Raw genomic sequence first — 72,089 nt, 5'->3', positions numbered from 1 at the left:
AGTATCCTATTTAAAGGGACAGTTCCCTAAACAGCGCTGAAGATAAACAGGCTGTGTATTAAAGGACTTTACCTTTTTTCTTAGTTAGCTAGACAGATTGCGCTAGCAAGCAAGTTAGTGAGGCCCTAGTGCTGCATGTATTAGGTGCCCATTTATTCTATATAAACTGTTATTTAGTTTAACCAATAGTGTGTGTGTGTTATTACTGTATTCCTAGTGGGGCCAACCGTAGGTCATTCCCGGATCCCACTAGGTAGAGGCACTGTGCTAGTAAGTACCAGGTACCCAGTCTCTCCCAATACCACTGCGGAGTGGCTCAGATTTGTCCCGTGTCATCAGGTAAGCGCCACACGTGGAGTGTAACACAGACAAAGGGGTGTTGAAAGGGTTACAATGCATTTTACCTTTCTCCATTATTGCCGCAAGCATTACTTTGGTACACACTTTGGTACAATAATATCAATAATGTTTTAGGCCACACTTAAGTCATATTGGATAAAAAACCTTTTCTACATCTCTACTCCAGTAGTGTAGTCTCCAAATTTTGTGACAACCTTATACAGATATGGAACCCATTAACCGGAAACCCTTTATCCAGAAACCTCTGAATTATAGGGGTCCATGTCCAATAGACTCAATTTTAATCAAATAATTAAGATTTTTAAAAATGATTTTCTTTTTTCTCTGTAATAGCTGATAGGGAAGTAAAAGGGTAGGCGGAAGGGAGGGAGACATGGAGGGGAAGCAGAAGCTGATGGGGAAGCAGAAGGGGAGGGGGAAGGGGATGGAGACGTGGAGGGGGAAGGGGACGGAGAGGGGGAGATGAGCAGAAACGGCCTAGGGGTGCCCCGTTTGTAAATCCAGGCGTGAGGGGATGGGCCATGACGCAAAAGGGAATGGAGCCCCGGACTGTGGCGCAAAACGGGGCAGAGCCATGTCGCGCTATAGCCAAAAGGCGGAGAAAAGGTACGTTTTCAGAGGAGGGCCTAGGGCTTTTGTTAAGTGTATTACAAATTTACTGGCAACTACAGTAATAGTTGCCGGTAAATTTGTAATACCGGCCCCGGATTAGGCAGGTGTTTTACTGGCTAGGCCGGCAAAATACCGGCTGGGTGTGACTCCTATCCCCATCCTCCCACCCACTTTCTGCCCATGACTCTGTCCACATCCCACTGACTCCGCCCACAGGCCGCCCCGGCTTGCGTCCCCTTCCTCGCCGGGGCTTTTCTAATTGCTACAGAGGAAGCAGACCTTCCTCTATAGTAATGCCACTGAGACAGACTGGGAACATTTCAATTATTCCGACATCCCTGGATTCAATTTGCCTATCCTCATGTGTCGGAGCTAAGCCTTTTCCTCCTTTCATGAATGATCTTTCCATTTTATCTTATTATGTGGGATTTAACCGTGAGACCTCACTGACCTTATGCTCTGTTATGAGACTGATAACTTGCAGAATTGTTCCTTTATGGAATGTGCTTTATGATACTTTTCTGATATGATGTATCTTTTTTTTTTCTTGGAAAATGATTTAAAAAAAACAAAACTTAAAAACCATGGTACACTTTCTTAATATTTATATTTCAGGGAAATAAAAACAAGGCCATTTGCTTTTTGTGCATCCTGTAATAAGATAATAAAAATGGTCGTTTGCTAGACATTCAGTAAATACAGCAATTTACAAGTATGGATTTCAGATTAGCCAATCGGAAACTTTTCAAATGTCACTGTACTTTTATTTTTCTGTTTTTATATACAGGTATGGGGTCTGTTATCTGGAAACCCATTATCCAGAAAGCTCTGATTCACGGGAAGGCCATTTAAAAAAAAAAAAAATCACTACCTTTTTCTCTGTAATAATAAAACTGTACCTTGTACTTTATTTCAACTAAGATATAATTAATCCTTAATTGAGACAAGACAATCCTATTGGGTTTAATTAATGGTTCAATGATTATTAGCAGACTTAAGGTGGAAATGCAAATTATGGAAACATCTGTTATCCGGAGTAGACTTAAGGTATGAAGATCCAAATTAAAAAAAGATCTGGAAAACTCCAGATCCTGAGCATTCTGGATAACAGGTCCCATACCTGTATTTCTTTGTATAGACTATGAGGCTGTTCCTGCTGAATTATGCTCAGTACAAGGCAATACATACACTTGGATAGTTTTATAGCATTCCTTGTATATACCTCCCAATTGTCCTGTTTTCAGCTGACAGTCCCGCTTTTGACAACTCAACCCACAGTCCTGCATTTGAACTGGAAAGTCCAGACTTTCTCTGCACTGAACAGCCAGAAAAAAAAACAAAGTCTAACTCAATTGGTTTTTGGCAGAGAGCCCAGAACATCCAACAGGTGCAAATAAGATACTTTGTAACAATTTTGAGATAAGCAAATAAGTATTTGTAACAATTTAGATAAGGAGGTCCCTTGGGAAAAGTTCGCAGCTTAAAGGGCAATTCAACTTCATTAGCAAAACTGTAATAATTGAGAAAAAACACAGAAATATGTTCAAACTTTCATAACCTTCCAAATTTTGGTAAACATGGTAATTAGGGGGTGTGGCCACAAAATAGGAGTGGTCAAATAAATTTTGCCGTACTACGAGCAGCAAATTTATTTCCAAAATGTTGGGAGGTTTGCAATAGTGTATGAAAATGCAACGTAGTGTTTGAAAGGATCCACAGTACGTCCGGTTTAAGTTTATTAAAGAAAGATTAAAGACATAAAAGGGCCACAGCTCTAATATAAGTCTGTAAAATCCTTTGCAGTATATTAGTTTAACTGTCACCTACAGTCTGCTCCTTTTTTAATCTATTGCTCTAACACACCAGAGTTAACGCTCACTTCCTGTTTCCTATTTCCTCCTAAAACTGAGAGGATTCACTTTCCCAGCCCTGAATGGAAACAACACAAAGATGAGTCACCATGAAAGAGAGTAACCAGCAGCCATCTTGGGATAGGGCAATTGATACCAACACAGGTTTTTTTTCTGTACTACAAAATTCTGAAGGAATTGGTGCCTCTTAAAGGGGTGGTTCACCTTTAAGGCAACTTTTAGTATGTTATAGAACGGCCAATTCTAAGCAACTTTTCAATTGGTTTTCATTATTTATTTTTTTATAGTTTTAAAGTTATTTGCCTTTTTCTTCTGACTCTGCCGCTTTCAAATGGGCGTCGACCCCCATCTAAGAAGCAAATGCTCTGTAAGGCTACAAATGTATAATGTTTGCTACGGTAATTTGTATTTCTCATCTTTCTAGTAAGGTCCTCTCTCTTAGTCCTCCTTTATGTCTTCTTTATGCTCTGCTGCCTTTTTATAGACTGGCAGCACTGCAATTGGGGAAGCACTGGATTGTGGGGAAGTTGTGCGCTGGTTACATTTAGTTAAATTATATTGGTATACAGCTTAATTGTCTTGTACTATATTGTTTATTTGTCATTATTTTGTATTTCAATTCCTTAGAAGTGTATCCCTCTTATACCAAATGGGTGCAGTCTCCACGTTAAGCTGAATCAGTGGTGATGTAGTAATATACTGAACAAGCGCATCTTGCTTTTGGCTTTATGTGAGTGTGAATATCAGTCTGGGATCTTTGACTGAACATTTGTTTTCTTTATTTAGAGGTGGGAGTTTAAACGTGCTCAGTCTTTCGTCTAGACATGGGACTTCTTGTGGCATGAAGGACACACAGCATTCTATACATACAGGGAAGCTGCAAAAATGGTAAAAGTCTATTAGGTCTGAATTTATACTATTATTTTGCTTATGACAAACTCATGTTACCCCTCACAAAAGCTCATCTTATATAACTGGAATATTCTCATGTTGTTGATGCCCCCCATCAACTCTAGAGGGCACTGCTGCTCTTTGTAGGCCTGTTTTGCCTTTTGGCACTTTCACCTGGTCCCTGTTTTATTACATTCTGAAACAAACAATATTTAATTGCATATACCTTATCTTTTAACAATAATAATTCTCTGTAGCAAACTTGTCACCTTGAGCCAAATAAATAATTTACAAAACACTTTAGTTATGGGGTGTGCTAAATTGAAGAAATGTTATTTTATTCCTATCACCTCCTAAAGTTAGAAGGATGAGAAGATATTTAATTAGATTCTTTCTTCCCCTTTATAATGAGCTAAAACAAAACTATAATCCTTACCTATTAGCTGTTGCTGTTGCTGCCGTTAGTTGGAGTGCAGCTGCCATACTGCTAAACAAGTAAGCTGATAAAATATTACAGGTGGATTTTACTTGATTTACATGCATTTTCCAGTGTTTCTCTCTGTCCTAGGTTCTGCGGTCAGTATTGATCATGGTAGCTAACAGGGATAACTTACCAATGTTAATGGGGGTTCAGGTGCTTTAGCTTGGGGAGGCAATTGGCACGCTTGTATTTAGTTGTAGGCTGGCACAAACTGGACTTCACTCCAATACTTGATGCAGTTAAATAGTAATTTATTTAACAAAAAACATCTCAAAATGTAGCCTTACACATTTCGTGCCTTGTGGGCACTTAGTCATTGGCTAAAGTCAGTCTAACCTAATCTGCATCGACCTCTTTGATTGGCTGTCCTAAGATTGCTTCTGATTGGCTTGTTTTCATTTATATACAACTGTATGTTCAGAAGATCTTTAGCCTAAGACTACGTGCCCACAAGGCTACTTTTGAGATTTTTTTTACAAATAAATTACTTTTTAAATGCATCAAGTATTGGAGTGGTCTGGTTTGTGCCAGCCTACTACTAAATAGAAGCAGTCATGACATACAGGTTGTTATTCTATGTATCCTGCTACTCATTGTCATTCTTGAGTGGATCTAGCATACACGGGGTCCCTGTTCCCAAACTTACATGAGCTCCCAGTCATTATATTAAACATGAACAAGAAACAGTCATTACAGGTACTGGGACATAGCGAATAGAGGTAAAATCAAACTAGCAGGGGAATTCCCAAACCAGTTGGGGATTTAACCCTATGAGTCCCTTCATTTATATTTCTCGGAATCTTATATATTAGAAAACGGTATCAAGGTGTTATTATGGTTTTAATTTTTTAAAATCAAAATAGCACAATAGAGCTTATATTTTCTTAAATGTTTTTAATATTTATCATAAAAATCAAACAACATAAAAACATTAAAAATGGGAGGTATTTAGGTCCAAGTGGAGGTCTTTCCATCTCTTCACTCCAATTCCAGCCGGTAGGCACCTCTTGTTTTGTCTCAAGGTCCTACAGAACTGGATTCTGCACCTGTTTATTTCTTCTTTCTATTCTCTTTCTATTCTTTCTCTGCTGCTTGCTGTTTTTGCCTTACAGACACAATCTAATGAGGGATGTTCTTCCACTCCTTGCACACAAATGAGAGTCCTTTCAAGCAATTTGAAGGTTTCACATCTTCTACTTCTGATGATGGCAATATCTCATAGCAAGGACCAGATAAGTCATCTGCTGGTGGCTAAAAAGAGAACATTAATTTTTCATCATGACAAGTCGAAAAGACAACTAAGAGACAGGCTAGAATGTCACTTTAAAAAAAAAAAAAAACATCACTAAACATTTTCAGCTGTCAAAGAGCTATTTGTTCTATGTTGTCAAATGCTCAAAAGCAGGTTGCTCACTAATAGACCATGGTGAGCTCAAGTTCTTACTGTTGGTCTCTAACCTTTAAGGCTGTCTATTTAAGTCATGATAACCTGACACTTTCTGGTGGCCAATGATATCATCCGTCCTAACTTAAAAGTAAGGTTAAAGTACTCACAGGTATAAAAGGTGGCTTAATTTTCCCAGCTTCCAGGTCCTGCCAGTCAATTGGTTTAAAAAAAGGGTGCTGCTTGATGTTGCCAACAAAATCACGTCTTTTGGATGGGGAGTATGTCAGCAGCTGTAAATGAGAAAACACCATTAGATATTATACAGTGTATGATATGGAGCCATGTGTTTTATCACATTAAAGATGATCTAAACCCAAAATACCAATTAATGTAGCTGTCAATAGTCTCTGAGATATTAGACCAGGCTTCTGGCTCAACAACTTTCTCTGCATGTCAGACAGTCAGGAACCCTACGCAGGAGGAACATGGAAATTGCATAGACAGGTACGCCGACAGTCTGACCTTCAAAGAGAGCTAAAACTGTTAATATCTCAAAAACCACTATAAACAGAGAATTCATCTGAATTGTAAAAGAACTCAAGGGTCACATCAAGTTTTTTTGGATTTTGTTCCCCTTTAATAATCTTCCTATATGGCTCTTTCCTTCCCATACTCACCTTTGTGAGAATGTCCTTTGCCTCTGGGTTCAGGTTCTCTGGACATTGTAGAGTCTTTCTCAACCAGGAGAAGGTGGGTTTCCTCCCAGTGAGCATCTCATGTAGTATTACTCCCAGTGACCAGTAGTCCACACAGGAATCATATACCATCCAAAGTACCTGTAAAACAAGTAGTAGAAGAAAGCAGTTCATCATATGGTGTAAAGCAAGGTCCAAAAATAACATTTCAACTATTTTCAATCATGATCTCTGCATACTGATCATAAAGATTCACAAACAAACACCAGAAAAAAAAGTGTAATTCTTACCTCGGGGGCCATGTAACTATATGTTCCGGCCCAGCCTGTGGTTGTTTGGTCACCAAACACATTCTCTACAGCCAGACCAAAATCAGCAATCTTAATGTGGCCTGTACTGTCTATCAGAATGTTTTCTGGTTTCAGGTCCCTGTAATGAGACAATGTGACATGTGAATATTAGATAACATGGCAACAGAATCACCAAAACTGGCCTCTGCACTACCAGTCTGGGATCCCAGCTACACAGAATAACGTCACTTACCGGTGAATAATGCCACGGGAATGGAGGAAGTTCAGTCCGCACACTATCTCAGCAGCCAAGATCCTAATGAAGCAGAACAAAGATGATCAGACTACAGTAGTGCACATCATGAAAATGCCTAGAAATAACATCAAAAGTTCTTCCGTCATAGCAAACTATTACTTAGCTTTATTTATACATACACATGAAAAATGACATTTGACTAAACAGCAGGAAATTGCCAAGTCCCTACAATAAAGTCTGTACACCCACATTAAATTGATGAAGAACATCCATGCTTAGAAGAGAATAGGGCATCTCCTACTGTGAGCCATCAACAACCATATAATATACTAAATAGTATCTAAGAAATCTTATCACTGCAGCTTCAGTAATGAGAGTTCTTTAATATACAGTTCTGCAAAGGTTCAGATTTGTAGCAGCAGTTTTCTAGTAGTTCAGCCACTATTGGTTGCTACATCTGCTCATAGAAAGCCAGGACTCACCGTGCGCTGTTGACATCAAGAGGAGCTAAAGTATCCAAAAGCTCTGATAAGGTTCCTCCTGGGATGTACTCCATCACCATAAATATGTCATCCTGTAACAGAAACAGTGGGCAGAAGTTACAAAACAGTAATGAAAAGTACAGAGAACAGGGTCCCCACAACATATTTTGGATCAGGACAGGTTTCTCATGCATTACTGGGGACTATGGCAGGGAACAGATTAATACAGATATTCATACCTCCGTCTGAAAGGCAGCTTTGGCATGCACGAGGAAGGGGCAGTCCTGTGCAGCCTCTAGTATTCGCCTCTCGCTCATCACAAGGTGCGGATATGCCTTGTCCTTTTTTATTATTTTCACAGCAACAGGTTCAGCCGTGACCTTGTCTTGTGCCAGTGCAACCTAAAGACAAACAGGAATGAAATATAATCATAAAAATCATATATAATAATAAGCAGCTGCTTATGAAGACTAGGAGTGGATTAGATTTAGTAAATGAAAGGCCTCTATGCAATTAAGTACAGGACATACCGTTCCAAAGGAGCCTGCTCCAAGTTCTCCATAGAAAAGGAACCTGTTGATGGACACAGGGCTGGCAATTCCACCTTATTAGAGAAAGAAAACAGGACCTGTATTAACATCCACAGTTAAGACACCAAAATAATAAAGGGTGAAAGTGTACAACTTGTGAGTCGATTGTGAGAATGTCAATGTGCTATTTGAGTAGACAACCCAACTTCTCTTCTATAGCCCTGGCCCTGCTAATGAACAATATTATGTATTACATTCCCCATTTGTTATATTATTGTGACATTCCCATTGTCCTGCTACTTACTTGATCCACTATCATTTGTGGATTGTGTCTCTTTATTCTCTGGTTTTTCTTCCTTAAATCTTTTCACTTTTCCAGTTTCAAAATCCTCTTCTGATCTGCTGCGCTTTTTTCCCTGGTTTGGGAGAGGATCGAGTGACCGTTTTGCTTCATATTGGTCATCAGTACCAGATTCAGTCCTTCTTTTCTTATTTGAGACACTCTCTTCATCACAGAATTCCTCTGTCTTCCTCTTTCTATGAGGGTCATTTTTTGGCTCTTCTGCCGTTTGTTCCAAACTGGATCCATCACTTACTTTCCGAGCCTTTTTCTGAGCCGGTAATTTGAAAGCAGATACAAACTTTGCACGAAGGCTTCTAAGGACAGCGAAAACTTTATCTTTGAACCTCAAAACTTCGCTTGTCCCAACTTCTTCTATTTCAGTCTTTTTACTTTCATTATTTATGCTTGATTCATTGAATTTTCTTTTTTTGGAAAACATAGTTTAGTAAGATATAGTCGAAAAAAAGCAATAGATGTTGAGCACTGTAGGTTCACTCCTACTGCTTCCTACAACGACCAACATCTGAGCATTGTGTCAGGCTTCAAGCCTGTTGTTATGAGTGATGATGTCACAATGGTCCCGATCAACCGACAAATAAGCAATATCTAACCTATAGCAGGCAGGTGACATAAAAATAGGGAAACTGAATAAAAGCCTTTACAGAAATAAACGTCCATAAATAAGAACACAAATTTGCATTTTATACAATATGCTTCATTAGTTAATTGACTATTTTAATTGAGCATAGCTAATTATATAAGACTGCTTATAGGTGGTATATATTTGTGCAAACCATAATGTTATATTAGATATCCACAATGGGAACGTTTTTCACACTGCACATTTTTCTCCATGAAAATGACTAACTATATGATCTCCCCATAAGCCTCTTGCAAAGGATTAAGTCATAACAGTACCGACCGGTCCCTAGATATTATTATGAGACTGAAGTGTGAGACCCTTGGGTTTTTTTCCAGGTGTTGTTTTCTGCATATCTCAAATATTTTTTTGTTTTAGAGTGTTTTTTTTTAATCAGAAATTAGATGAAATAACTTTAAGAAGGGATTGGATGACTTTTTAGCAAGTGACAAAATACTGAAAAATAGCTTATGGTACAAGGTGATCCAGGGACTGCTGTGATTGCTCTGATCTTGGAGTCAGGAAGGATTTGTCCCCCTTTAAAGCTTCCTCTGGATCAGCTAGCAGTTATATATAGACTTAAAAGGTTGAATTTGATGGCCGTGTATCTTTTTTTAACCTAAATTACTATGCTCATGTGTAAAAGACTTTGCAAATTTGCTTTGAATTGTTCAGTCTTAAATATACAAAATGTCCTTAGGGCTCTTGACTACTGTATATATATATATATATATATATATATATATATATATATATATATATATATATATATATATATATATATATATATATATATATATATATATATATATATTTTCATAGAAAATCAGATGGCACACACAGCTAAATGCTAGAAGTTTTATTGAGATCCCCACAACATTTCGGAGGCACAGCCTCCTGTCTCAAGTGCTCTCCAAGGAAAGGAGGCTGTGCCCCTGAAACATTGTGGGAATCTCAATAAAACTTCTACCATTTAGCACGGATGCTTCTGTGTGTGCCATCTGATTTTCTATGAATATATGGATTACGGATACTAAGGATTGCAGCAAGGTTCCCAGATAGAGCACCACCCATAAATCTGAGCAGATTCTGCAATACTATATATATCATATGACCTGCTCTTGATTATATACACTTCAGCACAATATAAATAATATACACATATCATTTGTGAACAGGGTGATTTAAAAAGAGACATTTCATCAATCTAACCCAGTATTTGCAAGCAACACATTATTTAAACAGGATTCGCCCTAGTCAATGATGTCATCAATGAGAAACAATTGTCTCGAATCTTTCAGAATTTATTAAACCCTGAGGGTGTTAAAAGTATGAATAAAAAAGTACTCCAACTCAGACCTGCCGAATTCATGTAAAAGTCAATGGGAGAAGTCCCAACGATATCCTGATCTGGCTGGGTTTCGTGCAGTAATCCGAAGATTTAGTTGTTTTCGGGAAAAAAATCTGAAAAAATTTAAAATTTTTGTGCGTCGAATCCGAAAAAACTCGTATGACTTCCATTTTTTTCCTGATTTTATCGTGTTTTTTCCTGCACAAGAAATTTTGGGGAAAATGGATTGATAAATTTAAAATCCATGCAGATTTGGTCTGACTATTTTACTGAAAATCATCAGAAATTTTCGGATTTTGATAAATAATCCCCTAAATTTAAAAGGTTAATCTGGTTTGTGATTTGGAATTGTGTTTTTATGATCAAATTTAAATGGCACAGTTTTTTACCATGGACAATTAAAATGCAACCAATCATTTGCTTGACTGGAATCATTTTTCTGACCTGATACACATATATTTTCACTTTTGCAACAAAGAGGTGCTGCAGCAGGATTTTTTCCAGTGTATATGGAAAGGGCTTCCAGACTACGTTGCACAATGCCTGCCAGGGTTCTGAGAGGTGGTTGAAGCACACATAGTTTGCATTACTTGGAAAGGACTGGAGGGACCTTGTGAGATCACTTAGCTGTGCCCATTGCACCCACATGTTGCAAAGACTGTGGGCCTTGTGTGCTGGTGCACCATTTTACAGAATTACTTGCCCATTTGCATTAAGGCCCCCATACATGAGCCAATAAAAGTTGCAGACAGACCGAGTCGGCAGTTTATTGGCCCGTTTGTAGGGCCATCCGACTGGTGTCATCAATCAATGTCTTGCTGAAAGTCGGGCAGATGCTGATCGGGAAGGGTAAAAAATCCTGTCAGATCACGGGAGCATCTGTTCGTTGATGCCGTCCGGCGATGCGATCGCCCGTATTACCTCCATTTTGATCTGATCATTGGGCCCTAGGGCCCACGATAGGATCAGCCCAATATTGCTCACATCAATGCTGGCATTTCGGGGAGAGATCCGTTGGTTTAGCAATATCACCAAACGAATGGATCTCCGTTTATTGCTTTTAAAAAATATATACATTTTGGGGATAAAAGTAAATCTTTCAGTGGTCCCAGAGGATATCAATTAAGTAAAAATGCTGAGCAAACCAATCTCTGAACACTGTGTACACAAATTATGACACACACCTCCTGCAATATGAGATGACTAGGGGACCATCCACCGTTAGTGTTTCCTTTCTACAGTAAGTGATACTTTCCCTTGAAAATGGCAGAACCCTTTAGTGCAAACTCAAACGTCATATAATGCCGTATATTGCACTCAATATAAACTGTAAAACGCCAATATTTAACGCCAATACATTTAACAGTTTAATTAGTCACACATAAACCACAAAACGCTGCATAATCGAAAAACATTTTTATTTATAATTTAGCATTTATGGCCAATCATAACCGGATGGGGAAACAGCAATTAAAGCAGTAAAGGCATCACTGCCAGAAAATTGTTTTGGCCTCACTGACCGAGGGGCAGATTTATGGCCTCTTGTATTTATTTAACAAGCCGTTACCATCGTTACCACTTGGTAAAAAAATGACAGATAGTTTTAGATTTATTTACAATGGAGGTTGCGCTGTACAACTGTTCACCCAATCACATGCAATCTTGCAACGTGCCGTGTGGTACCGCCATTTTAAAATGAGGTTAATTATCCAGCGTAATGAACACATGACAAGCACTAGGTTGCAGGACTCGTCTACTTTTCTGCCTTTTTATGGTTACATACAACCATTTGTGATGAAATTGGCCTCAGAAACCTGGTCCAATAGCTCCAGAAGTCCATGTGGGCATCTCTCTGAGTCTCACTGTTGCATGGCTGTCCTTCTTCAGGCATGCCTCTGAAACAGGGAAGGAACAATCATAGTCAGTCTTTGGAGGCCAATAATAGGCTCATATCACTTATAAAGGAGCCATGGCCAGCAGAAAAACAAAGCATTATGCAGACTCAGTGAGATAGCAGATGTTCAGATATAGGGAGGCCTATTCATCATTTTTTGAGGTCAAGAAAAAAAAACACGAGTGCCAAAAAGAAAAAAACAGTGACAAAACGAGACAAAATATTTCTGCGTGAATTACATTGTTCCGTTCATTTTCAATAAGGCTAAAAAAAACTCAAATGTTTTAATGAACTGGGAAAATAAGTAACAATTAAAACAGTTTGAGACAATTCACCTGGAGGGTCATTTATCAACACCGGGCAAATTTGCCCATGGCCAGTAACCTATGGCAACCAATCAAATTGCTGCCTTCATTGTTCGTCTTGCAGCTGGCTTCAAAAAGCGAATCACTGATTGGTTGCTATAGGTAATTGCCCATGGGAAATTTGCCTAGTGTTGATAAATGAGCCTCCTACTATTGAACTTGGCCAGCTTGATTAGCTAACATTCGGATTCCTATTTTTCCCATAAATCATATTCCTGTTTTTTATCTCTTAAAAACCCTAAAAGTTCAAGCTTTATTAAAGAAGAACTCAACCCCCAATGCAGAAAAGCCCCTACCTACTAATCTAGATAGTCCTCCCTCCCTGCTTCCCCTTGCATACTTCAGTAGCCCTGAAAATGTCCCTAAAATATTTCTCACTTGTCAGTGCAGAGTAGACGCAGCGGAGCCCATGGGTGCCATCTTCCGGATCTTCGGGTCCTCTTCGGCAATTTCCGGCACGTTTGTCGCTCTATTACAAGCCTGCAAGCAAAATGAAAATCAAAAATTTATGAAATATAGGAAATGTCTATTCAATAAATGTATAGTCTAAAAAGTTCCAATAGCCAATGGGCATTTAGTCTAGCCGCATTCATTTATTCTTCGGGTGTTGCCTCTTCATATAAACAGGTAGTCAAACCTGTGTATATCTACACCAAACTAGAGGATCTCTCAATGATATGCCCACATTGAGGTGGGCAATATCGGGCTGATCTGATCGTGGGACCTAGGGCCCAACGATCGGATCCTAACAAATGGTAACGGGCGGTCGGATTGCGGGACCGCGATCTGACGGGATTTTTAGTCCCATCCGATTGAGATCTGGGCGACTTTATCGGCCCGTGTATGGCCACCTTAAATAAGTACAGAGGGGGCAGGCTGATGATTTTTCATGCACCACTGGTTACCCACAATTTTGTGCAAAATATATTTCTTTTGTGGGGAGCAGGGGACCCTGGCCAATAAAGTTATACACTATCATTGTGAATCACACCCAACAATATTTAGATCGCCCAAAAGGGGCTATTTTTAGATAACCCGATAATTACTGGCACGAGAAGGTTAAGCTCAACAAATCCCCCTAACTGCTCAGCGGTCTATTGGTTCGGGGGCAAACCATCCTGAACCCTTCACTTAAAATCTGGAGCAGTTTCCTCTCAGGTGAAAGCCTTGAATAATACACAATAAATATTTTTTTATCGCTTAATGGATCGGTACCCTGACCCAGGTACAGCCTCCCCGAGTCCGTCGCCAAGAGAGAACAGTATTTTCAGAAGTCAATCTTTACAGAAGCACACTCCAGACCTCCATCGAAGGCCACCAAATCCAAGATTCAGGTTAAAAAGTTATATATTTTGTTTATACATCTGACATACAAACAATCATCTGAGGTCTGACGCATTTCGTGTCTACGCACGCGCTGTCAGATGTATAAATAAAATATATAACTTTTTAACCTGAATCGTGGATTTCGCTGCTGCAAAGATTGACTTCTATCAATTGTGCCAGAGATGCCCTTTTTGAGTTCCTCTCTGAGGAACTAACCCCCAAATTGCCTCAGATGCCCCAATCTGACTATTGCTTTCACACAATGTAACTTAAAATATCAATAGAAAGGCTGCACGTAAAATGTGTTCAGATATTGCAATATATACTTTGTAGAATAACTGGTTATTAGGGAACAATCCTCACTAAATATTTTGAGAAACAAAAGTGCTACTTGCCCTTTAAAAACAAAACATGGGCCAGAGGCAGACAACACATTTATAAAGTATATGGCGCTGAATAATTACAGCATGACAATGATTAACAAGCACGACTTTAACTCGCTAATTAGTCACACATAAAGTGCAAAATGTGGTTTATTCGAATACATTTCGATTTATTATTTACCATTTACAGCCAATCATAACCGGATGAGGAAACAGCAATAGGGGCAATAAAACATACAGTATCTCTCCCATCAACTTGTTATGGCCCCACTTGACAGGCAAAAATATTTTTGAATCTCCAGTGTCACCATTATCAGATGCACCCAGCACCCAGTGAGGTTCTTGACCCCTTAGTTTTTTATATCGGAGATAAAAACGGAGATAAAAACGTTTTTATTGCATTTAATCTGTTATCTTATTGGTTGGGCTGTGGTGATGGGGCTGGGGGGTCCGAAAATGATTTTGCTCTGTGACCCCATATCTACAATCCCAGACGGATTGTAGATAAAGGCAAACCAACGTCAAACACAGACGGGCACAAGATCCAGTGTCCTTGTACATAGGTGCATCTCCAATACACGTGCCTCCATTCCCAATTATCATAGGCCCAGTGCATTCTGGGTGCACAATTGCAAATGCTTTGCCCAATGTAAGCTGCACACTATCCTCTGCATTTGGCCAACAACTTGACAATGAACCCTGTTGATTGGAGGAGCCTTCTCCGTAGAAAGTTAATCCTTGTGTTCCAGTCCTTTGTATCACTTATTTATAAAACTCTGAATTTATCTCAATATTTTCTGAAAAAACTCAGACCAAATCCGCACGGGTTTTTTGGGCTTATTTATTAATACACTTTCCCGAAAAGAAGCCGCTCAGATAAGGGGTGATACGTTTTCAAGAAATGTACAGTTTTTCATAAAGTCCAGTTGCTTTAGACTTAAAGGAGAACTAAACCCTAAAAATTAGTATGTCTAAAAATGCCATATTTTATATACTGCACGAGGCTAAAGTTTCAGCTTGGCAATAGCAGCAATGATCCAGGACTTCAAACTTGTCACAGGGGGTCACATTTACTACTAATCAGCCTTATATTGTGACATTTCTATTCTATGTGTACTGTATATTGTGAGTAGGTCCCTAAGCTCAGTAAGTGACAGCAGCACAGAGCATGTGCAGTGAATCAGCAGAAAAGAAGATGGGGAGCTACTGGGGCATCTTTGGAGACACAGATCTTTACTGCTAAAGGCTTGTGGTTGCCTTGGGATGATATAGAAGCCCAACATTTCTAGCTACTTCTTTAATATCATGACCTGAATGAACGAGAATCTTCATAGACAACATATCCAGCAAAACTAATGGGGGAGAAAGAATACAATGTAATTGTCCTGCAACAAATAGCGATTCACATCAGAAATTTGGCTAGGTGGGCAGAGAGAGAGAGAGAGAGAGGATGCCAATGATGTCTACCAGTGAATGGAGTTAGTGATATGGGTGGGCATACAAAGGACTGGAACTTGGACTTTAGACTTAACTCTACCAGATATTGTATATGTTGTACGTGTCCCCAGATTCTATTTTCTAAATCTGGAAGCCTCCTCCTACGCATCTAGCAGTGCAATAAAAGTATCAGTATCAGGAAAAAGCTCTGCAATTATAAAATATACAGTTACTGTATACTTAACTGTCTATATTGTTTCCTTAACACAATATCGCAACCTTGGCTTAGGTAACATTGTTTAACACGAGACGAGTCCAACTCTTTAATTAGTCACACATAAAGTGCAAAGACTTGCTTATTTCAACAAATTGTGCTTACCACTTACCCTTTACTTACAGCCATTTATAACCGGATTGGGGAAAGCGATAAGCAGCAATAAAAAAACCTACTATGACCCCTTAAAGACTTGAAAAACATTTTTTAAAGCTTTATGATGGTAAAAGTGTATAGCACATAGCAACTACAGCCAGAATCCAGCCAGCCAGCCCAAAAAATAATGTTGCCAGGGCTCCCCTCAGCAGATGACAAGGTTTACAGCCAGGGGCATAACTACAGAAGAAGCAGACCCTGCGGCTGCACAGGGACCCAGGAGGTATAGGGGCCCCATGAGGCCCTAATTTAGTGATCCCCAACCAGTAGATCATGAGTAACATGTTGCTCTCCAACCTCTTGGATGTTGCTCCCAGTGGCCTCAAAGCAGGTTTTTTTTTTAATTCCAGGCTTGGAGGCAAGTTTTGGTTGTATAGAAACCATATAGGGGCTACCAATAGTCAACCATAGCCCACAATTGGCACCCCAGGTACTTTTTTCATGCTTGTGTTGCTCTCCAACTTTTTCTTATAATTGAATTTGGCTCATGGGTAAAAAAAGGTTGGGAATCCCTGCCCTAATTCATATACAATTTCAATACATATTGGTCAATACAGGTCAACCTCTAGGCATTTTGGAGACTTGAAAAATTATTTGCTGTGGGGCCCAGTAATATATATAGTTAAGACATTAAAAATGTCGATATTAAGGCCATTCAGCATTAGTCCAAGAACATTTAGGGCATAAAATAATTGTATGTCGTAATTCAAACTCAATTTAATTTTCAAATTGAGATTATCTAGAACAAGTAGGCAATTTGTCTGAATTTCAAGGCTCTGGGACTCCCTAAGAGGGGACCAACCCCATAACTTGGGGATCCCTGATTTAATCAGATCTAAGGGGCATGTTTACTAACATTGGAGATAAATATGTGGAGAGATTTCTGGAGATGTTGCCCATGGCAACCAATCAGCAATTAGATTTAAACTGCCACCTATAAGTTAGAAAACAAAAGCAAAGATCTTGCTATGGGCAACATCTCCAGAAATCTCTCCAGATATTTATCTCCAATGTTAGTAAACATGCCCCTAATTATCTATATAAGCAGAGTTTTACAAGACAGGGTATTGGCTGTGACCGGAGCTGGCTCTCTCGAGGTCTGCAGTAGAATAAAGGGTAAGAATGAGCAAAGCTTCAAAGACTCCATTCCACCAGCAGACATCAAAGTACCAGTTCCTCCAATCTTCCCTCTTGCTGCCTGAGATGTTGGCCATTAAACACATTAACAAGGGATAGATCTTAGTGAGTACCATACTTGACAGTCCCTCAACATAATGATTTGGCCTTAAATGTGCTCTCCTGTCATGATAGGACCTTTGGCCTGTTTTTCCTTAAATACATATGGACAGACACAGTCCCAAGCAAGGGCAATAATGAACATTAAGCACCCAAGTTGTCTTTTGTGGACCTTGTTAGCTTCTGAACCCAAACAAGAGCATCAGATACAAGTATAATCTCAAAGTACACTTTATTGAAGTTGAGTAGCCATGTACAACAGTTTAACAACATGATGGATGCGACTTGATATCTGTTTCCTAATTAAAAATAAAGAGCTTATTACAGTGCGCAGGGGGTCACATCCACTAATAACCGTGGTCAAATAGTTGTAGGACTTGGTGGTGGATTGAAGGGGATACAGAGACTTTTGGCTCCCATGGAAGGTGCTTCAGATCTTGATTTCTGTTGCAAAACAATCTGATATGATATAAAATGACATAGAATCCCAAAGGAAGCCCCCAACCACTGTGTTGCATTCTGGGATTGCGGGACAATGTAAATCTTTACATTTTGTTTTATTAGAGATACCATCCAATATTCCCGTTAGTCTACTCTAAGCGCATAAGATCCCACCCAGCCTGCTACACTTAATAGCTTCCAGAAGATGCACTTACCTGTCTTTTTTATCTAGTCCTCACATAGAATTTTCCTGCAGATTCTCATTACTTCTGATGTGATAACTGTGCTCCTTAAAGGGATTCTGTAATGGGAAAACATGTTTCTTACTAAATGCATCAGTTAATAGCGCTTCTCTGCAAGAAGAATCCTGTCTGAAGTCCATTTTTAAAATGAGCAGATTTTTTTTTAATATTTTACTTTAAACCTGAAATGAGGTTAGACATGTTGCTAGTTTCCCGGGTGCCCTCAGCCAAGTTACTGGTGCTCTAATAAACTTCAGTCACTTCAAGTTGGAGTGATATCACCCCCTCCCCTTCCCCCAGCACCCCATCAGTAGAACAATGGGAAAGTAACCAGATAACATCTCCCTGACATCTGCATTGCTAAAAATGCTCAGTTGCCCCACCTAGTGGTAGATATGAGAGCAGCACTCGTAAAAGTCCATGTCCAGCTAACCCAAGTTGTGACTCCTTCAGTTACATTGAGTAGGAGAAACAACAGCTTATCTGAAAGCAGTTCCATCCTAAAGTAATGGCTCTTTCTGAAAGCACATGACCAGGCAAAATGGCCTGAAATAGCTGCCTACACTCCAATTATATACACATTTATTGGTTCAAGAATAAAATTATAAATGGTAGAATGGCCCCTTTTACAATGAGCGGCTGGTACAGATTTACAGAATTATTATGTCTTACCTGTATAGAGAGAAATTGCCTAGAACTATGTCAATATAGTTACTAAACACAATTTTACAGCAACAGCTTTCTATGTTTGCTCATATCCTGAACAGCAAGATAACAAAACTATACAGGTATGGGACCTTATCCAGAATGCTTGGGACCTGGGGTTTTATGGATAAGGGATCTTTCCATAATTTGGATCTCTATACAGTATGGGAGTACTGTTTTAATATTACAGAGAGTATCACAGAGAAAAAGGAAACCATTTTTAAAAGTGTGAATTGATTAAAATTGAGTCTACGGGAGACATCTTTTCTGTAATTCTGAGCTTTCTGGATAATGGGTTTCTGGATAATGGATGCCATATCTGTACCATCAATTTAAACCAAACATAGCTATTATCTTAGATAAACAGAGTTTCTTAAAAGGGGTTGTTCACCTTTGAGTTAACTTTAAGTCTGATGTAGAGAGTGATATTTCCAGACAATTTTCAATTGGTTTTCATTTCTTTTTATTATTTGTGGTTTTTGAGTTATTTAGCTTTTTATTCAGCAGTTCACCAGTTCAAAATTTTAGTAGTCTGATTTAGGGACGCACCGAATCCACTATTTTGGATTCGGCCGAATCCCTGAATGCATCTTGGAAGATTCGGCCGAATACCGAACCGAATCCTAATTTGCGTACGCAAATTAGGGGTGGGAAAGGAAAAAGTGGAAAAAAACTGGTTTGCTTCCTTGTTTTGTAACAAAAAGTCACACGAAATCCTGACCTCCCCACAATTTGCATATGCAAATTAGGATTCAGTTCGACCAGGCACAAGGATTTGGCCGAATCATCTTGCTGAAAAAGGCAGAATCTTGGCCGAATCCCGAACCGAATCCTGGATTCGGTGCATCCCTAATCTAATTACTAGGGTCCAATTTACCCTAGCAACCATGCATTGATTTGAATAAGAGACTGGAATATGAATATGAGAGGCCTGCATAGAAAGAGGAATATTACAAAGTAGCAATAACAATACATTTGTAGCCTTACAGAGCATTTGTTTTTTTAGATGGGGGTCAGTGACCCCCATTTGAAAGCTGGGGGAATAAGGCAAGAACTATAAAAATGAAGGCTAATTGAAAAGTTGCTTAAACTTAGCCATTCTCTAACATACTAAAAAATAATTTAAAGGTGAACCACCCCTTTAAGTTGCACCTCTAAAACGATATCAGAGGCCAAACAGCCCTCTATATGCCACGTCACGACTTACACAGTGGCACGCTAGGCTTCAGGTGGAAAAATACTGCAAGTCACTGTTTGGTCAAAGCAGAAATTCTTTTATAGTCATAATTGCTATTTCCTTCTGTAGCTATAACTGACTGTAAAATGGTAAATTATAAATCAAAACACAGTTAAATAAACCAATTCCACTTTACATGTGACTGATTAGAGCATTAAACGTATAGTGGTGAAGCATTCTCATTGAAACAGCTCCTATATCAGTCCTATATGTTACTGTAAGCAAATGTATCCTGTATAATCAATAATTAGAAAATAAATAACATATTGCTATTGTTGCTAACTATACATTTTCAAGTTCTGATGTTAAAATAGTAACAGCAAGGGGCACATTTATCAAGGGTCGAATTTTGAAGTATAAAAATACCTCGAAATTCGACCATCGAATTAAAATACTCCGAATTTCGAATTCAAATTTTTTTTCATCGAATTTGGCTATATTGCGGTTGAAGTAAAATCGACCGATTAAATCGTTCCAATTGAATGGTTCGAAAGGATTTCATCGATCGGTCGAACGATTTTTCTTTGACTTCAAAAAACGTAGAAAACTGCTCTAGAAGGTCCCCATAGGCTAACATAGCACTTCGGCAGGTTTAATTTGGCGAGGTATTGAAGTCAAAGTTTTTTTTAAAGAGACAGTACTTCAATTATTGAATATTCAAAGTATTTTACTTCTAGTCGAATTTGAAGTCGAAGTTGTAGTATCCTATTCGATGGTCGAAGGATGCAAAAAATTACTTAAAATTTTCGATTTTTTTACTTAGAAATTCCCTCGAATTCACTTTGATCCTTGATAAATCTGCCCCTAAATGTTACAGTAGTAAATTGTCTGTAAAATCCTTAAAATTACTCCATGTGCCGAAAACAATTTTTTCCTGCCACAGAAAATAGGGGCATAGTATCTGTTATCAAGAAACCCTTTATCCACAAAGATCTGTATTACGGGAATGACAACTCCCATAGACTCCATTTTATGCAAATATTCCAGATTTATAAAAATGATTTCCCTTTTCTCTGTAATAATAAAACTGTCCCTTGTACTTGATCCCAACTAAGATATAATTAATTCTTATTGGAGGCAGAATAATCCCATTGGGGTTATTTAGGGGCACATTTACTAATGGTCGAATATCGAGGGTTAATTAACCCTCGATATTCGACCATCAAAGTAAAATACTTCGACTTCGAATATCGAAGTGGAAGGATTTACCGCAAATACTTTGATCGAATGATCAAAGTAAAGATCGCTCGATCAAACGATTAAATCCTTCGCATCGAACGATTCGAAGGATTTTAATCCATCGATCGAACGATTTTCCTTCCCCATAGGCTAACATTGATATTCGGTAGGTTTTAGTTGGCAAAGTAGGGGGTCAAAGTTTTTATTAAAGAGACAGTACTTCGACTATCGAATGGTCGAATAGTCGAACGATTTTTAGTTCGAATCGTTCAATTCCAAGCCATAGTCGAAGTAGCCAATTCGATGGTCGAAGTAGCCAAAAAAAACGTAAAAGTATTTTTTCTTCTATTCCTTCACTCGAGCTAAGTTAATGTGCCTCTTAATGTTTAAATGGATTTTAGTGCCCTGATCAGTCTGGATAACAGGTCCTATACCTGTAATAGGATTTCACCAGGTCAAGTTGGTGGATGTATTTTAGTGGCATTTTAGTTGAAGTAGATGGTCAGATTTTTATTAACTAGGGCAAAGACAATACAGTATATATAGTGAATAAAGTACCCCTTATTGTAAAATATAAGGATATTATAAGTCACAGAAGAGTTCCATGACCATACTAAAGTACGAGGCCGAAGGCCGATTGTTTTTATACAGGTCATGGAACTCCGAGGTGACTTCTAGGGGCAGATTTATCAAGGGTCGAAGTTAATTCGAGGGAATTTTCGTAGTAAAAAAATTCAAAATTCAAAGTAATTTTTTGGATACTTCGACCATCAAATAGGATACTACGACTTCGAATTTACGTCGAATTCGATTTGAAGTAAAATAGTTCAAATATTTGATAATCTAAGTACTGTCTCTTTAAAAAAACTTCGACTTCAATAGTTTCGCCAAATTAAACCTGCCGAAGTGCTATGTTAGCCTATGGGGACCTTCTAATGCATTTTTCTAAGTCTTTACACATATCGAAGTAAAATCGTTCGATCGTACACTAAAATCGTTCAAACGATTTTAATTCGATCGTTCGATGGCCAAATTCGGTGAAAAATCCTTCGACTTCGATATTCAAAGTCGACGTATTTTAATTCGATGGTCGTATTTCGAAGTATTTTTTACTTCGAAATTCGACCCTTGATAAATCTGCCCCTTAATATCCCCATATTTTTCAACAAGGGATACTTTATTTATTATAATACACACGTTTTAGAGAGTCATGTGACAAAAATGACATCACTACTCACCGTTTATAACTGACATCACTAGTCACCATTTATAAGGATATAATTTACAAGATATTCATGGCTTTTGTGTATTAAAAGTATTGAGGGGGTTATTTATCAAAGGTCGAATTTGGTCAAGGTGTGAAATCTCACAATCAAATTCAGATTCGAGTTGGTGCTTTTAAATGCAAATTCTTTTTTTTTTTTTTTTGACAAACATGTTTTTTTCCAGAAATTCGAATTTACCATTCAAACCTTAATAAACCTGTCCCTAAGAGACACGAAAAGAAAAAAAAGGCAAAGCTTTTCCACTGCAGATTTAGAAATTTACTGGAAGGCCATCGTCGATATTTTAATCAAATAATTTTTTATTTTTAGATGATTTCCTTTTTCTGTGTAATAATAAAACAGCAGCTTGTACCTGATCCCAACTAAGATATAATTAATCTGTATTAGAGGCAAATTAATGTTTAAATTATTTTTTTTAGCAGACTTAAAGGGGTAGTTCAGATTAACTTTTTGGGGGTTATTTATCAAAGGTAGAATTATTTTTTCCACCAAAAAATTATAATTTTCGAGGTATAAAAAAGAAAATTATTTATAAATGAGTTCAATCCGTGGATGGGAGTTAGGTTGACTTTGTTTTAATAACAAAATGAGATTAATTAGAGTTTTAGTAAATACTCATTCTGTGAGTGATTAAGGTTGCAACAGACAGTTTATTAGTGAATACAACACTGGCAGATTTATCCAAGACTTTCAATAAAAATCCTTCCTTTTTACATTCATCACCAGTTAAAAAAAATAACATTTACAGAATATTCCCCCTTGTTCATCATTCCTTCCCAACATATAAGTGAAAAGATGTCTCGCGGGACTACCCTATAGACCTGCATTGTCTAGTCAAGTTTTTTGGGCAATTACTAAGGAAAGAAATCTGAAAACTTCTTAAGTCTGAATTGATTAAAAATAAACAAATAGGATAAGCGCAGCTTCCGCTGACTTGTATAGAAAATCTACAGCTTTTATATACTAAAGTTTTGTATTAGAGTTTTTTGTGACTTTTACACTTTAAAAATCTCGAAATTGGGGTGGTCCATTTATCAATATTCTCACTTTAGTGGTTTTAGAACATTTGGAAAACCACGAATAAACTCATTTTCTCTAAAACCACAAATGCCATGCAATTTATTAAAATATTTGAAAATGAAAAGTATGAACAAAAAAAATGCTGACCAATGAACTTAAGAAAACAAAAACATCTAAAACCTCTAAAATTCAGAAAATTAGTGCGAAAAACAATCTGAAAACCTCTAAAAGTCTGAATGGATCAAACAAAAGACCAACTTCCATTGACTAATTGCACTATTTTTCTATTACAGTTTTTGTGGGTTTAACACTTAGGGGGTTATTTACTAAACTCCGAATGCAAAAATCGCGGAAAAATTCGTGATTTTTTTTTATAAAGTCAGACTTTTATAAAAATCACAAATTTTTTGGAATTTATTAAACCCCGAAGATGGAAAAGTCTGAATCAGAAAATTCAGCATCTCAGACCTATCGAGGTTGCATATAAGTCAATGGGAGAAGTCCCAATGTTTTTTTTATGTGCATGGGTTTCGTGCAATACCCCAAAGTTTTCGGGTGAAAAATCCGAACAAATCATGAAAATCAGATGAAAAATTAGAAACATTTGTGAAAATCGGGTTTTTATCAGCAAAGTACATTTTCGGGAAAATGTACTAATAAATAAGCATAAAGAACCCGAATTTTATCTGAGTTTGTAGCAGAAAATATAGACATAAATTCGGACTTTGATAAATAACCCCCTTAATAGTTCTCGAATTTTTAGAGTTTTAGAGAAATAAAAAAAACACAAATTTATAGAGAAAAAATAAGATTTGTTTAAAAAAAGGAAAACATCGAATGTTAGTTAATCGGCCCCATAGAGTTTTAGAGGAATTTTAAAAAAAACACACACATTTTAGAGAAAAAAATTAGATTTGACAAAAAAATAGAAATTCAAATGAATTTTAGAGAAACAAAAAAAACCCACACATTTTTACAGAAAAAGACAATTTGTGAAAAAAAATTGAAATTCAAATGTAAGTAAATATAGACCACTACATTTGTTTTCAGTTCTGGAGAAAAATGATGAAAAATGTGGGGAAAATGTGAACGAAAATCCCTTGATCAGAAGCAAAAACGTAAGACAAACAAATTGATCTTTTATTCTTAACATCTTCATAATGAGTTTCTGCCGAGACTACATTTCTGCTGATACAGATTTTTATTCAACCCTCAATAGCCCTGGGTTCCAGCGCGGTTGCCGTGGAAAGTTTTCCTCTTGTTGACTAAAAGGAAATTAGTTTAAAAACAACTTCTTTAAGTAATATGAACTTTTCCCCTTTATTGTAAAGTCATATAGCTGCACTGTAAACTCATAAAGCAATTTGCAAGGGAAAAGTAAAATGAATATTTAGCCTTTGTAACATGGTTGTTGTGAAATAGGAAGCCTACTGTTGTAAACACAGCCATAAGTCCAAAGCCATAAGCCAAGCAGGGAGTCTTAACAGCAGGTTCCAGTTGACTCAAGTTCCCTGCAGAATAGATACAATTACAGTGATGGGCAAATTTCTCCCGTTTCGCTGCAAAATTTGTGAAACTGCAAAAAATTCACGGAAAATTCATGGAAAAATCGTGAAATTCTGACATTTTCACAAAAAAATTTGAAATTCTGACATTTTCACGAAAATCTGACATTTTCACGAAAAAATCTGTAAAATTGGAAATTGACGCCGGTGAATTTATTTGCCGCTGGCGAAATGAGGCAATTCGCAGTGAATTTGTGCCAGGCAAATTAATTCGCCCATCACTTGATACGAATATTCATTGCATTACACACCAGTTCCTACTAAGCCATTATTGAGTTGCAATGGTTGGGGCACTAGCCCCTGACCCCCAACACATAGGGGCAGATTTACCTAGAGTCGAATATCGAGGGTTAATTAACCCTCATTATTCGACTGCCGAATTGAAATATTAGACTGCCGAATATCGAAGGAATCGAACGATCGAAGGAATAATTGTTCGATCAAACGATTAAATCTTTCGAATCGAATGATTCAAAGGATTTTAATCCATTGATCGAAGGATTTTCCTTCGATCAGAAAATTGTTAGGAAGCCTATGGGGACCTTCCCCATAGGCTAACATTGGCCTCGGTAGGTTTTAGGTGGCGAACTAGGGGGTCAAAGTTTTGTACTTCGACTATCCAATGGTTGAATAGTCAAACGATTTTTACTTCGGATCGTTCGATTCGAAGTCGTAGTCGAAGGTCGAAGTAGCCTATTTGATGGTCGAAGTAGCCATATTCGACCATTCGAAATTCAAAGTATTTTTTCTTCTAATCCTTCACTCGAACTAAGTAAATGGGCCCCATAGGGACTTATGTAGAAAACTTTAAGGGGCAGATTTATCAAGGGTCGAAGTGAATTAGAGAGAATTTTCGAAGTAAAAAAATTTGAAATTCAAAGTAATTTTTTGGATATTTTTTTGTAACAAATACAAACAATACTGTGGCCGACGCATTCATGTGATCAGTTATAATTGGTGCTGAGTGATTCTGTTCATGTCATGAAATAATATAACCTTAAATAAAGAAAAATACGTCTCTAGTAATATACAGGGATCAATTGATGTCAAGGTTGGTCTGAGAGATAAAAAAATAATCTTCAGACAAGAACATCTGATAGACAGTGTGTTGCCCGAGCAGTCAGACGCACTTGGAGATTTACAGAGGTATCTTTAATTGCGGATATAAATCCTGACTTGTATTATAATGCTGGATAATAGTATGGATGTTTTTTATTATGTGTATATATATATATATATATATATATATATATATATATATATATATACATATATATATATATATATATACACAAAGAGTGGTCCTGGTGCACCCAGAACACTAAGGGGCTGATTCACTATGGGTCGAATATCGAGGGTTAATTAACCCTCGATATTCGACTAGGAATTGAAATCCTTCGACATCGAAGTCGAAGGATTTAGCGCAGAAAATTCGATCGAACGATCGAAGGATAATTCCTTCGATCGAAGGATAAAATCCTTCGAATCGAACGATTCGAAGGATTTTAATCCAACGATCAAAGGAATATCCTTCGATCAAAAAAAGTTAGGCAAGCCTATGGGGACCTTCCCCATAGGCTAACATTGACTTCGGTAGCTTTTATCTGCCGAACTAGGGGGTCGAAGTTTTTTTTAAAGAGGCAGTACTTCGACTATCGAATGGTCGAATAGTCGAACGATTTTTACTACGAATCCTTCGATTCGAAGTCGTAGTCGAAGGTCGAAGTAGCCCATTCGATGGTCGAAGTAGCCTAAAAAAACCTTCGAAATTCAAAGTATTTTTACTTCGAATCCTTCACTCGAATTTAGTCACTGCCCATGTGCTGGAAAACAAAGAATTGTACAATCAATAGAAAAAGGAGTCCGCACTCATGGGTCTTTGTGATACAAAAAATATTTTAGTGTTTATTGGACGTTTCGGCTCCAAGGACGGCTCGTGTTTAGGAGCCGAAACGTCGAATGAACACTAAAATATTTTTTGTATAACAAAGACCCATGAGTGCGGACTCCTTTTTATATATCTATCTATCTATATATATATATATATATATATATATATATACACACGATTACGTTTTTTTTTAACTCCCATAATTTCGAAATTCAAATAAAAAAAGACTACCGAATGTATAAAAAAAAAGGTTTTTTTGCAGTTAAATAGGCCGTTTTCGCTCAAATCGAAGTAACATCATATTCGATCGAATTCGATTCTAAGCTTTTTTTAAAAAAAACATCAAATTTTCAAAGTCCAGCAATTGACTCCAAATAGGTTCTAGGAGGTCCCCCGTACGTTAAAACTGCAATTCGGCATGTTTTAGATGGTCGAAGTTGAATTTTTAAAGAGACAGTACATGATAAATATCGAATTTTCAAATTTGAAACGAATTTGAACTATTCCCTAGTCGACGTACACAAAAAATAGCTCAAAATTAGAATTTTCACTTCGACTCTTGATAAATCTGCCCCTTTGTGTTTTTAAATACTAGGAAATACTACTTATCTACTGAAATCTTCTCTGTAACCACAAAAGTGATATTGTTACAAAAACCATTTTGTGTCACAAAATGAGTAATTGTGTCACAAATCAGTGTGAAAGTCATCAGTCATTATATAGATCCATCTCATTTTAGATCTCATTCTCAATCCAGTAAGACATAAATCAGACATTTCCTTGGGGGCAATAAATACAGCAATACTAATAATTGTAGAATTATCTGCATATCTATATTTATTAGTATTAGCTAGAATTGCATGCTGTGAGCACATGCTGTGGCAACCTACAATAAAATAGAACCCATCCAAGTATAATGTTATTGTCAAAGGTGGCCCTGAAATGTTCCCATACTCCCATACTGAGACTCTTCTGCTTTGCTTGACTCTTTAACATATTTTAATTTGTTCCTACGCTGCTGACAAGGGACAAACTGGCATTCTCTGCGGCAGTTGTGGGCACCAAGTACATTATGGTGCAGTGCCTCCCTCTAGTGGGTTCCAAAAATATGCATCAACTTTATCTTAAATAGCCGCCTAATCCAAAGCCCCTCCTACCATGGTAAGAAAAGGGGGTCTAATTATTTTGCTCAGCTATCTCTCTAATATTCTACATAGATTTCACTTTCACAAACAGCAATGTCATCATGTAGCCTAATTTGCAATCACAGTGTTGTTCAGACCTTAGGGGCAGATTTAGCAGATTTCGAATGTAATGGGACAGGTTTTTTTTTACTCCCATAACTTCGAAATTCGAATAAAAAAAGACCAACCGAAATTTATTAAAAAACAAACAAACTTTTTTCCCCTGGGTGAATAGGCCTTTTTCGTTCGAATTGTATGAGTTGAAGTAAGATCATATTCGATTGTATTCGATTGAAAAAAAATTTTGAGTTGTCAAAGTCCACCAATTGACTCCAAATAGTTTCTTGGAGGTCCCCCCATAGGCTAAAACAGCAATTCGGCAGGTTTTAGATGGCGAATAGTCAAAGTCGAATTTTTAAAGAGACAGTACATGATAAATTTCGGTATTAAAATTTTTTTTCAAATTCTAATCGAATTTGGATTATTCCCTAGTTGAAGTACACAAAAATAGCTCAAAATTCTAATTTTTTTAATTGGAATATTCACTTCGACCCTTGATAATCTGCCCCTTAATATCCTACTGCCAGTGGGGTCAAAACACCTTTTTCTCTCTGCCTTTCACCACTTCCCATAGTACTCAAGGAAGCACATAAAGCATGGACCTACTACCAAAAATACTTAAAGGGGATGTATTAGAGCTCTCCAGTGCCAGGCCAGCCCAGGCAGGAATCACAGGCGGCCTGGGCAGTCCGAGCGCCCAACAATCGTGTGCGAATGCGCAGAAAACCGTGTGCGTACAAGAGAAGCTGCGTGCGCATGCGCAATAACCACCCTGCTTGGAGAAAAAAAGATTTGGCGCATAAAGGAGGACAGCACACGCTGGGCAGAGCGGCAATCGGGGACCGGACTAGGGGGTAGGAGAGGCACATAAGGTATGTGCCTGGCGCCTCTCCAGCTTTGCGCCCTAGGCACGTGCCTACTCTGCCTACCCCTAGTTCCGGCCCTGGAGCTCACTCTATTAAAATCACCAGAAATCCTGTACATGCAGAATTTGTGCAAAAGGCAGTTATTTTGTTAGCATTGGATCTAACTATCAATGACTATCTGACACCCAACTGCTGCATGAAAACAGAATGAAGAGAAACAGATGCTGAGAGAGGGATAGTGAAGATAAACTTGATTACTCAAAAACAATGCAGCGTGTTTAATTGATTGTATTTAGAAAGTTTCTTACTTCAGTATGAAGAAGCTTATATTAAATTTTCATTTTTGTGATAGTTCCCCTCTGAGCCAAAGTTCTGAGCAGAGGTCCACCGGTCACCACCACTATGAGGGTTCCAGGCACATTGTTGTTTTTTGTCTGAGGTACCAGCAGTCAGAATGCACCCAAAATCCATTACCAGCTCTAGTGGTATCTTCTAGAGTCTTCACATAGAACAATCATGATCTCTTTGGAGGTTTTCAGATTGGGATTGCTCCGCTACAAGACTACAGAACCCCCTTATTGTGCCTCCAGCTGTGATTGTCCTTCCCTGAGGCAAGTGCCAACATGAGTTGTCTTTCTGGGGTGCAGTCCCCCCCCAGCCTGTCACACTCTACTTCTGCTACAATCCACAGGATGGCCTTATAGCATGGATCCCTGGCTAGTCCTATTTCTTGCCAACCATATTCTGAATCTCTCTCCAGCTCTCCCTTGTGGTGTTGGGTATCCACCTCCACTTACTAGAGAAGATCTATTTCCAGAGTGGGATGAATGCCATTGACTCTCATTGTCTCCTACTGATTGAAGTCAAGCATTCACAGACAATGGAGCCATAGAGTAGATTTGCTGTGTTTTCCGAATCTAAAACTAGTCAACCCAATATGATGGGCAAAATTATGTAAATATAAAAAAACCCCTCACCTGCTCAATCCAGTGATAACACTCTTACATTTTATTAGGACATGATGTCCCATTAATGAGTATAAATCTCATGGAGTTTGTTCTTCATATCACGGGACATTCCTTTTCCCACCGAGGTGTCAGTTGTTTACTTTGCTGTCGCTATTTCACCTTATGTTCTGCAACAGTTTTTTTTACACAAACCAAACTTTTGTCCCATAAGAGGTTGATGGGCTTTGCTTGGCATGGCCATGGCCGTACGTTCTCGCAGATTGCCCTTTCTGGAGAAGTGATTATTTTATGGCGCTGTAAAACGATTTCCTAACATTCTAGGCAGAGATTAGGAAACATAAAAGGTGCTCCCAGGCTGTAACTTTGCAGAGCGTTCAGTCTCGGCACAGGCAGCAGAGAAGAGCAGAGCCATGTCTCGATACACTGGAAGAGCCGCACGACTCATTTTTATGTGCGTTGTAAGTTTTTTCCTTTTTATAGGCGAGCTGGCCATTGGGTATGTAGGAAATTCCCTTTCGCTCTCCTCTGATGCCTTTGCGGTTCTGTCCCATCTTATTTCCATGCTCATTGGCTTGGTAGGAATGCGACTTAGCCGCATACAATGGCACAAAAGAAGCACCTTTGGGTTCCTGCGAGCCGATGTAGTCGGAGCCTTTGGAAATTCCATCTTTGCTGCCGCCCTAATGTTCAGCATCCTCATTGAAGCCATCAAAAGATACATCGGCCCAGAAAAGACAGAGAACGCCCTGTTGGTTCTCATTGCCGGGATCGTTGGGCTGGCCATCAACGTGCTCAACTATGTCATATTCATGGACTGCTGCTTCCCAAAAATGCCAGATAAGGCCGAAGACCTAGAGACAGGTAAATGATCATGAACTTTATGCAGTGAATAATTACAGAAGCAACAGTAATGAGCTTAAATGCATTTATTGACTTCGCCTTGGCCAAAAAAAAACCCCTTGAAACCTGTTAAACCATGTTATTCAAAATGGGAAACTAGGCTACTATTTTTGCTTTGCTGGTGAATAGAATTGGGACTTGGGGTTGTTACAGATCAACAAAACGTTCATGTGGTCCCCTTTATATGGAGAGCCATCCCATGACCATGTGTTGGCATCAGAGCCTCTTCTGTATCTGAGTACATATGGACACATGAAGTGAAGATGTCAAGCTCTGGTGGTGCCTAAACAAGATGGTGAATTGGAGCACAGATATCAGACTTGTGATGCTCTGTCTGTTTTTATCTTTGTGTTTGTAACGGAAGCTCCCAGGCTGGCGGTTTCATAAACGTTACGGTATTTCCCATTTCACTTCTCGGAAGGACTCTTTTACTAGGGTCTCGGTTATATCCCTTCAGATGTTTAGAGGGCATTAAAACCTTCATATAAAGTAACTCAGAATGCTTTTGATTTTATACAAAGTGTTCTAATATTCGTTAACAGTCATTCATGAATATTTTAGCTTGCTAATATCAGCCCTTCAGCAACTCTCAGAATGGTATTAGCGGTTTCAATATATTAGAAAAATAGTAAATGTAATGTGAACTAGTGGAGCACTCTGTGTAAATATGCATTCCATTTGGGTTTAGATCCCCTTTAATGAATAGGAGCTTATCTTGACTAGTATAATATTTTTCAGATGATGTATTTCATTTTCTGACATGTCTGCCCATTACTGTAATTTATCTCTTAATATTGGCATAGAGAGGAATTTGGCCCCTGTATTACACGTCACTGTAATTTTAACAGAACCCTTAATTATTTAATCATGTCGTTGTGAAATCTCAATGGCACTCTGATCTGTTCCGTCGCAGGGACTTATCTCGAGCCCGAGTCTATTGCACTGTGCCAAGGCTGCCCTTTATATTGGCTCTAAAGTTCAAGCCATTCTGCACTCAGAAACAGAATCTAATCACAGAGCATGTCGTTCTCGCTGGAATTTAAAGGTTACTCCATAGTAATTGGGGTTTCCCGGGTGGGAAGTACATATGGGTTGGTCGTTGTACTTATCCGCAACTGCATTGTATTTATGGATTTAGCTCTATGTACAGATCAGTTTCAATAAAACACATTTACAAACATTGGTTGGTCATTTTCATTTGCTGCTGGCTTGGTAGGAAGAGCAATGATATATAGAGGACCCCTCACCTTAATGGCGGCATATACCATAGCCTGCAGACGGAGGTGTTTCACTGTTGCTAGCAGTAAATTTCCCCTTTAGTCTTCAGAATCAGGGGCTGGGAAATTAAGCTCTGAAGTAGTAAAAACTTTGAAAGGGCTTATTCTCCTTTAAATTAACTCTTAGTATGATGCAGAGAATGATATTCTGAGACAATTTGCAGTTGTTTTTTTTTTTTTGCTTTTTGAGTTATTTAGCTTTTTATTCAGCAGCTCTCCAGTTTGCAATTTCAGCCATCTGGTTGCTATGGTCCAAATTACCCTAGCAACCATGCACTGAATTGAATAAGAGACTGGAATATGAATAGGAGAGGCCTGAGTAGAAAGACCCGTAATAAAAAGTAGCAATAACAATAAATGTGTAGTCTTACAGAGCACTTGTTTTTTAGATGGGGTCAGTGACCCCATTTGAAAGCTGGAAAGAGTCCAAAGAAAAAGGCAAATAATTAAAAAACTATAAAACAATAAATAAGGGAGCAAAATAGAAAGATGAGGAATAAAAAGTAGCAATAACAATACATTTGTAGCCTTACAGAGCATTTGTTTTTTAGATGGGGTCAGTGACCCCCCATTTGAAAGCTGGAAAGAGTCAGAAGGAGAAGGCAAATAATTTAGAAACTATAAAAAAAAAAATAATGAAGACCAATTAAATAGTTGCTTAGAATTGGACATTCTATAACATACTAAAATTATCTTAAAGGTGAACCACCCCTTTAAAGGAGAAACAACATACCCCTAACTTACTTACCCCTCTGCACATGCGCAGTTGTTGAGAAACAGAAAATCGATCCAACTGCGCATTCGCTGCTTTGTCAGTCTCATTCCGAAGATTAACGTAGAGAAGAAGATGGCGCCCGTGAACTCCGCTGGACAGAATCTGCACGGAGGGACAAGTAAAGAGTGGGCATTTGCTCAGGGGGGCAGGGGGGAGGAGGGAGAGGGGTCTATGTAGAGTAGAGGGTTAGGGTTTTTTTTTATTAAGGGTTTGTTTCTCCTTTGACAATCACCTTGCATGAAAGGAGGACTCCATACAAATACATTAAAAAATACAATAAAATGAAAATGTAAAAATCAGGGAAGTTCATTATGCATTATATATTGGTGGGACCAGAAAAAAAAAACTGGCTAAAATGCGGGAAAACTTCAAATCAGGGGATGTAAAACTGAGGTTTCACTGTAATACAAAAAAAATCTAAGAAACTTCCCGATGTGCATTTATTCATAATATCAAATGATTTGTAAATGTATTTATTTTCTCTATGAAATTTGTATTTTTACACTATGGATGGAGTTCCCCTTTAAGTTAGTAGCCTAAAAAAGCAGTTCAGGTATGGGATCCATTATCCGGAAACCCCATATCCAGAAAGCCTCGAATTACGGAAAGGCTGTCTCCCATAGACTCTATTATAATCAAATAATCAATTTTAAAAATGATTTCCTTTTTCTCTGTAATAATAAAACAGTCGCTTGTACTTGATCCCAACTAAGATATAATTACTCCTTATTGGAAGCAAAACCAGCCTATTGGGTTTGTTTAATGTTTACATGATTTTTTAGTCGACTTAAAGTGATACTGACAAAAAACACTTTTTAAAATATGAATGTACATTAAGGGGCACATTTACTTAGGGTCGAATATCGAGGGTTAATTAACTCTCGATATTCGACTGTCGAAGTTAAATCCTTCGAATATCGAAGTCGAAGGATTTAGCGCTATTCGTTCGATCGAACGAAAAATCGTTTGATTCGAATTGTTCGATTCAAAGGATTTTAATCCATCGAACGATTTTTCTTCGACCAATAAAAGCTAGCTAAGCCTATGGGGACCTTCCCCATAGGCTAACATTGACTTCGATAGCTTTTAGGTGGCGAACTAGGGGGTCAAAGTTTTTTCTTAAAGAGACAGTACTTCGACTATCGAATAGTCGAATGATTTTTAGTCCGAATCGTTCAATTCGAAGTCGAAGGTCGAAGTAGCCAAATTTTTTTTTTCGAAATTCAAAGTTTTCTTTATTCATTCCTTCACTCAAGCTAAGTAAATGGGCCCCTAAAAGTTACCTATAGGTCATGCTGATAAAATATACTTTATGGGCAAATACTTTATGGCAAAATTATAAGAAGCATGCAAAGTCAATTTTATGGTAGAGGTAAAAAAAAGGTTCAATTTCTGGTGTCAGCATCTGTTTAAGATATGAAGATCCAAATTATAGAAAGATCTGTTATCTGGAAAACCCCAGGTCCCGAGCATTCTGGATAAGAGGTCCCATACCTGTAATAGAATGCCAGCCTCTTGTGACATGCCATGGTCTGTTGGAACAGGATCAGTGACTAAACCCAGAAGGGGGTCATTGACGAATAGGTGCGAGCCGTGAATTGTATCCCCTTCTTGGTGCACCTGGGATAATTGTAAATGACCCCCATTGACTTACTATAAGGATCAGTCAGGAAGTAATTGAGGTCCTACTTCCCTTATTTCTAATGAGTGACCAGCAGCATCTTCCTTCATGCCCTAATTAGTGCTGCCCCCCAAATATCACCAGTGCCCTGGCCTATATATCCCCCCACCCACTGCTCACATCCACCACCACCTTTCACACCCACCCTGCTGCCAACACAGAATACCTACTCCCTACAGGTGACTTGCTCCTTCCTGTCCCCCACGCTGGTCGCTATCTTGCAGCCCCTCCTCCAGGCTGTACCCCCACCTTGTGCACAACAGGGTGGGAGCGCAGCCCGGAGGAGGACCACACATAGGCAGTTGCTTCTGCTTACTACATAGTATCATAACTACTGTACCCGGGCCTGCACCCACAGGAGACAGGACGTCTTCTCATCGTGGGTGAGGAAGTTCATGTGCCCGCATTTTGGGAGGGGAGGGGGCCAAGGTGCACATCATGCAACTAGACCCGCTCAGTATTAGTTCTGCTACCTCTAGTATTACCATAGTAAGGTACCTATACTGTGAATAAGGTCATAAAATACTGCATGGTGCAGCCAGAAAGGGGGTACAGGGGTAACTGTAGAGCAAACAACTTAATGATGTTCTTGGTAAGAGTCACAGGAGCTTGCATTTACAGGAAAGGTGCATTTCAAGGCTATTGTTGTCTCTTACTCAATCCCCAATACAGTTAAGGGGGTGCAGACAGCTGCTAACCCAATTACTGTGGCCAGTGTCAGACTGGGCCCACCAGAACACCTTAGACCGCGGGCCCACTTTCTAAACTATTATTCCTAATCCTCCACTCCTCACTTAACCTCTTTATTCTTCTAGATTTTTCTACCAAATTACTATACTTTATTCTTTCATTATTAAGTCTATTTTTCCCCATACAGAAATAAGGAATGACCATGAAATAGGCCATAGTTAGAAGCAAGAGGCCCACTGACACCTGGGCCCACCGGGAGTTTCCTGGTCTCCCCGTGGTCCAGTCCAACACTGCCTGTGTCCTGTCATATTTGGGAGTTTTAAGAACTTATTCCATTTTACATTATAAAACTGCAAGGGGTGGTTCACCTAGGGGCTCATTTACTTAGCTCGAGGGAAGGAATAGAAGAAAAAATACTTCGAATTTCGAATGTTTTTTTTGGCTACCTTGACCATCGAATTGGCTACTTCAACCTTCGACTACGACTTAGAATCGAGCGATTCGAACTAAAAAACGTTCGACTATTCGACCATTCGATAGTCATAGTACTGTCTCTTTAAAAAAAACTTCGACCCCCTACTTTGCCAACTAAAACCTACCGAGGTACAATGTTAGCCTATGGGGAAGGCCCCCATAGGCTTTCTAGCAATTTTCTGATCGAAGGAATTTCGTTCGATCGATGGATTAAAACTATTTTTCCTTCGATCGATCGAAATATTTGCGGTAAATCCTTAGACTACGATATTCTAAGTCGAAGGATTTTACTTCGACAGTCGAATATCGAGGGTTCATTAACTCTCGATATTCGACCATTAGTAAATGTGCCCCCTAATGTCTAGTCTGTTATAGAATGGCTAATTCTTTGCTACCTTTTTTTTAGTCTTTAAATTTTTTGCCTTCTTCTTCTGACTCTCCCCAACTTTCAAATGTGGGTCACTCACCCCATGTAAAGAACAAATGCTCTGTAAGGCTACACATGTACTGTATTGTCATTGCTACTTTTTATCACTCCTCTTTCTATTCAGGCCGCTCCTCTTCATATTCCAGTCTCTTATTCAAATCAATGCATGTTGCTAGGGTAATCTGTACCTTAGCAACCAGACTGATGAAAGTGAAAACTGGAGAGCTGCTGAATAAAAAGCGAAATAACTCAAAAACCACAAATAATAAAAAAAGAAAACCAATTGCAAATTGATCTCGATCATACTAAAAGTTAATTTAAAGGTGAACAACCCCTTTAAAAATCATGGGGAAAGCTGATGTCTTTGGGTTGATGCCTTTTCTGTATGGTGATCGGCAACACTAAGGTTCCGAACTGCCTCTCGTCGGCTAGAATGTAAATCGCCGGTGGGATGGCATTCAGAGCGCTTTGTTTTCCGAAGTCGCCGGTTTCCTTGTGAGCCAACTTTGAGCGACTTTGGAAAACGAAGCGCTCCGAATGCCATCCCACCGGTGATTTACATTTTAGCCGGCGGGGAGGCAGTTCGGGGAGATTAGTCGCCCCGAAGAAGAGGAGATTTGTCGTCCGGCGACTAATCTCCCCAAATCTGAGCGTGTGCCCTGACCCCAAAAATAACCTGTTTTACTGATTCCCGGCAGCCTCTGACTGATCATGATCTGGACAATCATTTTCCTTTTGAAAAGTGGCAAAATTAGGCAGAGGTGTTAACTGATACTAAGTCTGGCATTTCTGAGTCTATAACCAGGATTAGACTTCTGTGTCGTCCTGGGTAGCCGAGGGTTAATCTCTTTATAGAGAGGGCCTATATATGATGTTGAAAACTACAATCTCATGTTATTATTATATTGATCTTATTTTCCACCCGGGGAAGTGATACCCTTGAACTGTTCCCAGTTACTGTTTGCAGTTATTCGTAATGGTCGTACTTTTTGGACACTGCCTTAGCTGGGGAGGAAGGGGGGTGCAGGATGAAAGGCCATCCCAAGTACCCCAGGAAAAAACATATCCATTCTCAGGAGATCAATGACCCACAGAATGAGTGTGAAATTCACGTATACAGCAGCAGCGCCACCTAGTGTGAATAGCGATATCTACAGTTACATTTTGACCTAGAGACAGAGGTGCTTTGGATGCAAAAAATAAATTGCTTAAAGCTCCCCATAGACGCAAAGATTTCTCTTACCGAACGACCGATTTTAGCGTAGTCCGACCAATCCTTCGAAATTATCGTGCGGTTAGTGGGATTCGAACGATCGTACATCTTACAATTTTTTTTGCCCTGACATCTGTCAGGAAATTGATCGGCCAGGTCAAAAAATCTTTGTCGGTCCCAGTGCAATCTATTTATGTTTGCAGGGCCAAGCAGGCAGCTCCCCTTTGTTTTCCTGGCAAATTGGTCTTTTTAGTTGATGGACAATTCGTACGATCGTTCCGAGAAGATCGTGGTCTCACGATCAGGATCTGATCTTTTAAAAATCTCAACATCTATGGCCAGCTTTACAATCAGAGCTCCTTATGGGCCAGGTCACTTGCTCAATAGGAAGCATTGACTAAAGCTACAAATTAACTGGCTACTGGCCCACACAGCAAAATCATGTTAGGGACCATTAAACTCAAATTCACACTGTGACCCCCTATTCTTCCAGCTCACCCGATAGTTGCTGCTTTCTCTAACTCTAAGCATCTGTGATTAGTATTAGGGCTACTATACTCTAACTATACGAACTACCTGCAGCTACAAGTGTTCAGGCCTATGGGGTGCTTTAGTGTCTTACTATATTATATTATATAGTGAATAAATTACCCCCTCTTGTAAAATATAAGGATATTATAAGTTACCGACGAGTTTCATGACCAAATAAAAGTATGAGGCTGAAGGCTGAGTGTTTTTATACAGGTCATGGAACTCCGAGGTAACTTCTAATATCCTCATATTTTGCAACTGGGGGTACTTTATTTATTATAATACACAAGTTTCAGTGAGTCATGTGACAGAAATGACATCAGAACTCACCGTTTATAAGGATATAATTTACAGGATATTCATGGCTTTTGTGTATTATATATATATATATGTATCTTATGTTATTATATATTATTATATATTATATTACTATATATTTGTTCACCTTTGAGATTACTTTTAGTATGATGTAGAGAGTGATATTCATAGATATTTTGCAGTTGGTTTTCATTTTTTATTATTTAAGGTTTTTGAGTTATTGGGCTTTTTATTCAGCAGCTCTTCAATTTGCATTTTAAGCAATGTGGTTGTTAGGTTCCAAATGACCCTAGCAACCATGCATTGATTCGAACAAGAGACTGGAATATGAACAGGAGAAGCCTGAATAGAAAAATGAATAATAAAAATTAGCAATAACAATACATTTGTAGCCTTACAGAGCGTTTGTTTTTTAGATGGGGTCAGTGACTCCCATTTGAAAGCTGGAAAGAGTCAGAAGAAGAAGGCAAATAATTTAGAAACCATAAAAAAATAAATAATGAAGACCAATTAAAAAGTTGCTTAGAATCGGACATTCTATAACATACTAAAAGTTACCTTAAAGGTGAACCGCCCCTTTAAAACAGTTGTCTGCTGCTGTTATTAAAGGGGTTGTTCGCCTTTAAATTAACTGTTAGTGTGATGTACAGAGGGATATTCTGAGACAATTTGCCATTGGTTTTCATTTTTTATTTGTGGTTTTTGAGTTATTTAGCTTTTTATTCAGCAGCTCTCCAGTTTGCACTCTGGTTGCTAGTGTCCAAATTCCCTTAGCAACCATGCATTGATTTGAATAAGAGACTGAAATATGAATATGAGAGGCCTGAATAGAAAGATGAGGAATAAAAAGTAGTAATAACAATACATTTGTATCCTTACAGAGCATTTGTTTATAGATGGGGTCAGTCACCCCCTTTGGAAAGCTGCAAAGAGTGAGAAGAAGAAAGGCCAGTTGGAAAGTTGCTTAGAAAGTTGCTATAAGTTAATCACCCCTTTGAACAACAACTCCCAACATTCTCCCCAGTCTCCATTATCAGAGGATGCTGCTGGGAGTTGTAGTGTAATAACAGATCTCCCATGTAATAGAGATGGATGTACTCCCCTTGCTCATTTAACCCCACGGCTCCCACCCGAGCAGCTTTTGGGCGGTATAACGGGGCGGGTGTGAGGCTGAAGGGCCGCAGAGCGCAGACTGGAGACTCGGAGCAAACGCTTCCGGTGACCTTCTCACTGCGGAGGGACACGGATAATGACGTAGAGAGCCGGACACCTATAGGGGGAGGAATAGGAGGGGCTCAGGCTTCGGCCGCTGATGTCACGTGTTGATGTCACACACAGTCGCTGCCTACGTGCCCGGCAGGTGTATCGGGAAAAAAGAGAGGCGGGTGGGAGGGAGTGATGAGCTCATGCGCCTCTCTTATCTCTCCCTTATAAACCCGCCGCTGCCTCCAGCTCAGCACTAGCTCCTCTGCTCGTCCTACACGAGACACCTGCGGAACTGCTGCTGAATTCCTCGCCGCGTCTCTCATAGGAAATCAAACTTCCGTCTCACCTGAGAACGACCCCACATTTCTGTCTTCAGGGGATTCCCAGGCACCTCCTGTGTATGAGCCCCCAGCTCTGCTCCGCGACCCACAAGGGCCCCACCTGCTCTACTAACAACACTCCTTTTTTTATATTTGGTGGGTGTCGATTTTTTTTCTTTAATCCTGGGTCCCCTCATCTGATGTCACAATCTAAACTGTGATCTTGTACAGGGGCCCAGTGTAATAGTGACACCCCTGACCCTATATATAACATTGACTTTTCCTCTGTACATAGGGTTGTCACCTTTTCTGGAAAAAAAATACCGGCCTTCCTATATATTTATCTTTTTTCCAATTAATAACATTGGGATCAGCCATCATTTTGGGAACCCTGTCCGGCCATGGGCCGCTACACAGGCAAGACGTGCCGACTGATTTTCATGCTGGTCCTGACCGTGATCTTCTTTGTGGCCGAGATCGTGTCCGGTTACCTTGGCAACTCCATCGCCCTGATCTCGGACTCGTTCAACATGCTGTCCGACCTCATCTCCCTGTGTGTGGGCATCACGGCCTCTCGGGTTTCCCGGCGCAAGAGCCGGGGCCCCAGGGCCACTTACGGTTATCCCAGAGCTGAGGTGGTGGGCGCCCTGTGCAACGCCGTCTTCCTCACCGCCTTGTGCTTCACTATCCTGGTGGATTCGGTGCTGAGACTGGCCCAACCCCAGAGGATCGATAATGTCACACTGGTCCTGATTGTGGGGGCCCTGGGGCTACTAGTGAACATTGTGGGCCTGTTGGTCTTCCAAGACTATAGCGCTTGTGTGCGATTCTTCTGCAGGCGCAAGAGTGAGCTAGAACGTGCCAGCTCTTCCGACCACCAGCTTAATGTCGCCCCCTACAGAACTGACGGACAGGGAGGACTAGAGGACAACCAAGCAGGTGCTCTTCAGTTATAAAAAGCAGGTTTTGGGGTGTTGTGCTGCTCTTAGCTCAAGAATATGGTCAGACTTGGGGTTCCTACACTTTTAAAGGTGAAATTTGGGAAGTCTCTTTTAGGTCAGGCATATGGATGGCTTCACGGCCCCAAATATTATTATTATTGTTATCAGTAGCCTGAGTGTTATTGCCTATTATTGCTCTTTTAAAGGGCAAGTCAACCCGCAAAATGAAAATTTGCCTAATAACAGAAAACATAATTCAAAGCAACTTTGCAATACACTCATTACACATTTTCTATGGGGTTTAAGTTATTTGTACATGTATTGCTATTGAAAACAGCATTTGTCTGTCCTGTTCCATTCTCTGTCCTGGTGGCCCAGACTGTTACTGTAAGACAAGGCAGCTGATTAAAGAGGTTGTTCACCTTTAAATTAACTTTTAGTATGATGTAGAGAATGATATTCTGAGACAATTTGCATTTGGTTTTCATTTTTTATTATTTGTGGTTTTTGATTTATTTAACTTTTTTATTCAGCAGCTCTCCGGTTTGCAATTTCAGCACTCTGGTTGCTAGGCTCCAAATTACCCTAGCAACCATGCACTGATTTGAATAAGAGACTGGAATATAAATAGGAGAGGGCATAAATAGAAAGTTGAAAGCCATAAAAAGTAGCAATAACAATACATGTGTAACCTTACAGAGCGTTTGTTTTTAGATAGGGTCAGTGACCCCCAGCTGACAGCTGGAAAGAGTCGGAAGAAGAAGGCAAATAATGCAAAAACTATGAAAAATAAATAATGAAGACCAATTGAAAAGTTGCTTAGAATTAGCCATTCTATAACATACTAAAACTTAACTTAAAGGTGATCCACCCCATAACAGACCTCTCTTTGCTGGGGAACTAAGACTTTTGCAATACTGTTTTAAAAGTAAGAACCAGAAGTTGAGCAAATGCAGCTTTCAAGTGGTTTTACAAATACTGTAACATTAAAAGCACTGAATATCTTTAACAAATATATACTGTAAATTTGCTTACAATTATGTTTTCTTTTGTTAGGCAAATTTTGTATTGGGATGTTAGGACTATATCTCCCATCATGCTCAGTGTTTTTGCCTTGTAGTACCTGAGGTTCTAAAGCCATGTGCATTGTTTATCCCTATCACAATTCTGACTGTGTTTCCGTCCAAGCGATTACCAGGAAACTCAATGGAGGGGTCATTTTTAGTCATGTATGAAACTACATGATCCCTATAGACTCATACTGATGATTGGCTTATCTCTATGGCCATGTGATTACCCATAAATGCCTTTGAAGCTGTCGTCGCTACCGTTAATAACACTCGATTAACCCGCGAAGTACAGTCGTTTTATCAGCTGCCCAAATCCGATTGGCTCTCACAGTGTCGGCATTTAATTTCATGTAAAAAAAAAAATGTTGGTATTTCTTTTATTTGTAGAACTTATACACAACACAGCGTCTCTTATTTGGCTACAGGTGATGCTATGAGCCCCCCACAGGCGGATGCAGAGAATGAAGAAAAGAAGCAGGAGGGGAACAAAGCGTCGACGCTGAATATTAGAGGTACGGCACTTTCCTCCTCAATTATTGGGTGTTTTAAATGCTCTGCCCCCTAGTGGAGAACAAACAAATGCTCCTGTCCGCTAGGTGGGCCTCCCAGTACAGATATGGGACCTGTTATCCAGAATGCTGGGTTTTTCCAGATAAGGGGTCTTTCCGTAATTTAGATCTCCATACTTTAAATCATTTACATAAACCCAATAGGCTTGTTTTCCTATAAGGGTTAGGGCACACACTCAGATTCGGGGAGATTTGTCGTCAAGCGACAAATCTCCTCTTCTTCTTATTCCCCCCAAACTGCCTCCCACCAGCTAGAATGTAAATCGCCGGCGGGATGGCACTCAGAGCAATTAGTTTTCCGAAGTCGCCTGAAGTTTCGTTGTGAGGCAATTTCAAACGACTTCGGAAGACGAAGCGTTCCAAGTGCCATTCCGCCCTCGATTTACATTCTTGGCGACGGGAGGCAGTTCGGGAAGATTAGTCGCCTCGAAGAAGAGAGGCGACTAATCTGCTCGAATTTGAGCATCTGCCCTGACCCTTAAAGGGGTTGTTCACCTTCCAAACTTTTTTTTTTTTTTTTTTCAGTTCAGTTTTCAGATTGTTCTCCAGAAACAGACTTTCCATTTTTAATTTTTTTGCCATATTTCCAAAATCAAAGTTTAACGTTGAATGTTGGTGTCTCTGGTGTTTGAGTCTGGCAGCTCAGTAATTCAGTTGTAGATTCTGAACTGTTACAAATTTGCTCCATTAGTTGATACATTTCTCAGCAGCATCTCTGGAGTATCAGCAACTATTGTATCAAGTCTAACAGCTGCCTGTAATGAAACCCAGAGATTCTGCTCAGCAGGGACAAAAATAAGAAATAATAAGGGTCAGGGAAAACAGGCAGATACGGGGAGATTAGTCGCCCGGCGACAAATCTCCTTTTCTTCGGGCTGACTAATCTCCCCGTATCTGCCTTTCCACTGGCTAAAATGAAAATTGCCGGCGGGATGGCACTCGGAGCGATTTGTTTTTCGAACTCGCCTGAAGTTTCCTCGTGAGGCAATTTCGGGCGACTTCGGAAAATGAATCACTCCGAATCTGCCTGTGTGCCCTGGTCCTTGGTGTATCAATTTACAGTTTACAAGGTCAGCGACCCCCCCCTCCCAGAGCTGCTTTAGAAGGTGAAAAATTACACTTTACACAAATATTAGTCAAACATAGAAAATGTAAAGTAAATGGGAAAAAGTCTTTATTTCTGGTGAACAATCTGAAACCAACTGAACTGAAAAAAGTGTTGGAAGGTGATCAACTTCTTTAATTATATCTAAGTTGGGATCAAGTACAAGCTACTGTTTTATTATTACACAGAAAAAGGAAATCACTGTAAAACATTTGAAATATTTGATTAAAATGTAGTCTATGGGAGATGGCCTTCCCGTAATTCAGAGCTTTCTATATATTGGTTTTCTGGATAATGGATCCTGTACCTGTACAAGTGAACAAACACAACCGGTGCAGTAATAGTCGGACTTCAGCATTTTGGCACAGACGTTGCTATGATATATCGCTGCTGGGAGAAAACAGTATGTAGGAGTTCTGTGATTTTTGGATTGGTCCTGTTTGTCTGATACCGGCTGTTATTGAACTACAACTCCCACCACCCGTGACTAGCCAGCCACCCGTGACTAACTGATGGGATGGGGGAGTTAACATTGCTGATTATTGTCTTTATAGGAGATGTTCCATGTTTTTTTCATTATGAACCTCTCCAGTTTGAAATTGACACGTGGATGCTAGGGCTTCATTATCTTAGCAACCAGGCAGTTGTCTGGACATCAGGCTGAAAGATAAACGGAAATGGGTCTGAATAGAAAGTTTCAATGAAAACAATATAGCTGCAGGTTTTTGGCTGGGGCTGGAGAGGGTTTGGGGGAGCGAGGGAGCAGACACCCCTTCCAAAAAACTCCCCGTGCTTCACGTGTAACCTGATCCCCACAGGTATATATTGTACACGTTCTATCAGCAGACAAAGGGAGCAAAATAGTAATAAAATATCTCCTGTAATAGTCCAAGTTTAAATCCATCCTTAAACGAATACAAAGTATCCCAACATTGTGGATCATACGCTTGACGCGTTTCGTGGCTTCTCGCCACTTCCTCAGAATCCACGAAACGCGTCGAGCGTATGATCCACAATGTTGGGATACTTTACTATTTTGCTCCCTTTGTTTGCTCCGTGTTTGTTGATATAACCTGAGAGGGTTTGGGACAGACAGGCAAGTGTTCCCGTGCGCTACCAGTAACTGGCCGATGCGACTCATGAATTCACTGACTCCGTTCTTCTGTACTTGCAGGTGTTATGCTCCATGTGATGGGCGATGCCTTGGGCTCAGTGGTGGTGGTGGTAACTGCCGTCATTTTTTACGTGCGCCCCTTGGATAAGGACGCCCCCTGTAACTGGCAGTGCTATATAGACCCCAGCCTGACCGTGGTGATGGTCGGCATCATCCTCTTCTCTGCCTTCCCTCTCATCAAAGAGACTGCCAACATCTTGCTTCAGATGGTCCCTGAAGGAGTCCAAGTGGGAGAGATTGGTAAGTAGTGCTACCTACCTCCCAGTCATATCCGGCACTGGAGCTCATGTAAAGGGCTTATTCAACTCAAGTATGATGTAGAGAGAGACATTCTGGGACAATTTGCAATTTGTGTTTTTTTTTTTATTATTTCTTGTTTTTGAGTTATTTCGATTTTTATTTAGCAGCTCTCCAGTTTACAATTTCAGCAATTTGGTTGCTAGCGCCAAGTTACCTAACAACCATGCTTCGATATGAATTTGAGACTCAAATATGAACAGGAGAGGCCTGAATAGAAAGATGACTAATAATAAGTAGCAATAACAATACATTTGTAGCCTTACAGAGCATTTGTTTTTTTTTTAGATGGGGTCAGTGGCCCCCACTTGTAAGTGGAAAGAGTTAAATGAAGAGGGCAAATGATTCAAAAACTATAATACATGGCAATTAGAATTTGCCATTCTATAACATGCTAAAAAGTTAACATAAAGGTGAATCACCCCTTGAATTGTTTTTATCCTCTTTAGCATTTGAAGGGTTTTAATAAAAATCACATAAATGTGAATTTCTGGCAATTAAGGAAAATTAAATCACGTCATTTACAAATCGGTGTCTTACCTTGAGATACATTAATAAGGACTTGCCTTAATAAGGACCATGCTCTCACGTGATTGGGGGCGGAGGAAAAAATCTGATTTGCTGTAGATACAGTTCACATGAAGCTCTGGCCTATCAGCTCTTTTCTCTGTCCCTGAGTCCTGCAGGATGGCTAATGGGCGCTAATCTAGACTCCCCAGCCAGACAGAGACAGCTGATTTAGTAGGAATAACCCAGCGAGACAGTCACATGAGAGCCAGGGAACTCACTTCCCCCTTTAAGCAGAAGTAGAGGAAACCGGCATTTCCACTACACTTGTACTTCTGATGACAGTCAGCACACGAGGGCACATTTACATATGAGTCAACACAAATTCTTTGGCAATAAGTGCCATACACTCAGCACTTGTGCCCGCCCATCACGCTGCTATTCGCTGGCCATACACTGAGCCAATAAAACATACTGACCCTGCCCACTCGGCAGTTTATTGGCCCCTGTATGGGGCTCACTCCTAGGGGGTCCTGTTCATTCAGCATCTGGGTGAAAACTGGCCATATATTTATCCGGCAAGTTAGAAAATCGCAGACCCCTCCACTCTTGTGGCTTAGAGATGAGCAGAAGCCCATTATGCAGGAGATGCACAGAGAATCTAATCATCTGCCTCACAAGGACCAAACATAGAGGAGCCTTGGTTTCCCTGTTTAGCTCAACAAATAACAAGAAGCATCGATTTTTATTAATTAAAGCAATAGGCAAAAATGGTGTTCAGCAAAAGCAATATTAATTTTACTCATGTTCAACATGCTCCTTTAAGTACAGGGCTCCACAGATGCCTACCTGCTCATCATTAAAGTAAGGATCACATACAAATTTCATATACCTCCCAAATGTCTTCACTCTTGTGGCTTAGAGATGAGCAGAATCCCATTATCCAGGAGATGCACCGAGAATCTAATCATCTCGCAAGGAGGAATTTTGGTTTCCCTGTTTAGCTCAATAAATAACAATAAGCAAGGGGTGCACTGCTCCTTTAAAGCAACAGTTCAGTATAAAAATAAAAACTGGGTAAATAGATAGGCTGTGCAAAATAAAAAATGTTTCTAATATAGTTAGTTAGCCAAAAATGTAATGTATAAAGGCTGGAGTGACTGGATGTGTAACATAATAGCCAGAACACTACTTCCTGCTTTTCAGCTCTCTTGGTTTCCACTGATTGGTTACCCTGGCTACCAGGCTGTAACCAATCAGAGACTTGAGAGGGGGGAGCACATGGGACATAACTGTTGCTTTTGAATCTGAGCAAAATACTGAGGATCAATTACAAACGCACTGAACAGTTATGTCCCATGTGGCCCCCTTATAGTCACTGACTTACTCAGAGTTAGAGAACTGAAAAGCAGGAAGTAGTGTTCTGACTATTATGTTACACATCCAGTCACTCCAGCCTTTATACATTACATTTTTGACTAACTGACTATATTATAAATATTTTTTATTTTGCACAGCCTATCTATTTACCCCGTTTTATTTTCACACTGAACTGTTCCTTTAAGTACTGCTCATCATGGAAGTAAGGATCATATACACACTTCATATATACCTCATTCCAATCAAATGTTATTTTTTGTTTTGTTTTCCAGGTCAAAAACTATCCTCAGTTCCTGGGGTTAAAAGCATCCATGAGATCCATATCTGGGAACTCGCCAGCGGCAAGAACATCGCCACCCTCCATGTCAAATTCCAGGACTTCACCAATCACACCACCGCCAGCCAAGACATACGAAAAATCTTCCACGAGGAGGGGATCCATGCCGTGACCATCCAGGCCGAGTTTCCAGACGAGAAGGACCTGACGCTGGTGTGCAGTGCTCCGTGCATCTCCGAAAAATGCGACGCCCATCTCTGCTGCAGCCGCGAACTGGTCCCGTACTCCGAGATTGACGGCAAGACCCTGAAAAAGGGCAAATCCTCCCAAGTTTGGTACAGGAGTAATGACTTGGTGCTCAATGTCGAGGCTCGGGTTTCTGCAGAACCTTTGTGGGAAGAAGAGGCTGGACTGAAAATGAAGGAAGCGATGCAGAACGGCTTCACTATAGAGGAGGAATCCCTAAAGGCCACTCATTTATAACAATAGTCTTATATTAAGCAGTATGGACCCATAAGAACTCATTCAAGCTATATACTATGTATCTGGACATCACATGACTTGAAGCCAGGACACGGTATCGGCAAATATATGTCTTTTTGTAGGTGTGTGTTGAATGTAAGGTGAAAGGTTAATGGACCAGATAAACCTGTCAGACAGGCTTTATGGGGCCAGATAAACAAGCTGTGTATTGGGGCCCCAGGGACAGCAGGAATTAATTAGTCATGTATAATGGTTACTGACACCTTCATGGAATAGCGTCGTGTTTCTCTGCATGACATGGGAAAACGGGCATTACATTCAGGACCCCCAAGGCTCGTTGGTTGTGCAGGGCTACAAGGAACTGTAACACCAAAAAAGGAAGTATTTTAAAGAAATGACAATATGGGCAGAGACGCGCTGCGATTCGGGGATATTAGTCGCCCGGCGTCAAATCTCCTCTTCTTCGGGGCGACTAATCTCCCCAAATTGCCTTCCCACCTAGTAGAATGAAAATCGCCAGCAGGTTGGCACTTGGAGCGCTTCGTTTTTCAAAGTCACCTGAACATTCCTTGTGTATCTCTGCCCTATAATGTACTCCTGTGCTGCACTGGTAAAACTGATGTGTTTTCTTCAGAAACTACTATAGTTTATATAAATAAGCTGCTGTGTAACCATGGGGGCAGCCATTCAAGCACAGGCTGTCCCCATGGCTACACAGCAGTTTGTTTATATAAACTATAGTAGTACTTATATGTTATCTACTGTGTATCCTGTGCTTGAATGGCTGCCCCCATGGCTACACAGCAGCTTGTTTATATAAACTATAGTAGTACTTATGTTATCTACTGTGTATCCTGTGCTTGAATGGCTGCCCCCATGGCTACACAGCAGCTTGTTTATGTAAACTATACTAGTGTTTCTGAAGCAAACACACCAGTTTTACCAGTGTAGGGCAACACTACATTATATTGTCATTCCTATACAGCACTTTAAGCAGATACGACATTGAAGTCTGGGGGGGGGGATCTCTTGGGTGCTGCACACAACGTGGCACTTAAATCGCCACCAAATCCAGTGCACCTTTGCCTGCTGCTCTTATTATTGCTGATTTGGGTAACCATTAAATTAGCTCGGCTGTACAGGTCTGGAATCCGTTATCTGAAAAGTCCTCATCCAGAATTACGGAAAGGCCGTCTCCCATAGACTCCATTTTATCCAAATAATCGGAATTTATAAAAATGATTTCCTTCTTCTTTGTAATAATAAAACAGTACCTTGTACTTGATCCCAACTAAGATATAATTAATCCTTATTGGAAGCAAAACCAGCCTATTGGGTTTATTTAACGTTTACATGATTTTCTAGCAGAAAATCTAGCGCTGGGGTTCCTGTTGGAATGCTACATTCACTCTATAGATATTGCTTAACTTAGTCATCCTTGTATCAGCTTGCAGGGGAATGACCTCTAGCCTGCTGGTGCACACGTGGGTCAGGTGATTATCGAATCCAGCTTAGCCTTTGCAACCAATCAGAATTTTGTTTTCATATCCATACGCCAATTGGCCAATCAGAGCATTTAGCTGACTGAAAACATTTTTTCTAGGGCCCCCCCAAACAAAATATTTTTCATAAATGTATATGGGTCATGCTTATCCGTCATGGCCCCTCAATACCTCCTGTGGCCCCTCAGGGCCCCCCAACACCTCCTGTGGCCCCTAGCACTTGCAGGTCACACCACAGCCAACACTGCCGTGATCATACCAAAATACAGCTGAATATTTTATGTATTAAAGGGGAAGTAAACCCTCAAAACAAATGTTCTATTGAGTACTCTTTTGAGTTAAGCATATTAAGCTGCAATGTTGAACCTGTGCCCTGGGGTGACGTGAGCACAGTCAACTAATCTTCAGCCCCTCTAATCGCCAGCCTTATCTTAAAGTGCACAGTGCTTGCTATGAACTACACCCAGGGGCCCTGAGCCAACACAAAGATTACTCTAACACCCTCCCCTTAGAATAGGTATCTATGAATGCAGCTGTAAATGCTGTTGTTTCCCACAGACTGGGGGGAGTGATTTTATGGTGTATTCCCGACTTCCTGTGCTGCATTGTCAGTAGGGTAGCACTTCCCCTTTAAAAAAATAAAATAAATTAGGTTAAAGTTAAAGTTGTTCATATCAAAACATGTCCTTACTATAGGAATAAATGTATTTCTCATGGTACTGCCTTTAGTTATGGGAGTATGTAGGGCTCCCTTTATTTTGTATAAATAATCACTATTTCTGTTACTTTCCCTGTCATCTCCTCCTGTTTTATTTGTATAGTTGTGTAACATGTACAATAACTGTGTGTGCGCCTTTTCATTTGTGCTGTGAATTTAACTATGTTCTCAAAGGATCCTCCAGATGTATATTAAAGTCTTATTTTTGTAATATTTACTGGTCTGTGAGTTTATGTGGGGTTGTATAGTGTAAGGTGGAGCGGCCCCCCTGCTATTAGGGCTGCCTCAAGGCTGTTATGTGAAAGGGGTGGTTAACTTTTAGTATGTTATAGAATTGCAACTTTTCTTTTTTATACTTTTTAAATTATTTGCCTTCTTCTCTTTCCAGCTTTCCAATGAGGGGTCACTGACCCCATCTAAAAACAAATGCTCTGTAAGGCTACAAATGTATTGTTATTGCTACTTTTTATTACTCATCTTTCTATGCAGGCTTCTCCTATTCATATTCCAGTCTCTTATTCAAATACATGCATGGTTGCTAGGGGAATTTGGGTGCTAGCAACCAGATGGCTGAAATTGCAAACTGGAGAGCTGCTGAATAAAAAGCTAAAAACTCAAAAACCACAAATAATAAAAAATTAAAACCAATTGCAAATTCAGAATTCTCAGAATATCGCTCTCTACATCATACTAAATGTTAATTCAAAATAGAACAACCCCTTTAAAGGAGAATTAAACCCTAAAAATAAATATGGCTAAAAATGCCATAATTTATATAGTGAACTTCTTGCACCAGACTCAAGTTTCAGCTTGTCGATAGCAGCAATGATCCAGGACTTCAAACTTGTCACAGGGGGTCACCATCTTGGAAAGTGTCTGTGACACTCACATGCTCAGTGGGCTCTGATTGGCTGTTGAGAAGCTAAGCTTAGGGGTCGTCACTAATTATCCAACAGAAAATGAGCTTCCCCTGTAATATAAGCTGAGGCTACAGGTTTGCTGATTATTAAATTCTGATGCTAATTGCACTGGTTTCTGTGCTGCCATGTAGTAATTATCTGTATTAATTACTAATCAGCCTTATATTGTTACATTTCTATTCTATGTGTACTGTATATTGTGAGTGGGTCCCTAAGCTCAGTAAGTGACAGCAGCACAGAGCATGTGCAGTGAATCAGCAGAAAAGAAGATGGGGAGCTACTGGGGCATCTTTGGAGACACAGATCTTTATTGCTAAAGGGCTGTGGTTGCCTTGGGCTGGTACAGAAGCACAAAACATCATGTACAACATTTCTAGCTACTTCTTTAGTTAGGCTTTAGTTCTCCTTTAATGGCTCAGCTTGATGCCTGTGTTATTAATAAGAGAGAAAGATAACAGATTCCAGCCTGCTGATGCCAACCTATCTTCTCCCACAATCCACAGCTACACCGGCAAACCCTTATTAGGTTGCACGTATTACTGCCAGGTTTGTCTATAATCTATAAATCAATAATAGCACTGGAACTTTCTGCTAAAGTGTTGATGATTTCCCCACACCCCCTAAGCTTAGCTTCTCACCAGCAGCCCAGACCTCACTGAGCATGTGCAGTGCCACTGACACACAAATGGGGTTTAACAAGATGGGGAGCGGCTTTGGAATATTACCGTAATAGGTTTACTGTACCTCTGGGCTAGTACTTGTAACCTTAGAATTTAAAAGACATTGGGGTTCATTTATAAATAGTGGGCACATTTACACCTGGGCAGTAACCAATAGCGACCAATCAGTGATTCGCTTTTTTTCAGCCAGCCTCGGGTTGAACAGTGAAAGCAATCATCTGATTGGTTGCCATGGGTTTCTGCCCAGGTGCAAATTTGCCCAGTGTTTATAATTCAGCCCATTTCTAGCCATACTGTTTCTTAAGCTTTAGTTCTCCTTTAATACCACAACTCCTATTCCCCAGATCAATACAAAACACATTACTGTATTCCATAACCATGACTGACTCACACATATAAACATGTGCCCTGGCTGGAACTTTAAATGCTACGTGATTAATTATATCCTTGTAATTATTAACTCTCTGCAACCCATTAACCTTTGCTTTTCTGCATTCTGTGTGTCGCTCCATGGAACAGTTTTGTGTGAATATAAAGGGACAAGGAGTGTGTGTGTCACATATTGTTGTGTTGTGTTCCTGTAAAGGACACATTTCTTTCTCTCTGCTTAGTGCTGGGTTTCCACAGTGCGCACAAAGAGCTTACGCTCTAAATATTGGGGGAACTGTTGACCAATACGTTTCCTGGAAGGACTCAATGACCTCTGTTGCTATTGAGCAGTTGCAGTCGTTTGTATCAGGAGCAACACAAAATGCAGCATAGTCAAAGCACCTTATCACTTGTCTCAGTCCTGCTTGGGGTTTGCTAACGAAGGCATTTTCTTTGCTTTATCTAAATAACGCAGCCCCGTGTATGTCCCTCCCAGACCAGCTGCCAACCACATATAAGAGAAGGAGTTAAGAATACAAAGGTTGGGGGTATAGTCTTATGCAAAGAATTGGAAAGCTCAAAGTAAGTGCAGAAGACCGAATGATAGTAAATGCAGTAGCAAGAATAATTATAAAATTAAAAATTAAACATTTTTCACATGTTATAATTATTATCAGTGGGTCTTCTCCATCTATTTTGAGCTTTCCGATTCTTGGCAAGCCTTGGACTGGGTTTTTTTTTCGTGATGAGACCGCAATGAGATTTTTTGAAACTTTATACATATATATTTATTCCTTAGCAGCAGATATACACGCCATTTATTGTATTTTTTATTCTTATGCAGCCAATAAGAGGGGCTCATATCTTTGCATTGTGCTGAGCCAAATAGTGCACATTTATATATATATATACAGTGCTAATTATCCTTTCATTTAAAAAAAAAAAAAATTGCTATTCTGCAATTCTGAAGCAGAGTCGTCGGTTTGCATGGGGCTGAATATGCATCTGCTAAAGCTCAGTGCCCTCCACTCATATCAAGACCCCCCATTCCCTCAGTCAGTGAAGGGAGTAGGTGGGCACTAAGGGAGGCAGAGAGAGGGCCCCAGGGCTACACAGTAACTTGTTTAGTTCATGGCCAAATGTCTTTATGGACAGATATGTTAAAGTGGTGGTTCACCTTTAAGTTAACTTTTAGTATATTATAGAATGGGGCAGTGTCGGACTGGGACACCAGGGGCCCACCCAAAAACCTTAGACCAGGGGCCCACTCTCAGTACTATTATTCTTCCTCTCCTCACTCAACCTCTATTCTGCTAGTCTCTTTTCTTTACATACTATAATCAATTATTCCACCTATTTAGCCTCTTTGTTCTCATATAAACAGGGAATGACCATGAAATAGGCCAAAAGTTTAGCAGCATGAGGGGCCACTGACACCTGGGCTCACAGGAGTTTTCCTGGTATCCCGGTGGGCCAGTCCGACACTGTAATGGGGAAAATGGCCCCATATAAAAAAACAAATGCTTTCTAAGGCTTCAAATGTATTGTTATGGTTACTTTTTATTACTGATCTTTCTAGTCAGGGCTCTCCTATTCATATTCCAGTCTCTTATTCAAATCAATGGATGGTTGCTAGGGGAATGTGGACTCTAGTAACCAGATGGCTGAAACTGCAAACTGGAGAGCTGCTGAATAAAAAGCTTAATAACTAAAAAAACACAAATAATAACGAATAACGATACACCAACTGCAAATTCTCAGTCTCAGAATATCACTCTCTACATCATACTAAAATGTAAAGGAGAAGGAAAGGCTAATATTAACTGAGCTTTATCAGAAAGTTATATATAAATACACCAGTAAACCCTCAAAGTAATGTTGCTTTGAGTCCTCAACAGAAACATCACATTTCTTTCCTTCTACTGAATACACATGGGCTTCTGTATCAGACTTCCTGTTTTCAGCTTAAACCTCCAGGGCTAGGGCTTGAGCATGCTCAGTTTGTTCCTCTCCCTTTCCCCCCTCCCTGCTGTAATCTGAGCCCAGAGCTATGAGTGAGACAGGGAGAGACTAAGGCAGGAAGTGATGTCACACCAAGCTAATATGACAGCTGCTATCCTAAACAAACAGAGAGCTTCTAGAGCTGTTTACTCACGTATGGTAAAGCATTCTACAGAATAAATATAGTGTTCTAGCTTTCACTATTGTGGCTAATCTAATGGCAATCAACTACCTCAGTAGCTTTCCTTCTCCTTTAAAGGTGAACAACCTCTTTAACAGGTGCAAAGTGTGTGAATGTCAATTAACTTATGCCGACCAAAGACACGCAAACTAACTATCCTAATTAGCCTTCAGCCTCGGCCCCATATCCGTGCTTTGGTGCAGGGGGATTCGGATGCTCCATAATTTGGGAAGTCTATTCTATTGTGAATAAATCATATTCAGGTCTATACTGGGTGTATGAAATGTTCCAGCCGAATTAGACAGATTTACAGAGTATCTGGAATTATCCTGATTATAATCTGCAGTTAATGAGCGGCTGGAATGTTCCTGATCACTGATCTACATCCCAAGAGAACACAAACCAACCACGCCCAGTAATTTGAGCTCTTGTTCATCGGATACAAAAAATAAGGCACGCAGGTATATTTGCCCTTGTCTCTAGTAATTGAACAGGTCAGCATTGTAGCATCCCAGTTCCTGGGACCCCAACCTTTATAAATTCTAAGCGACTTTGCAATTGATCTTCATTATTTTTTTTTATACAGTTTTTGAAATTGTTTCCTTTTTCTACTGACTCTTTCCTAATGGGGGTCACTGACCCCATCTAAAAACAATTGCTCTGTAAGGTCAGAGACACACACTCAGATTTGGGGAGATTTAGTCGCCAGGCGATAAATTGCTTCTTCTTTGGGGTGACTAATCTTCCCGAACTGCCTCCTGCCGACTAGAATCGAAATTGCCGGCAGGATGGCACTCGGAGCACTTCGTTTTTCGAAGTCACCCGAAGTTTCCTCGTAAGGCAACTTTGGGCGACTTTGGAAAACAAAGCGCACCAATTGCCATCCCATTGGCGATTTACATTCTTGCCGGCGGGAGGCAGTTCGGGGAGATTAGTTACCCCTAAAGAAGAAGAGGAGATTTGTCGCTGGGCGACTAAATCTCCCCAAATCTGAGCGTGTGTCTCTGCCCTAAGGCTACAAATGTATTGTTATTGTCACTTTTCATTACTTATCTATTCAGGCCTCTCCTATTCATATTCCAGTCTCTTATTCAAATCAATGCATGGTTGCTAGGGTAATCTGGAGCCTAGCAACCAGACTTCTGAAACTGGAGAGCTGCTGAATAAAAAGTCAATTGCAAAATGTCTCAGAATACCACTTTCTTCATCATACTAAAAGTTGATTCAAAGGGGATCAACCCCTTTAAAAGGATATTGGTAGCCTATGAGAAGTGAAATTATGATACAAAAGCACAAACCATTTACTTTGCGATTATGGGGTGCCGTTTGTCCCAAATACATTCTGTATACAAAACTATCCCTAATACACAGAATGAATGTCTCTCATGTTATATAAGTATTTGTGACCATACACAGAGAAAAAAATATACAAAAGACTTATTTCTATTAAAGAATGAAAACAAAATCTGGTTAGTGCACAAAAGGATGTCATTATATCACAAACTCCATTCTGTACAGTTTAACAAGCAATCTGTCTCTCAAATGTATAACCTCCATGTAACGGACACACTTATGTGCAAAGTTACTTACAGAATGAATTATGTAAAAACAAAGTTGGACATAATATATAATAGTGTAACTAACTAGTGATTGTCAAGCTAGATTTGACTGACAAAATAGATATTTGTGACAGAAAGCAAGATTTTATAGTACAGGATTCATTCTTTCCACAAAATGACAGTTTTGTTTCACAAAACAGATAAAATAACCATTCTGTGAAGCAACACTGTCAGTCACATTCCTGAACCAATAAGAACAAAGCTTATTGCCATATACAAACAAGATGAGAAGTGGCCAGCTCTGCTCCACATGGCTAAGGCAAAGTATCTGACCTGCTATAGAGGGCGCCCTCTAATGTCCCCTGTGCTGCATAGTAATAAACATGAACAAACCTTTCCTAAAAGAGCTGCTGTTAAACACTACAGGTTCATAAATGGAAGTTTTTACAAATGGCTGAGAAATATAATGCTGCTGCATTTATAATGATTGTAGAGAAAGAAAAGTATGCAAAACTTATATAAATATGATCATTTTAGGTGATATGGCTATTCTTATTGTAGTAACCTGCTTGTGTGGCCATTTTGGTTAAGGGCATTCCTGCTGTTTTGCCATTATCTTATGACTCACTCCTGTTCCTCTTCCTGTCTAAGCTGAGAGTAATAATGGGACAGGCCACACCCACCTGCGATGTTGTATTAAATGTACCAGAAGTTACTGTGCTTGTCTGGCTGCTTTGCCTGACTCTCAGAGTCAGTTATAAGTTTTATATATGATAGTTAGACTCCAATGTCTCCTCCTAGCTGTAATCTTTCACCAATTAGCTTTTAGTAGTCTCTTAATAATGTGCTTAGCTATAGTTCAACTACTACATAATAGCTTTACCGCCTTTAGCCAGAGACTTGGGACTGATCATGTGCACACACATTGTGTATAGTATGATGTGTAGGTTATATGAGCAGCCACTCCTGAGTACTGTGTGTAAACAAAAGGCTTTAGGACTTCAACTTCACCTCCTTTCGTGAATTCGGGTCTTTTCCCGTGCTTCGGGACTTCAGCTTCGTCTTTTCGGCACTTCCGCATTCTGTAATATGCGAAATGGCCGCATGGCTCGGGCGCTCGTAAAGGGGACACGGCTCTTTGAAAAATGCAGCACTTCTGGGCCCCCCTTCAGGCCTGGAACACTTGTCCCCCCTGCTCGCGACCCTGGACATGCATGTGACATGGGCACAGTTGTGCTCTCTGCTTTAATGTTGTGCCCCCCTCCACCCACTCTGATGTGAAAGAGTTAAGCACTGGGCAGGTAAGGGGACGACATCATTAGAGTCTTTTGTTATAAATAAATATAAAGCATTGTGCAGCTTGTTGCTTCTATATAAATAGATTATGATCCCCTAAAATTGCCCCTGCCTAAATGACCCCCTTTTGTTTACACGCAGTACTCAGGAGTGGCTGCTCATATAAACTACACATCATACTGTAGAGAATGCGTGGTCATACCTCCCAACATTTTGGAAGTAAAAAGAGGGACAAAAAATTTGTAGTCATGTAGAGCGGCAATTTTTTTTTGACTACACCCATTTTTGTGGCCACACCCCTTAATTACCAGGTTCATTTTACAAATTTGGCAGGTTATAAAAGTTTGAAAATATTTCTCCTTATCTAAACTGTTAAAATTACTTATTTTCTTATCTCAAAATTGTTACAAACTATCTTAGTTGCACCTGTTAGCTGTACTGGCCTCTGCCAAAAGCCAATTAAGTTAGAATTTTTTTTTTCTGGCTGTTCAGTGCAGAGAAAAGAGGGACTTTCCAGTACAAATGAGGGACCTCAGGTTGAGCTGTCAAAAGAGGGACTGACCCTCTGAAAAAGGGACAGTTGGGAGGTATGTGTGCACATGATCAGTCCAAAGTCTCTGGCTAAAGCTATTATGTAATAGTTGAACCATACCTCGCAACATTTTGGAAATAAAAAGAGAGACAAAAAATTCTTTTGCATGTAGTGCAGCAATTTTTTGACCACACCCATTTTGTGGCCACACCCCCTAATTACCATGTTCATTTTACAAAGTTTAGCAGGTTTTAAAAATGTGAAAATATTTCTCCTTATCTAAACTGTTAAAATTACGTATTTTCTTATCTCAAAATTGTTATAAAGTATCTTAGTTGCACCTGTTAGCTGTACTGGCCTCTCTGCCAAAAGCCAATTAAGTTAGAAACTTTGTTTTTTTTTTCTGGCAGTTCAGTGCAGAGAAAAGAGAGACTTTCCAGTACAAATGAGGGACCTCAGGTTGAGCTGTCAAAAGAGAGACTGACCCTCTGAAAAAGGGACAGTTAGGAGGTATGTGTGCACATGATCAGTCCAAAGTCTCTGGCTAAAGCTATTATGTAGTAGTTGAACTATAACTAAGCACATTATTAAGAGACTACTAAAAGCTAATTGGTGCAAGATTACACCTAGGAGGAGACATTGGAGTCTAACTATCATATATAAAACTTATAACTGACTCTGAGAGTCAGGCAAAGCAGCCAGACAAGCACAGTAACTTCTGGTACATTTAATACAACATCGCAGGTGGGTGTGGCCTGTCCCATTATTACTCTCAGCTTAGACAGGAAGAGGAACAGGAGTGAGTCATAAGATAATGGCAAAACAGCAGGAATGCCCTTAACCAAAATGGCCACACAAGCAGGTTACTACAATAAGAATAGCCATATCACCTAAAATGATCATATTTATATAAGTTTTGCATACTTTTCTTTCTCTACAATCATTATAAATGCAGCAGCATTATATTTCTCAGCCATTTGTAAAAACTTCCATTTATGAACCTGTAGTGTTTAACAGCAGCTCTTTTAGGAAAGGTTTGTTCATGTTTATTACTATGCAGCACAGGGGACATTAGAGGGCGCCCTCTATAGCAGGTCAGATCCTTTGCCTTAGCCATGTGGAGCAGAGCTGGCCACTTCTCATCTTGTTTGTATATGGCAATAAGCTTTGTTCTTATTGGTTCAGGAATGTGACTGACAGTGTTGCTTCACAGAATGGTTATTTTATCTGTTTTGTGAAACAAAACTGTCATTTTGTGGAAAGAATGAATCCTGTACTATAAAATCTTGCTTTCTGTCACAAATATCTATTTTGTCAGTCAAATCTAGCTTGACAATCACTAGTTAGTTACACTATTATATAGTATGTCCAACTTTGTTTTTACATAACTCATTCTGTAAGTAACTTTGCACATAAGTGCGTCCGTTACATGGAGGTTATACATTTGTGAGACAGATTGCTTGTTAAACTGTACAGAATGGAGTTTGTGATATAATGACATCCTTTTGTGCACTAAGCAGATTTTGTTTTCATTCTTTTAATAGAAATAAGTCTTTTGTATATTTTTTTCTCTGTGTATGGTCACAAATACTTATATAACATGAGAGACATTCATTCTGTGTATTAGGGATAGTTTTGTATACAGAATGTATTTGGGACAAACGGCACCCCATATGCGATCGGCAACACAAATTGGGTTATCCGCTGATTTTCAGGCATTAAGCATAGGAATCAGTGCAGTCTGCAAGCTTAGCTTCTCCCCAGCAGCCCAGAACTCACTGAGCATGTGCAGTGCCACTGACACACACAAGATCCAAGATGGGAAACTGCTGTGTCATTACTGTTCATTACTGTTATAGAGCTGCTGTACTTCTGAGCTGGTACTGTAAGTTCTCTATATAAAATACAATATTTCTAGCCATATTCTTTGTATCCTTGAGTTCTCCTTGTGTGTACAGATCCACAGGACAAGTTCAATAATGTAGCAACTGCAGGGATTGCCAATTGGTTAGACTGAGGATCTCTTATTACTATTGATGGGCTAATTTGTCCCGCTTTGCCGAAAAATTTGTGAATTTTCGGTGGAATTTTGACGCCTGCATCAATTCTGGCGCTCGTATCAGTTTTGACAATGGTGCTATAGTCAATGTGCATCTGAATAATGTTGACGCACAACGGTATTGACTAGAAATCGACTTTTCCGGCGCATGGCCTATAATTTTTTTATGCGCCAAATTTTCGCAGCAGTTTCGCAAATTTATTCACCGCAAATTTGCGTCTGCTGAATATATTCACCCAACACTGCTTATTATTATTATTGCTATTACTATCCTTTATCTTCAGGAAACTAAGCAATATATACAGGTATGGGATCTGTTATCTGGAAACTCGCTATCCAGAAAGCTCCGAATTACAGAAAGGCCGTCTTCCATAGACTCTGTTTTATCCTAATAATCCAAAATCTTATAATTGATTTCCTTTTTCTCTGTAAAACAGTAAATAAAACAGTACAGGTATGGGACCTGTTGTCCAGAATGCTTGGGACATGGAGTTTTCTGGATAACAGGTCCTTCCATAATTTGGATCTTCATACCTTAAGTCTACTAGAAAATCCTTTAAACATTAAATAAATCCAATAGGCTGGTTTTGCTTCCAATAAGGATCAATTAGATCTTATGTTGGATCAGGTACAAGCTGCTGTTTTATTATTACAGAGAAAAAGGGAATTATTTTAAAAAATCTGGATTATTTGGATAACAGGGAATCTATGGGAGACGTCTTATCTGTAATTCGGAGCTTTCTGGATAATGGGTTTCCGGATAACACATCCTATACCTGTACCTTGTACTTCATCCCAACTAAGATATACAGTAGAACCCCAATTTTACATCCCCTGATTTTAAGTTTTCCCTCATTTTACATTGCTGTTTTGTGGCCCCACCTATATATTATGCATAATACATTTCCCTGATTTTACATTTTACTGAATTTTACACAGTTTTTTACTTATCCTCTGAAAAACGTAAAATGGGAGTTCTACTGTAATTGATCCTTATTGGAAGCAAACCCAGCCTATTGGATTTATTTAATGTTTACATGAGTTAAAGTATGAAGAGTTAAAGTATGAAGATCCCAATTACGGAAAGCTCCATTATCTGGAAAACCCCAGGTCCCAAGCAGGGGCGAACCATGGGCTGCTGCAGCCTGAAGCAGCAACCCCGATGCCGCACCCCTAACAGAGCTGAATTTCCGGTTTAAAAACATTTAAGAAATTTGGCTTTTAAAGTTACAGGAGGCGGCTTTTTGCCACCCCTTGTAACTGGCCGTTCACTGCTGCCTGAGGCAAGGTGCTCCCCCTTGCCTCATGACCGGCCCGGCCCTGGTCTTCTGGATAACAGGTCCCATACCTATACTGAAAATGCACAGGGACAATAAAAAAAAATCCCAGCTGTACTCGTATTGTGGTCCCTTGTGGGAAACGACATACTGCTTTCCTTTGGGCCCAGTTGCCATCGTGATTTCCTAGAATATGTGTACGTGGCACCAATTGGCTTAGTCACCTAATGGTGTTTTTAGCTTTGGGAGTAAGCTGCTTCCCGCAGGTAAGAATTAGATGGCGCTTCATGAAATGTTAATTCCATACGTCACTGCACGGCAGAGTAACCTTAGAGCAGGAGGAGGTAACTACTATTCTTATATTTCCCCAGGAGGGAAGTCTGTTACTAGAGATTCATTCTAGTTTTTAGCCAGTGACCTAAGAATTGTCTGAATACAACCTCCAATATCATAGGTAGGGATAATGTAACTGGGTGTCCCTGAAAGCCTGTGCCCCAATGTTGGAATGTATTGGTGAAACCTACACGCAGGGACTGTTCCTCTCCTGGGATAGATGTCGTGGGGTGAATCTTGATGTAGTCTTGCCCTTGTGATAGACAGGAAAAACATTTTGGAACAGCAACACCAGACCTGCAGCGGGTCGGGTACCTGCAAAAAAAACAGACACCGTGAGGAATGAGGGGAGGATTTTCAGGTGTGAGAATAGATGTGGGTTTGCGGGTCGTGGGTCTGCTTGTCGCGGGTCTCATCTAAATTTCTTATCTAATGTGATAGTGTCTATATTTTACTCCTTTTAAAGTTTTACAAAGCGTTTTTCTGTCCCTGCCCACTTTTGATGACGTCACTTCCGGTTTGCAGCAACATCACTTCCTGTTTGATGGTCGTTGGCAGGTTGCGGGTCAGTTTGAGGATAAGGTAGTTGCGGGTCCGGGTCGGGTAGTGGATCAAAGTGGGTAAATATGTGGTTCGAAACACGGGCTGTGGGTTGCAGGGTCGGGTCCGGTCTTAGAAATTTGTTCAGCGCAGGACTCTAATCACTAGACCAATGCCTTACTAGTTTTGGGTGTTGCTGCCCTTAATCATAGCCATGTGTGATAGACAAGTTCCAATGGGGACCCAATAAATGAGGATTAATCATTGTTAGGCCACAACTACTTTTGGGTTGCCCCTCTGAGGACTGGAATAGGGATTAGAACACTAAAGGTAAAGCAAGTGATAGGGCAGCGATGGGGTAGAAGTGGTTCCACCTGCTATATTAATCACTGGAGATTAGGCTATTCGATTTAACTGATATATATATATATATATATATATATATATATATATATATATATATATATATTTATAGTTCCTACATTGTGCATTTTGAATGGCACAGAATATGGGGGTGCTGCAGGAAATTCCCAAGTGATGCCCCTCCAATACTCCACTATTTTGTGTAGCTAGGCGTGGTTCACCCCTTGCACATCGTTCTGTGGCTACCTATGTGGGCTGGTGGGCAAGGTATCACTGGTGGGAAGGCAGTAGGCAATTGATTAAGGGCAAGGGTTACTTGACTTGGGCACCTCTTGGCCCTGGTTATGACACTAGAAAGCTGACAAAGGGGCTTGCCCCGAAACGTTGCACTTCCGGTAATAAAACTTTGCAAGGTGTTCACCTGCATTCACAGTTTGTGTGCCAGTGTGCCTTTTTCTAGTATCAGATTTGAGGTTGCCGGTTACCTCTATCACTGTGCACCAAGGGAATTTGGAATTATCTACACAGACAGGTGTGCGTGAGCAATTACTACTTTGTATTGACCTGGTTATGACACCCCACTAATAAGCTGGATCAGTAGAACAGATCAACCCAAATACCATCCTATATTTAAAAACAGGGCACTCTTATACTCTTACAGATTATGTAATTATTAAAGGGGTTGTTCACCTTTAAATTAACTTTAATATGACATAAACAGTGATATTCTGAGACAATTTGCTTTTTATTTTTTATTATTTGTGGTTTTTAAGTTATTTAGCTTTTTATTCAGCAGCTCTCCAGTCTGACATTTCAGCCATCTGGTTGCTGGGGTTCAAATTCCCCTAGCAACCATGCATTGAACTGAATAAGAGACTGGAATATGAATAGGAGAGGGTCTGAATAGAAAGATGAGTAATGAAAATTATCAATAACAATACATTTGTAACCTTACAGAGCATTTGTTTTTAGATCGGGTCAGTGACCCCCTTTTAAAAGCTTGGAAAGAACCAGAAAATGAAGGCAAATAATTAAAAAACTACAAAAATAGATAATGAAGACCAATTAAAAAGTTGCTTAGAATCAGCCCTTCTATAACATATAAAAGTTAATGGAAAAGCAAACCATTCCTTTACAATAGGAATTAGCATGATTCCCAACACATTTCACGCCCACTGAATGGTTCTTCAAAAAGGCACTGCTTTTTGCGGGGGGGAGGGCAAAGAGTGTTGGGTATCAGGTATTTGTTAATTTCATCATAACCATTCCTGTTTGGGGATATATTTACTATTTATAATGGGAGTTTACAGACACCCCCTCCCCACACGAAGCTTTTATTTATTGCTTAGTGTTTTGTGCTTCTATAACAATTCATGAATCAAGACTCACAATGTCTCAGACCTGGTTACGGATCGGTGATGTGAGGATACAGGTGTCGCTAGTAATTACTCTGACCTCTCACATATATGACACTGGTTTGAATAAAATATAAGATCTATGGTGTAATATGGCCACTCCTTGCCCAACGTCTTTGTTCTGTAAATACACAGCCCTGTGGATTGTCACTATGAGCTGTAGTACTTGACAACGTTCCCATAATGTGTGACATCCCATAATAACCTTCCCACAGTCTCTTGTTCACATTGTTCAAATCTCTGCAGCGGGGGGGTGCAGGGTGGGGTCTGTGGCTTAGACGTGGGTGTAAGGGCCCAGGAGTGTAACCCATCATTTTACACCCAAAAGTGACTTTGTGGAACCAGTGCCAGTGTGGTATGTCCTGGTACAGTCACAGGAGCTTCAGCCACCAGTTACAGTAATACTGACAGGGTCCGACAGTTTTGTTTAGATCATTAAAGGCAACACAAGAATCCAGTTTTTCCAGTTCTGTTAAGAAATATGCTGATTTGAAACTCCCTGGGGTACAGTTACCGAGGTTTTATTCTTACGTTGCCATTTTGCTAATACCTAAGACATGTCAGGTATACAGTAAGTAGGAGGAGCCAAAAACATCCAAACTGACAGTTTGATAACTGCTATAAACATGACACTTTCCAAGAAAGCTTAAAGCAATAGAAAATGGGTAGAAATGTGAGTGAAGGGGAAATTAAATAGGAATGGGGACGAAGGAGAGAAAAAAGAAGGAAGTCAAGAAAATGAAGGGAATGGAAAGTTAGAGAAAACAAGAAAGGGGCGAAAGGAGATAAATTGGAATGCAATGGACAGAATGGTTTAGCAAAACACAAGAAATGAGGGGGAAAATGGAAAGGAGGAGACTAAGGTATAATACGGCAAGTTAGAGTGAAAGAGAACTTTGCATACAGCATGCAGGTAATTTTTTTTACATCCTTGTTTGTGTGATGAAAAATCACGTGATTTTAAGGATTCTGATTTACCGGTAGTTTGGCCAGGCACTTGGATTCGGCCAAATACAAATCCTGCTGGAAAAAGTACGAATCATGGCTAAATCACAAACCGATCCTGTGCATCCCAAACTTCAACCATAACCAATTGACCAAAAAAAGTTATTTTCAGGGGCATTTATTTGACAGGTAATTGCAGTCTTAAAAACGGACCCATCACCCTAAAGCTGTGCAAGCAGATAGCCATCTATATTACAGAGCAATAAATTGGCCACAAACAGGCCAGCGCCTTCTATCTCACTGAATCCCAATAATGAGCGTCACACCTATAGCTGGCACCACAGTGGCACATAAACTTGTCTCTGCTCATATGACAGTGAGAACAAGAGACTAAAGGTCAGTTTCCAACCACAGGGCTCAGCATCCAAAACCAGAAGTGACAAATTCCCAAATTGCAATTTTCTTACATATAACTCAGAATGTGGTTTAAGGCTGCAATTGGGGTCTAGTGTTTAAAGGGGATCGATCGCGAAAATGATGTATAAGATCCTCATGATGTATAAGCTACATCTGACTGAAATATGACACTTTCTAAATATAATTATGTTCAGATTTTTTTAAATGTCCCTCTCCGCAACCTGTCCCTCTAAATGCCCTCTTCATGCTGAGGTCTGGGTTAGATTTTGATTGACAGGTAGGTCTACTACATCTTTTTTGGGGGCTCCCTTTCCAAGCAGATATTTTAGAACTAACTCAAATAACCGTCTCCAGCACAAACAAAAGCTTAGAAAATAACTGACTCTGGCACACACCCTGAATGCAGCAAAACAGGATTTCCATCAGAGCCGGTTATTTTAAAAGTGTGAGCTGTAATACATCATCTAGGCAAAAAGTGCAACCCCTCCACCCAAAGGCTTTATTAGACCTGTCAATCAAAATCTGACTCCATCTACTGCATGAAGCAAAAAGAGAGACATGTTTACTGAGTGTAGGACAATGAGGAGTAACTTGATTATTTCATGAACGGTACATAATGTTTATTTGATTATATTTAGAAAGTTTCTTCTTAATGTGATGTAGAGAGTAATATTCTGAGACAATTTACAATTGGTTTTCATTTTGTGGTTTTTGAGTTATTTCGCCTTTTATTCAGCAGCTCTCCAGTCTGCAATTTCAGCAGTCTGGTTGCTAGAGTCCAAATTCCCGTAGCAACCATGCACTGATTTGAATAAGAGACTGGAATATGAATAGGAGAGGCCTGAATAGAAAGATGAGTAATAAAAAGTAGCAATAACAATAATTGTGTAGCCTTACAGAGCATTTGTTTTTTAGATGGGGTCAGTGACCCCCATTTGAAAGCTGAAAAGAGTCAAAAGATAAAGGCAAATAATTAAAAAACTATAAAATATAAATAATGAAGACAATTTGTTAAGTTAATTAGACTGGGCTATTGTATAACATACAGAAAGGTAATTTAAAGGCGAACTACCCATTTAAGCTAACCTTCAGTATGTTATAGGATGGCTAACCCTGAGCAGCTTTTCAATTGGCCTTCATTTTTATAGTTATAGTTATAGTTTATAGTTATAGAGTTATTTGCCTGATTCTTTCCTGCTTTCAAATGGGGGGTCACTGACTCCTGTCTAAAAAAAACAATGCTCCATAAGGCTACAAATGTATCGTAAATGCTACTTTTTCTTACTTCTCTTTCTATTCAGGCCTCTCCTATTCATATTATTCCAGTCTCTTATTTGAAACAATGCCTGGTTGCTAGGGTAACTTGGACCCTAGCTACCAATAACTGCAAACCGGAGAGTTGCTGAATAAAAAGCTAAGTAACTCAAAAACCACAAATAATAAAAAATTAAAACCAATTGCACATTGTCGCAGAATATCAGTCTCTACATCATACTTAAAGCTAATTTAAAGGGGAACAACCCCTTTAAGTGTTTCTTGTAAGGCAAAATGGTCACAGCAGAGGGAAATTGTCAAGGGAAGGGACTGGTGTTTGTATTGAAAGGCTGTTGTTGACCTACAGCTCACAGCAAATAGATGTAAAAAATCTTTATAGGAGAAACAAGATTAAAATGAAGAGTAAGCAGGATGAGGCAGTAGACTTTCTGCTGATGAGAAGCCCCAGCCCAGTGCAGGTACAAATCTTTATAGGACTTTATAGGTTTATTTGAGCTGTTACAGGCAGGAATCAGTACAAAGGTGCAGCGTAAAACCCACACGGCCATATATGTTCTTTAACATGTTCCAGCAGTTTCTCCTGTGTCGGCAGCATGGCAGCTTTTATAGGGAAACTTTATAAAGCAGTGCTAACCCTCTCCACTCTCACGTACTGCAGGTAATAAAGAGCAAGTTTGCTGAAAGGGGTGGTTCACCTTTCAGTTAACTTTTAGTATTCTAAGCAACTTTTTAATTGGTCTTCATTAATTATGTTTTTCATAGTTTTTGAATTATTTGCCTTCTTCTTCTGACTCTTTCCAGCTTTAAAAAGGGAGTCACTGACCCATCTAGAAAAACAAATGCTCTGTAAGGCTACAAATGTATTGTAAATGCTACTTTTTCTTACTTCTCTTTCTATTCAGGCCTCCACTATTCATATTATTCCAGTCTCTTATTTGAAACAATGCCTGGTTGCTAGGGGAACTTGGACCCTAGCTACCAAAAACTGCAAACCGGAGAGTTGCTGAATAAAAAGCTAAGTAACTCAAAAACCACAAATAATAAAAAATTAAAACCAATTGCATAGAAAAACAAATGCTCTGTAAGGCTACAACTTTATTATTATTGTTACTTTTTATTACTGATCTTTCTATTCAGGCCTCTCCAATTCATATTCCAGTCTCTTATTCAAATCAGTGCATGGTTGCTAGGGGAATTTGGACCCTAGCAACCAGATTGCTCAAATTGCAAACTGGAGAGGTGCTGAATAAAAAGTTAAATAACTTAAAAGCCGTAAGTAATAAAAAAAATGAACAACAGTATGTGGGGGCCCCAGCGGTGGGAGGGGTTGGTTGTAGGTGACCCGCGATTTTGTGCAGGGGGCCTGTTTGTCTTTATGTAAAGCCAATATTAAAGCCATGCACTAAATACATTACCGAAGATCATAGCAAGAGAGATTTTTCTATAGAGAGATAAAGAAAAAAGTACCACGCAAGAAACTAGTTTAATATATCAGTCACTAATACCCTTGGCTTCCTCCCCACCAATTGAACACACGTATTAATTGTAGAGATATAGGCTGCAGGTTACTCAGAAAATTCTCATTGGTGTATGCTTCAAACTGCCCAGTGTAATTGAGAAGAACGAAGGTCCGCTAATATTACAAATGGAAAAGTGTTCACATCTAGGTTACTGTAAGTTGTTATTTTATATCCAGACATTGATTGACCTTGTTAACTGGAAAAGACATTTTACAGGGTCATACAAAAGGCAAATGGAAATACTGCTCAGCAAAGCAAAACCATTATGGTTTGATAGTAGCATTAAGTCCTTAGGCCGTAAGCTGAAACTTCTGCCAACTGAGCATGGATTTTAGGCAAAAACCAAGAATGAAAAAGTATTGCTGAGAAGAATACAGCAAATCCCAAATCATTTGTAAATACTGTATATAAATTGTAAAAAAATGAAGGAATAGGGTTTGGACCCTTAGGGGCACATTTACTAAGGGTCGAATATCGAGGGTTAATTAACCCTCAATATACGACCATCGAAGTTAAATCCTTCCACTTCAAATATCGAAGTCGAAGGATTTACTGCAATTTGTTTGAAGGAAAAATCGTTCGAAGGATTTTAATCCATCGATTGAACGATTTTCCTTCGATCAGAAATTGCTAGGAAAGCCTATGGGGACCTTCCCCATAGGCTAACATTGATGCTCGGTAGGTTTTTGGTGGCTAAGTAGGAGGTTGAAGTTTTTTTTAAAGAGACAGTACTTCAACTATCAAATGGTCGAATAGTCAAATGATTTTTAGTTCGAATCGTTCGATTCGAAGTCGTAGTTGAAGGTCGAAGTAGCCAAAAAAATACTTCGAAATTTGAAGTATTTTTCATTCTAATCCTTCACTCGACCTAAGTAAATGTGCCCCCTAGTATCAGAGGCAGGAAAATTAGTTGGTGAGAGCAGAGAAAAATCAGAAATGTCAAACCCTTATTTTAGCCTTTTTTTTTCTTTTTAATAGACCCAGTTCTGAAAATGTACTGTAAGTATTGGTGCATGGGTGACTTAGGAGGAAGTTCTAAAGAAACTAGAACATTTAACAATAAACAAAGCTCCAGGACTGGATGGTATTCATCATAGGGTACTAAAGAAGCTTAGCTCTGTGTTTGCCAAACCTTTTAATTTTCCATGATTCTTTGGTGTCCTACACAGTGCTGATATATTAGAGAATTTCTATTGTGGTGCCATTATTCAAAAAGGGATCCTGCTCTCTGCCTGCAAACTATAACTCTGTTAGTTTGACATCTGTGGTAGGAAAGCTATGGGAGGAGGTATTACGGCATAGGATACTGGAATACATTGCAAATAACAATACTATAAGCAGTTTGTGCCAGCATTGAATCATGTACAATAGAACTTGTCTGCCAAATATAATTGCCTTCAATGAGGAGGTGAACAGGAACCTAGCTATTGGGGTGGCAGTGGATAATTACAACTAATTAGATGTTGGTAAAGCATTTGATACAACACCACACAGAAGGTTACTGGTTAAAAGATATTGGCCTGGAACATAATATTCATGCAGAGAGTGGTGGTAAATAAAACACTTTATAATTGGACCAGTGTTGTTAGAGGAGCACTGCAGGGGTCTGTCCTTGGCCCTTTGCTTTTTCATTTGTTGATTAATGACCTTGAGGTGGGCATTGAAATTATTGTTTCTGTTTTTGTTGAAGATGTTAAAATGTAAATTGAGCAAAATTAATGTTCCCTGAAGGATGCAGCAGAGCTGGCACATGAGGTTATGCACTTCTATAGAAATAACCTGAATGCCAGTTATACACTAAATAGTAGTGTGTTGGGAGCATCCCTAATTGAAAAGACTTTGGGGGGGAGTTTCTGGATAACAAACTGTGTAACTCTAGGCAGAGTCACTCAGTGGCTGCTAAAGCAAATTTGTTGTATGAATTTGAGGGTTGATAACATAATTTTGCCTCTTTATATGTCCCTGGTAAGGCCTCACCTTTAGTATACAGTGCACTACCACCTAAAGGACAAGATGCCCTGATTGAGGCCACAACACCTGCAGGCCAAGATATTCTCTGTCCCAGAAAATGTTCTTACAGGATCCTGCACAGTCCCTGTTTATTAGGCTCCTATCTAGTGATACTGATTAATATGCCCTTTCCACCCTGTCTACGACCCTCCGGCTATGCATTCAACATTAATATGCTTAGTGTTGAGAAGCAGTGGCCATATACTGTAGCTGGAATAGACAGCACATGGGCAGTACAAGCACAATTCCACCTGAATGGAAAGACACCAGGACCTATAATGACCCATAAATAGGACCAGTTTAATTCCTAGAATCACGTTTCACCCCAGTTATAAGTTGATAATCATAGCTAAATTAGGGCTGTATAACATTGTATGCCAATTTGGCTTGGCACATAAAGCAGACACATACCTTTGAACACTGTATTTTATTATGCCTTTAGATAAAGTTATTATACATTAGCTTTCCTAACACAACCCCTATCAAGTGATCTTGATTATATAATAGTCAAGTAACAAAACCCAATCTATCGTTGAATGACAGTTTGATTTTCTCACCATTATTGAGTGTCATACAATATGTTATAGGACCTTTGGACTGCAACTCAGGATCTGAACGCTTACTTGCATCCCCTGCCGCTTACATTGTCTGATGATTCCTTATTAACCTAAACCACTCTACCACCTTCTAGGAGAGGCTTGAATAGACTTAATCTGACCACAACTGCTCATTTATCAAAGATGCCAACAAGCAATTTTCCCTGAAATTACCAAACTGGGTTGACCTGTTTGGATAGGACCATGGTCCAAAGATGTCCTCACTGAAATGTTTAGCCTTTGTGAAGCCCAGATTGATATTGGGAGTCCTGGGAGTCCTTAGTTTTGGCTCCATGTAAGGGCCAATAGGCTTCTAATTGGTCAGGATAAAATGGAAATGAGTTAAAGTTGTTATAGAACAGGACAGACACTCCCAGGAATCATCCACTTTTCATTTATTGCAGCCATAATCTGCTGTTTTATGGCCCTCTTTATAACCTCACACCATTCATACATTGCTCATTCATAAAAAAAAACACTATTAAAAGGAAATAAAACAAGTGTAATAGACAGGTCAGGCATACTTGGGGAGATGTGAACGATATGAATTTTGGAACTCATTAACCAAAGGTATGAAGCCATAAAGTAAAATATTAAGAGTTACAATGAGCGGAGAGCCAATCAAACAGCAGCAATCTCTGCATGTCGCTTCCCATTTAGTGAAGTGGACATTTTTGGACATAGTTGGAGCTAGATTACATACGGCACTGCCCACTGTACTTTGTATGTAATTAACAGTGAAACATAACCCCTTGTGTGCAATAGCCCTACCTGTATATTTTCTGATGCCAAAGACAGAGCAGACGTCCCTAATTACCATCACATTGTAAAGGTGGGCTAATTCTTATCAGCCTGACAACACAGAACCCTGGGACACCCTACAAAGAGTGGAGCGAGAATAAGTAAGAAAGTGTCAGTTTGAAAAATGGTGAATGTAGGACAAAATGGTGGCCATAGGGGAAATGGTAACAGCACAACAAGATGGGGGACAGTGACAGGCATGGATTGGCAATCTGTGGGTTCTGGCAAATGACAGAGAGGCTGCTGTAAATTGCCATATACAGTCAAATACATGTTTAGTGGGCTGGTGGTTCAGCTATTTGGGCCTTTAATTCTCAGTCCACACCTGGACAGCGGGAAAATTGGGACAGTAGGGCCCAATGTTGACAATAATTCAAAGTTTAAACGTAGTGCATTCTGGTTGAAGAAGCTGCTGGAAGTAGCAAAGATGGGGACAGTTGGTCAGTTGGTCATGATGGTGACATTAGAACAAGATGGTGGCAGTAGAGTTGAAATGTGGCAGTAGGGCAGGATGGCGACAGTAGCACTTTTTACCAATGTTTCAAAACTTGGGGACCTTCAGAAGTACAACCCAGCTGGTTTGAAGACAGATGCAGTTGCATAGATTTAAAAGGAGAATTACACCCTTAAAATGAATATGGCTACACATGTAATTGACTGTACCAGCCCAGAGGTTCAGCAGCTCTGTAACACTAATGATCCAGACATTCAAAGTTGTTTAAAGCAGCTCCTATCTTGGATCATGTTAGGTCATTTCCATTGCACTGTACATGCTCTGACAGCAGCCCATAGCATGTGCTGGGAATCAGCAGAAAAGAAGATGGAGGGCTACTGGGGGCATCTTCAGAGACACAGACCTTCCCTGTTAAAGGGCTACAGTGGCCTTGGGCTGGTACAGAACCCAAAACATGTAGAGATGTAGCATTTTTAGTCTAATTCTTTCTCACACTTTAGTTCTCCTTTAAAGCCCCCAGCTCTCATGTATTGCCTAAGGACCACATATTCCTTTATAAGGTGAGGTGCCCAGTACACAGTATGTGTCAATCAAATCACCCCTTTAAGGCAAGTGTCGTGTGTTCCACTTCCAAAATAAACTTTTATTGCACCCCCACTGCATCCGAAGATCCCAACACATGGGAGGAATTCAGAACGCAAGTGTAAGTGTTACCCTGGAGCAAAAACCAACCACAGTGTTGCTTTTATTAGACTCCAGTTGGCTGATAAGAGCACTGGTTGGGTAAAAATTGGGTTTTTGTGGATT

General features: G+C 39.6%; 2 protein-coding genes across 3 annotated transcripts; one reads left to right on the top strand and one right to left on the bottom strand.

Annotated features, from left to right (window-relative positions):
• Positions 1-5,334: 5,334 nt before the first annotated feature.
• Positions 5,335-8,637, bottom strand: LOC121393577 (protein kinase C delta type-like). The gene is made up of 9 exons (XM_041562402.1): positions 8,160-8,637; positions 7,856-7,929; positions 7,565-7,726; positions 7,326-7,417; positions 6,841-6,903; positions 6,588-6,726; positions 6,280-6,438; positions 5,770-5,892; positions 5,335-5,466 (listed from the first exon to the last, which is right to left on the bottom strand). The coding sequence occupies exons 1-9, from the start codon at positions 8,635-8,637 to the stop codon at positions 5,335-5,337; spliced, it is 1,422 nt and encodes a 473-aa protein (XP_041418336.1).
• Positions 8,638-30,287: 21,650 nt separating this feature from the next.
• On the top strand, positions 30,288-47,996 carry slc30a10.L (solute carrier family 30 member 10 L homeolog). 2 transcript variants are annotated; one of them, XM_041562549.1, is made up of 4 exons: positions 30,288-30,765; positions 42,153-42,239; positions 44,576-44,815; positions 47,032-47,996. In XM_041562549.1, exons 1-4 carry the CDS (start codon positions 30,315-30,317, stop codon positions 47,517-47,519), a joined length of 1,266 nt encoding a protein of 421 aa, XP_041418483.1. In that variant the 5' UTR covers positions 30,288-30,314; the 3' UTR covers positions 47,520-47,996. The 2 variants fall into 2 exon arrangements, with proteins under 2 accessions (XP_041418483.1, XP_018118104.1); XM_018262615.2 differs by lacking the exon at positions 30,288-30,765 and adding an exon at positions 39,473-40,655.
• The last annotated feature ends 24,093 nt before the right edge of the window (positions 47,997-72,089 follow it).

Source organism: Xenopus laevis, chromosome 5L, assembly GCF_017654675.1.
Source record: "Xenopus laevis strain J_2021 chromosome 5L, Xenopus_laevis_v10.1, whole genome shotgun sequence".
In the NCBI taxonomy this organism is placed as follows: Eukaryota; Metazoa; Chordata; class Amphibia; order Anura; family Pipidae; genus Xenopus; species Xenopus laevis.
This window is presented reverse-complemented; position numbering and strand designations above follow the sequence as displayed.

Coding starts and splice junctions, on each gene's coding strand:
- LOC121393577 (XM_041562402.1), bottom strand. CDS start 8,637: ATGTTTTCCAAAAAAAGAAAATTCAATGAATCAAGCATAAATAATGAA. Junction 7,727..7,855: donor GAGCAGGCTCCTTTGGAACG/GTATGTCCTGTA, acceptor GTTTGTCTTTAG/GTTGCACTGGCACAAGACAA. Junction 5,467..5,769: donor TTAAGCCACCTTTTATACCT/GTGAGTACTTTA, acceptor TTCTCTTTTTAG/CCACCAGCAGATGACTTATC.
- slc30a10.L (XM_018262615.2), top strand. CDS start 40,118: ATGGGCCGCTACACAGGCAAGACGTGCCGACTGATTTTCATGCTGGTC. Junction 40,656..42,152: donor ACTAGAGGACAACCAAGCAG/GTGCTCTTCAGT, acceptor ATTTGGCTACAG/GTGATGCTATGAGCCCCCCA. Junction 44,816..47,031: donor AGTCCAAGTGGGAGAGATTG/GTAAGTAGTGCT, acceptor TTTGTTTTCCAG/GTCAAAAACTATCCTCAGTT.